This window comes from Pezoporus wallicus, unplaced genomic scaffold (genome assembly GCF_028554395.1).
Source record: "Pezoporus wallicus isolate ANWC-B61680 ecotype Strahan unplaced genomic scaffold, APGP_CSIRO_Pwel_v1 contig_7351, whole genome shotgun sequence".
NCBI classification, from domain to species: Eukaryota; Metazoa; Chordata; class Aves; order Psittaciformes; family Psittacidae; genus Pezoporus; species Pezoporus wallicus.
The window spans coordinates 18,440-90,528 of NW_026642420.1; positions in this window are offsets into that span (position 1 = coordinate 18,440).

Below are 72,089 nucleotides of genomic sequence, written 5' to 3' on the forward strand. Positions count from 1 at the left end.
CTTGTTACAGAAGTTCTACCTTTCCACCCCTTTACTTTGTTTACCAGTTCCCTGCTCCATATAAATCCTTAGAGCAGTGTCGTTCTCCTCTTTATTTCTATTTGCTAAACTGAATCAATAGGGGCTAAAAGTACAGTTTTTTTCTCAAAGAAGATATTTTTAACTCTTTCACTGTTGACACTTTAAGCATTTACCTAATCAACCAAACACACAAATTGCAAAGCAGTTTGCTGGTTTCTTAGTACCTAATCCCCAGCTGTTCCGTGTCTGCCAGCTGCAGACAAGCATTCATCATGGAGATGTCCACAATTCACTCATACATTATCAGTAAAATATGAATGCACTCAATTTGAAAAGGTTATGTAGAGAGAATACTAAAATTAAGTCACATTCCAGGTAAAATAAGTAATGTTGATTATTGCAATAGTAATTAATTTCTGTGTTAAATGCTGCAGCACCTTCGTTTGGAGTGCTGAAGATTTTCTGTTTTGCCTTATCAGAGGGAAGCACATGTCCAAGATAAAATTGTTATTTGGGTTTGGAAGATGACTGTAGGGTCTGTGCAGGGCAAGGGCTGTCCTTGTCTCCCGTCTCAGTTTGGCCAGACAGTTCTTGAGAAGTATGGGACCTTGCAAGGGTACCTACTTGCTCTAGGGAGGAGAAAGGATCAAAGAATGCTACAAAGTGCTTTCCCCATGGTTGTTGTTATTGTCAGTGGCAATAGTAAATGTCTGTGGCCACTCTGTGCATTTTTTCAAATGGAAAATTTGTGGATTCTAAAGAGCAAAACAATTCCACACACACATACATCATTTGTGTTTTTACCCCACATTGTTGCTATTTTGTTTTAGAATTGCATAGCAATATCATATTGTTTAATGAATATCTGTTTTCCTGTAGAAAGGTTACAATACTGGTTTGGATAAAAAAATAAAGAAAATGTTGCCTTTAGGATTTAAAGAAAGAGAGAACACTGTGAATATATTAATTCTTTTTAAAGATCTCAAGCTTTTACATCTCTCTTGCACAGATACTTTTTTTAAGGATTAAAAAAATAGATACTGCAAAAAAAGTCTTCCCTGCAAACTTTGACACTTCTGAGTTCCAACTGCAATCTCATAAATTAGGCTTTTTATGTAAGGTTTATACTGCAGCACTTGGGTGCCATATAATAAATAAAATTTTCAAATTAGATTTTGTGTAAAAATTAGTCCTTTCAATTAAAACTCTATTGAAATATCCATTTTTGTACTACCACCTACAATATTTTTACATTTATATTCCTGTACTGCCATGAATAACAAAAAAGTGTATAGATGTATAGATAGGCAGTTTTAGCTTTTCATTGTCCCATCTTGTACTTATTTACTTAGGAAAAATTTCTGCTGTCTGAGACCACTTATAATCTCTGATCTGAGGAAGGCTCATAGTAACTTTCATGGCCTGCTGGCCAGAGCAATAATGTATGATTCAATTTTTCTTGTAAGCATATTTAATCTGCTGATACAGATACAGAATTAAAGACAGTACATTTTAGCATCCATTCTGATTGCCGCATCAGTCTTTAGGCAAAAAACTCTGCTGCTGCTAATACAGAATTGAGGACTGAATTATGAGAACTTGAGGCCATATACAGAAATGTACTTTGTTCTGCCCTTTGCTTACAGGAAGTCCAGAGGGGTTCCAATGGTGGTGTGCTAAACCTACTGTTTGTGTGACAAAGTATCTGGAGCTCATTATGCTCTGTGGAAAGGTAGATTCACTTTTAGAAATGTGAAAGTATTGAAATTCTGTACCCAGATCAAACTTCAAATTGGTCTCACCTTAGCTAATTTGCTAAGAGGAAAACAGTATCTGAAAGTTCTGTATCACAGAATGCCACCATCATATCTATAGTCAGCATTTCCAGAAATAAGACATTTGGCAGCATCTTCAGAGGCAGGTAAGAAAAGCCTGCTCCTTTTTACAAGATTTTGGTAAAGAACCTTGAAGGGTAGATCTTTAAAGCCATCTGTCAAGTAGCTTAATTTTTTTGGTAATTGCAAGTGATCTAATACATCTTAGAAAAGAAAGGTTGAATCATGTGTTGTAATTCTTACCCTAGTGTCTTCCTCTACAGAGGAAAGGAGGCAACAGTTTCTTGAGGACAGTAAGGAGAGATGGATGTGCTCTGTGTTTGTTCAAAAAGCAAATGAAGCCCCTAACCTGTGGTACTAACTGAATGCATTAGAAAATGCAAGTCTTTGCTAGCAATGAACTTAAAGGTTAATTTCTTTACAGTATTTGCTGTCTCCTGTGAGAAGATGTTCATGCTCTAGTAATTGCAAGGCTTTAATACACATTTTTTGTACAAGTCAATTTCACCCAGATTAGTTTCACTTTGTGAAAGTTTTCCTTCTTTTCCAGTGGTAAAAACTCTATTGATGGTAACTATACTTATTGAAAGCTTAGCATATCCAAACTCGAATACATCATGCACAAAGTTGGTATCATTTTGACTACCATACAACGTATTTTCATTTTCAGTGTGTAGACTAGAGCTTCTCCCATTTCTTGAAGACCTCTAGAGATTACGACTGTGGCAAAGGGAAATACATTCCCACCTGAGATATGCAGTTATATCATCCATCCCAGGAAAGAAAGGATGATTTAACTGCCAGTAAAGATGTCACTTCTTTGTCAAGTTTTTCCTTTATAATTACATTTACAAAATGACTGTCTCATTACTCTCTGTTCTCTAGAAGCACATGACCTCAGGCTAGTGATTTTATCCTCTTACCCTTTCTTGAGAAGGTGAAAAATTGGAGTGACTTTGTGTCATCATTCTTTCATGGAATTTCTTCCTTGTCATTTAATTCTTGACATCCAGATTATTCACAGTTTTCCCTTTCAAGTAATCCCTGACACCTGGATTGTGACACAGTTAACTAGAGTGCATGTAATAAGCATGTGCCTATTAGCATGTATTTAAGTGTAAAAATGTACTAAAGTATCTGTAGCTTCTGGTTTTTCTTTTACTTACATAGTTTGTACTTCAAAAAAAACTTGGTGCCTTTTTATGTAGAATAAAAAAAAAAAAAAACAATTTAAACCAGCTACACCTTTATTTCTTCCTTCTTAATGCAGAAAACAGCTGAAGAGTTTAAAACTAACTTGAAAAATTGTACCTAAGACAACTTAAAAACCAAGCTTCAGCCAAAAATACTTTTTGCAGCCAAATCAGCAAACCCTTTGAAAGAGCATTTATAATGGAATTGCTGATGCAACTTTATTATAGGGATATGAATAGCTATAATGAAGGCTTCAGCTGATGTTCTGGCAAGCCTACTGCTAAATATTATTCTGAATTTATCTGGTGTTCAGAAAAGGCTTGAAGTAGCCAAAATGTTTACATCATCATCGTTTTGACAATATCTCGTTTATCCCAAAGGAAGTCAGTGATGAACAAATTCAAGCAGTGTGCGAGACGTGCGCATTTAGCTTTCTCTTCGCAGCATTTTTTTATTCAAGAATACCAGGACCATGGGCTCATACACCAATTTACAAGCAGTTGTGTTGAATCAGGAATTACTGTATATTGTATCATTTGAAAGTATATTATTGAACTGCATTATGTTTTTCTGATTATTTTATTTTGGTTTATAAACCAGAAACTGAGCAAGAGTGTGACATTCAGAGTGGCAGTATTTTGGAGTTCCATGTCTTTCCTTTGGTTCTTTCATACTACCGCTTTGAGCAGTTTTTGAAATACCATTCACTCTTTTCTTTTCAGAAGACTCATACAAAGCTTTGCAATCATGGCTAATTACACGTATTGCATTTTCTTGTCACTGCTCAAGAGCAGATCCAAGTAGATATCTGATGATAGAAATAGCTGGTTGGCTTTGAGCTCACCATAGCATAGGATGTGTGTTTCATCTTACAGTATCCTCACCTCTTTTATTGGCCTCTTCTTCTAGTATATTTTCAGGCAAAATAGTGCCACTTCCTCTACTTCTGTTGGTTTGGCTACTTGTGAGTTCGCACTGAGGAATCAAGTTTGGGTGCTAAATTGATTTTATTAAACTCTTGTTCAGGGAGCTAGCAAGTGAATAAAACCTGTCGTGTATTGAATTCCGTGAGCTGAGAAAGACTTAACTTACACTAAATCAATATAAGTCAAATTTAAAATTATTTAAATGGATGCACAGAAGTGTTTGCAGCAGTATAATTAAATAAATTTCAAAACACAGATTAGACAAGTTCAGTATGATGTAATTTAGGATTCTGGCTGCATTTTCTAAGGATTTTGATGCTGATGGCAGTAGAACCAGAATGTCTTTACAAAAAAACCTTCCACATGAAATTTCTTAAGCTTTTTTTTTTTTTATAAGCAACCAGAGTTTCCTCTCATAGAATTTTCACACAGCAAATGCTAGAATTTATATTGGAAAATTTCTGCACCATTTTAGAAACAGCAAAAGAAAAAAGTGGCATAGTATCATTTTGAAAGAATTTTGAAATTAATGTTTTTGTTAAGTGTCAACTGCAACACCTGTTTTGTGTCACTTACCATTGAAAAAATGATATCCTGTGAAATCTGTGAATTCTTCATCTCTCCTTCTTTATCTTCAAAAATCTGGATAAGGAAAATGAGAGTGAACCAAGAAATTAGCACTTTAGTTGGAAGGCTTAAGGTTGGATTCATTTGAGAAGCTTTTCTACCAACTAAATATGCTTATACACTGGTTTTAACAAAACTTCTGTCTCTGCATCTGGGGCACTAGCCTGGGAGGAGGGATTCTCTTGTTTGTTTTCTGCTTGTCATCAGATTCAAAGCAGATTTTTTTATACTAAATCATTCTGACTGAGACGGAAAGATTGGCTTGCGCAATCCCTGTATTGAAGGAGAAATCTTGGTACATATTCACACCTCATGAAATAAAACTTCTAATGTTTCAATCAGAAAAAAAAATAGTTTTCATGAAAGCATTTAAAATGTTTGACTGTAAAAATGAGGAGCAAAAATATATACTGAAATGGGGGAAGTTGCTGTGAAATTGAGTTCCTCTCCATTGCTGTATTCTGGCTTGCAAATCCTATTTAGCTAGGGAGTTTTCTTTGTTCAGATTGCAGTTATTCAACACCAATTGCTTGATTTACCAGGTTACTATTGCTGTTTTCATTCTTATCGCCATTTTACATCTTTTGCTCCCCAAGCACTTGGATGTCTTTGCTCTGAAGTTTATGATTATGCATGAGAAAACTGGAAATTACTAGCTGCATTATGTAATCCTAATCTTTTCTTCAGGAGCACACATTGCTTAGAGAAGCAATCTCTCATATTGAACAACAATAAGAACCAAAAATTGGCTCTTAATGGTTGTACTTGCACAGCTACAGCTCATTGCGAGCTTAACTGGTAGTCATCCTTTCTCAGCATGTGATTTAATTTTCTTTTAGGTAGCTGGCTGTGCTAGGCATCAGTATGTATAAACTATCTTGTTAGCAGTTGGTTGCATGCTGAGATGGGAAAGTGCCCCATGGGAAGGAAGAAGAAAACCGCTTCTTAGCACACTACCAACTATAGGGCTGTATGCAGTGCTGTCATCATGTCAAGGCTGAACTCATATGTTATGGATACTGAGCTACAGTTTGAAGTTAAAGAAGCAGAGGTACACTCGGAGAGGCAATATTAAGCACTGTCATATTAATAAGGTGAGAAAATTGCATAGGATAAGTCAAAACACCTGTGACATGACCCAGCCCACAAAATAGTTGAAAACAAACCAGCATATGGCTATTTTCCATATGTGTGTGTATATATATTTTGAGTGATTAACTACAGTACTGTAATTTCCATGTGATTTAATGGGGAACAGAAAAATGAGGTAGCTGTATCGGTCAAAGAAAAAGCCACTTGAAGACATTTTTTCTTTCAAAAATATATAATGATATATTTAGTGTGTGACAGCTTAAGCCTGTTAAAAGCTTGGGGAAAAAAAAACAACAAAACAAAAAAACAAGCAAACTGAGTAACTGGAAGAAAACAAAGGGTTGTGCTGAAGATATTAGCTAGAGCAAATGTCCAATTCATAATCCTTGAGTACTCAGCATCTGTTAGGGTTATGCACTTTGAAACTACTTGAACAACTTCAAAATCACATACACATCTTTTTCAAGGGATCAGAAGGTGATAAATCTGTAATTATCTTCATTGGTCCAAACTTTCCAAACTTTCCTTTCGGAATAGAAGGTCAAGTTAAGGTCCAGAAATAAAAGAGCTAGAAGCTATATGTTATCGAATCACAAGAGAGTTGTGAATTTCTGGGGTTTATTAACTAGCCTTATCTGCTTCTAAAATTCTGTCTTTTAGAAACAGCCCACAATCTTAAAGGACTCCAGACATTTTAGAAAATGCAATATGTGTAGTTTTCATTAACAAACAGTAGATAAAACTTTATAATGTTTTTCATCTAGTAATGGGGGGACTTACAAGTTGGGGGTTTGTTTTGGTAATTTTTGGAGCTGGCTAGAAGAGCACTTTCACCTGTTTGGAGGGAGGCTTCCTCCTCAGAAACATCTAAAAATAGTCGCCAACACTTCATAGGTATCTAGCATTCAGTACTTTCCAGGTCAGATGTTAACCTCGTCCTGGAAGCCGAAGAAAAAGTCTCTTCTCTCTCTGTGCCGCTGTTAACATATATGGAAACTGTCGGAATACTCCTCCTGCTGGTGAAGTTGTGATACATAAGCATACCCACATAATCTGCACACAGTCCCATTAGCAGCTGGCAGCCAAATAGATGTGAGAGTTTAGCAGGTAACAAATGGCAAATCAGCACATACTGTCTTTGATCAGAGATTACTGTGGGTGCTACAGAACTGCCCCAAGGGTAATAATATAAGCAGGGGGTCAGAAGCAAAGCATTCCAATTGAGACAACTGATTGAGGCTTCAGGACATGATAAGTGATAAAGGTGTTGGTTTTGTTTTTTTTTTGGGGGGGGGGGGGGGGGTGTTTTGTTTTTTTTTTTGGAGGGGGGATCCCCCTGTTTTGTTTGTTTGTTTGTTTGTTGTTGGTTGGTTGGTTGGTTTGTTTCCCCTTCTGGAAGAAGTACTTTGCTTCCTGCTACAGCACTGGCACTTGCCATACCTTAGCATTTCCCCAGGGCTACACATTCCTTTCCTTTTTGTAGGGTAATAAACTGGTCAACTTCTTAGTAGTGCTGCCAAGAGTTAAGCCTCAGTCTCCTGATGCCAGCCTTGCTTCTTACAAGGGCAAGGATCCCCTTAAGTCTGTTTTCCATTTTGTTAAATTGTAGCTACTCCAAAAAGAGAAAAACCTTTTGAAACACTGACCAGAACATTTAATAGTGAAGTATGTTGCAGTTATGTTTCATTTATCACCTACTGGTCATATCTTGCTGCAGTACCTACATGTTTCAGCTTCTGCCTTACTGATAAGATACAAAAATTACATTGTATTAATAAAAATACAATAAAATAATTAAAAAGTACCTGAAAACTTATGCAGAATTACAACCTCATGTAAAGTTGTCTATCAATGGTACTTTTACTGAAGGCAAATCTTTGCATCTTTAGGGTGCTTAGCCTTATAAATAGGTTGGCTTTATTATCTTTAAAAGGGGAAGTGTTTTAGTCTGTCACAATAATACAGTATATGAAACAAGCAGAACTTCAAAGTGTGTGTGCACATGCATTTTTATGTGTGTGGACATCAACTGTAATGAGCTGAAACTTTGTTTTGCCTAGGGAATGGCAGGCCGATGTCACACGGGTTTGAGCCAGGTTGATCTCCTCCCCTTTGGGACTCTTTTGCATTGGTTGGTGGTGGCCAACAAACTCGTTCCTCAAGACGAATTCTGGTCTCTTCCTGCAAAGGTGTCAGCAATTTTGTGATATTCAGTTTGTAAGAATAGCAGAAAAGGTCTTATGGGAAGAACTTCAGCAGTCTGATGATCTTAAAACCTTTTGGTTTTGAAAATTAGTATGTATTCTGCCATGAGGTTCAGTATAATTTTTTGTTGGGTTTTCTTAATAGCTCTTTCACAGTAGAAACAGCACTCTGAAAAAAAGATGTTAGCAGTAGTTAGTAGTAGGGGAAAATAGACATATATATAGTGTGTTGTAATATACTGGGGGGGACATGTATATATAAAATTGCATATATTACAAAAACATATATGTGCTTGCTATATATTTAATTGTGCTTGTGGATAAAGCAGTAATAGGTGTTATCAAATTCAGGTAGCGCAAATTCTACAATATTTCATTAAGAATCAGTCACCTGAGAATTGTAATTCAGTATTACTAGGATATTCTGTTTTTCTTCTCAGTAAATGCAATTTAGCTACCATAATGAAGAAATCTGTAATACCTTACATTACTTATGCATTTTTTAGAACACCTAAGACAAAGTTCATTAATTATTTCACAAATTACCTTTGTGTAACTTCAAAGACAGCATATCTTATGGAAAATGTTTAATACATGAACATAATGTTCTGTTTCTTATTAATACTGTGCTTGGTAACAGAGAAAAAAGGTGGTTTAGACTGTATGTATGTATGCATACATCAAAACCACTCATCCCCTTGTGACAAATGCACTTCTCAAAGTAAATTCTTTTCCCCTATATTGAATATAAAAAATAGAGGAATGGCTCATTAAGTACAAAGCACACATCATTAAGTAATCTAGATAGCCCTTCCTGCCAGCTTCATGGAAGCATTGGTGATATTCAGACCACCTAACCTTGGCCTTCCTGTCTGCCAAGAGTAAAAACATTTCTAAGCATGACATTGAGCCTACAACAATAAAATCGGTTTGCTTTTATTTATTTCTAGTCTGTACCAAAAGAATAACACATTACTTTCATTTTCACTTGGATAGACTCAGAATTACATTTTCTGGTTACACCACCCTGTGCCATTATCTGTCTACTAGAGAAATTTGGGCCCTAGCGAATAAACGTCCTTCAATAATATATATTTCTTTTCAAAGTTTCCCACCCTGCAGGTGCTCAGACTCTAATCACATTATGGATCATCAGGGAGATGCTGAACCCTTCTCTACATTCTCAGTGTGTGAAAAGCAGACCAGGGCCTTGCATGCCTCACAGGACATGCATATTCCATCATAGCATACCTTTTTTTTTATTATTGCATATGCTCAACCTTACAAAAACATGTGTACCTTACAAATTACTAGAATCCCATCCTTTTTCTCCTTTGTAGGGAAAAACAAGAAGTACCTCCTATGCCTCTTAACAGTTTGCATTAGAAATAGAATTAACTCTGGTGTCTGTTTCTTGATCTGTCAAGATGTGGCCATTAGCACGGGAAAATAAGTTTAATTCTGTCTTAGTGCAACACACTCATAAGTTATGTCTTATTGCAAGTTGGAATTATGTTTATTGTTGGAAATTGTGTCAGTATTGAGACAGCAGAGTACAGTACAGTTCTGCAGTTGTGTCCACAGAGAGAGAGGTCTTTCAACAGTTATGACACAGACTGCTCTTCAAAGCAACTTTAAGTGAGCAAGAGAGAGCTGACAAAATTTCTTCGATCTGTTTCGAGCATGTAGTAGAGTCTGAAGGTTTTGGACTTGGCTCCTTTCAAAGAAATACATCCATCCAAAATGGAAGTGTGGTGTTAACACTTAAAATTCTTATGTATGTATTGTATTGTCCATCTGCTTATGCTTCACTCATGCATTGGGAGGACAGTTTCTGAAGGCACGTTCTCCAAGCAATTAGTTATCCACTGTATACTGTCCTACTTACTGTAATTGAACTACATGCATTTGGCAAAACACTGTCCTATATGCCTTTCACTCCCGCCTGTGTGCTGTGTAGCAAATCGGTCCAGCTCATTTGAAACCGAGGGAAAGAAATGTACATGGCTAATAAGTTCCATGATGTATAAGAGTGGCTCTGCGCTGATCTGGCTTAGTGAGTATCTAGGCTGCATAGACCTCTTGCTGATAAATTAGCAGCATTTTTGAGAATGAGGACAGACAAGAGACACTAAATAAATACTAATAGGCTTCAGAAAATATTGTATTCAGCAGTGAGAGGTTTCTTCTGTTATTCCAGATAGCAAACTGTATTTGTCACGCTAATACAGTATTTGTGACTGTCTTGACGTTGTCCATTTAAATATTCAGGAAGCTGTTTCTTCCACGTATTCATATGCAAGTACATCATGCTGGTTTAGCTCTAGTCAATTAAGCAGCATGTTGTCAGCAGCAGTTAAAACACATGGCTTGGGCTACTTCATCACCAAGTGACCCGCACTCATTTTACAAAAATTTACATTTATGAGCAGCTCGTCCATGAAATTGTGTTGGGCTTGCTACTGACTAAAGTAAGAGGCACTTTTGCCATCTTGTGTTCATTCAATTTGAAAAAACAAGCCAACCTACCTGCATCTGGATACTGGAAGCTGCCATTTTGCTTTCTAGCAGCAAGCCTACAGGGTTGATGTCACTTGTTTATTTGGTCAGCGTGAGATCAATAAACTCTCGGGGAACTCACAGCTCACATAATGTTCCACTTCCTAGGGAGGATTAGTTGAAATGAAATATCTGACAGCTTTGTGCCAGCTTTACATATTACAAACCAAAACATTACTTCTTTTCCTTTTCTTTCTTTTCCTTCCTTTTCTGAAGGAAATAAGAGATGTTAAACTGCCAGTCAGTTAAATCTTGGCCATTCATTAAGCAAGTCAGAAATTTTGTCTACCTGGAATAGCCTACACCATTAACAATTAGTTAGGAATCTGTAAGCCATTACTGCCATAAGCTGTTCAGTCTCAAGATCAAATGTAATCATTAGACCTACCATCTTTAACCCCAAACATCCCTAAGTATAGAGTTTCTTAAGCTAGTCCCTGCTAAGGGTTCACAATATAGATTGATATGAAAAGGCCAGAAGCTTCTAGAAATGTTTTGTTGCTCTTTGCAGTTCAAATCTTCTTGATGAAGATTTTTCTTGTCAAGTAGAATATATAGCTAGATATTTATTGTAGAGTTTTTATTGCTCCAGTGCTTATATGTTCAGAACCCAGGTTCCAGGAAATGCAAGGGAAACTGAGGCTTTCCTAGAAACCATGAGACTTTATAAACAAGAATTTTGCTACACTTAGCATGAGATATTCCCTCTCTTTTGACAAGATTCAAACCATTGATGAAAAGGTAAAATTAATAGACATTGAAAATGCAAATAACAGTTTTAATTATGTTTTATTATTTTACATGTATGACTGTATGACTGTAAGATATATTTCTAGTCCATAGCTGACTCTTCCACCCATGAAAGTATATTCCCTTGTTGCACAGTCAGTGCAAAGGGCTGCTTTACCAACACTTGGAATACTGCATGCTTTGGCAGAAATAACTTCCCTGCAGTATTTGAAAGAGAACAGTGAGCATAAAACTCTATATAACTTCCTCCCACAATGGGAATGACCCTTTCTTCCTCCAGATGTGCTTTTACAGATGCCAACTTGAAGTAAATTATTCCCTTTCACACTCATGGATTCCAGTTTAAGTTCCAGTCCTTGCTAGTTGAGGTACTTGGAAGACATCATCATGGTGAGATGATTAGATGGTTAGATGATTTTTAGTGAAGAATGGCTTCACTAACGGGAAATCCTGCCTGATCAATTTGGTGGCCTTCTATTATGGGGCTACAGAACTGATGGACAGGGGTAGAGCAGCTGATGTCATCTACCTGGACTTACGTAAAGCATTCGACCCTTTCCCACACGACATTCTTGTCTCTAAATTGGAGAGACATCAATTTGATAGGTGGACCACTCAGTGGATGAAGAACTGGCTGGACGGCCACATGCAAAGAGTTGTGGTCAATGGCTCAATGTCCAGTTGAAGACCAGTAATAAGTGGTGTCCCTTGGGGATTGGTGTTGGGACCGGTCTTGTTCAATATCTTTATCGGTGACAGGGACAGTGGGATTGAGTGCGCCCTCAGCAAGTTTGCCAATGACATCAAGCTGTGTGGTTTGGTTGATACGCTGGAGGGAAGGAATGCCATCCAGAGGGACCTTGAGCAGCTTGTGAGGTGGGCTGATGCCAGCCTCATGAAGTTTAACCATAACAAGTGCAACGTCCTAGGCCTGGGTCAGAGCAATCCCAGGCACAGCTGCAGGTTGGGCAGAGAAGAGATTCAGAGCAGCCCTGTGGAGAAGGACTTGGGGGTGTTGGTCGATGAGAAAATGAACATGAGCTGGCAGTGCACTTGCAGCCCAGAAAGTAAACCGTATCTTGGGCTGCATCAAAAGAAGCATGACCAGCAGGTGGAAGGAGGTGATCCTGCCCCTTTACTCTGCTCTTGTGAGACCTCACCTGGAGTATTGTGTGCAGTTCTGGTGTCCTCAACATAAAAAGGACATGGAACTCCTGGAACAAGTCCAGAGGAGGGCCACGAGGATGATCAGGGGACTGGAGCACCTCCCGTATGAAGATAGGCTGAGAAAGTTGGGGCTGTTCAGCCTGGAGAAGAGAAGGTTGCATGGAGACCTCGTAGCAGCCTTCCAGTATCTGAAGGGGGCCTATAAGGATGCTGGGGATGGACTATTCATTAGGGACTGTAGTGATAGGACAAGGGGTAATGGGTTAAAACTTAAACAGGGGAAGTTTAGATTGGATATAAGGAGGAAATTCTTTCCTGTTAGGGTGGTGAGGCACTGGAATGGGTTGCCCATGGAGGTTGTGAATGGTCTATCCCTGGCAGTGTTCAAGGCCAGGTTGGATGAGGCCTTGAGTGATATGGTTTAGTGTGAAGTGTCCCTGGCCATGGCAGGGAGGTTGGAAGTTGATGATCTTAAGGTCCTTTCCAACCCTAACTATTCTATGATTCTATGTTTTTCTCTTTTTTTAAAGAAGATAAATTAATATCTCTCCCAGTGATGTGACACAAACAAAATGTGCTAAGCTTTTTCTTTAGGCAGGGGGATTTATTTTAATCACTTTGAAATGGAAGCTGGTAGGTGGTAGACAGACCTATCTTTTCTTACAAATCTCTGATGATGCTTTTTTTTCGAAACCAAAATGAATAAAAATCCCTTTTTGACTTTTTTTTTTTTAACTGCTGATTTAAAAATACATCACATCCTGTTTATTTAGATGTGTAAGATTCCACAGTGTCTTGCCTGTCACTGTTCTGTTTCAACAACATGTAAAAGTTGTATTATAATATCAGGCTACAGATACATGACACACCATCATTCACATAGTTTAGGTCTTTAACCCTAGAAAGGGTCCCTTATTTACATGCTGTGGTCTCACCTGAAGTCTCCTCCAACATTTGTGCTTCATCTCTGCAGTAGTTTTTCAGTATCTTGGTCCCTGTGATACTTATGCTCCACGAAATTATAGAAGAGAACTGGATGTTTGTTCATTGTGTTGTACTTTGGTTTATTTGTAAGTCTGTAGTATTTTGGCATCATATTTTATCATAGAATCATTTGGGTTGGAAGAGGCTGTTAAAGGCCTCCATCTGCCTAGTGGAGACAATGCTTCCCTACCTCCCTGGGGTTGCATTTAAATGGACTGATGTTCATAAAATCTTTTCAATGCCTCCTGTCTAAAATTCAAAAAGGAAAATCATTGCACACAGAGAGCAATGGATACACTTGAAGAAATTGCAAGCAACCTCTTTTTGCCTCCTCTGTCTGTTTCTTTTTTGCTTGTTTGGAGTTTTTTCTCAAATGTTGATACATTTCCTATGAAGTAGAGGTTTTGAGGTGATGACAGTCTGGGGATTTTGTGAATTTCTGTATAGATTACCTTTTCCTCCAGTTTACTCTCAGCCATGTAACCTTACATATAAGCCATGTAAGAATAGGAATGAGGCAGTAACAAGCAATGGGCAGTCAAAGAGTCCTCACTGATAGAATTTATTTAAACACAAAAATGTAGGAGTGTTTTTTTGTGTTGATCATTAAATAGACTGAGGGCTTTAAAACATGTGAAGACAGAATAAGTAGCTAGCTGACTACTGACTGACATGATTACTTAATTCAGGTACAATAAAATAATTTCAAACCTGGATAAGGTCTTACTAACATGTATTTAACTGTACCTAATTTTCTCTTTAATAACCCAGTGTTCTTTCAGCAGCCCCAAGCTCCTCTGCACTCCCTCTGTTCTCATGGTACCTGTCTCCATTCAGAGCATGGCCCTAATTTGCCTTGCACTTTCTGTCTTTTGGAGTGGAAATGGTGCTGATGCCTTTAGCTTTAGGACAAAACCAAACTTTTCTTTGCATGTCATCATCCTTAGTTAATTTCATTGAAGTGAGCAATGCAAAGCTTTTCTTCACCACTGATAGAATCTTTCCACTTTTTCATAGTATTTCTTTGAACTGATTTTGGTAAACTCCAGAATCTGTATTACATGCAGCCTCAGTAACAAAGATTCATTTGGGGAAAAATAGTTTATTTCATTTCACTGACAAAGGATATATTTGAAAATAAAAATGGGATCTAGGCTACTAGGTTTGGTCTGGGGTTTGGTTTTTTTTTCTTTTCTTTTCTTTTTTTTTTTTTGCTTTATGTTCACTAAGGAAAAAAATATCAGACTTGTGTTGATCATTGTAGATTCATCTTACGGAGAAAGGCTGCCAAGATATCAGTCAAAGCTGAAGTCAAAGTCTACAGCAATCCTGACGCATTAAAATTTAAAAAAAATGAATAAATGTTGATGATAACCCTTTCAAGCTCAGATTCACTGCCCACTGAATTACTAGAAAGCCTTTTTTTATTATTATTCAGCAGATACTGTTGTGCTCAATATGGCTGGAATGGAGTTAACTTTCTTTGCAGCAGTGAACCCTCTTTGTGTTGTGCTTTAGATTTGTAACTAAAACAGTGCAGATAACACACTTTGGCTACAGCTGAAGAGAACTTGGGCAGTGTCAAGGCTTTCTGTCCGTCTCACTGCCTCCCCACCATTGGCCATTCTGTCTCTGGGCAATCTGGTCTTGCAAAGTTTCTTGCTTTGTGCTCTTTCTTGCTGCAACCCAGGCAAAGACAGAAATCTGCTTGTGCCCCTTTACTCGGAACCATTGTTGCACAAGAGGATGCACTCAGTGATCTCCATTAGCTGCCTACTTGCTGATATATTGACCATATTTTGAAATTAATTTAATTTCAGTTACTGAAACAGACCATTTTTTCCTTCAATTTCTTGGGAATCCCAGTTGATTAACAAAGAAATGTGCTTCTGATTTCTAAAAACTTCTGGATTTTTTTCAAAAGCAAATGGAGAGGGGTTTAATTGTATTAAATTCTTTGAGATGGAAAACTTAATTTAGTAAATTACTCTGTGGGTATGATGAGGAGGATTGAGCTGTTCTACTTATGTTCTGACTTTGTGATAGCATCAGCAATTAAAGGCACAGAGGACCTATTTTAATCTTTAAAATTGCAAAGGTATTTCAGAATATTCAAGTAAAACAGGTCTTCTGAGGAGATGGCATATTTATGTAAGTGCTTTCAAAGTGAAAATGCTTTTTGTGGTTGTATCATTAAAACAAAAAAACATGAGGAGTGTGGCAACGAAGTTTTCAATCTTAATTATAACTCAGCTCAATTACAGGTACAATATAACTTCTCTCTCTAGTTTTCTGCCTATAAAATTAAATCATTTTTGTTGATATAGAAGTATAGTACCCATCTGTCAGGTAGATGAGTTAAAAGCAGTAAGAGCTTTAGCTTTCTTTTCAGGTTTTATATTTAAACTACATATATCTGAACAGTGAACTGCTGTAGAGTTTTTATGGTTTTAATTTAATTTCTCAAGCATTAACATAGTTGTCCCAAAAGTTAATTAACAAGATATAACTGTCTGGATTGTGAGCTGCTTAATTATTAAGCAAGTCAAATTAATAAAATGTACCTATTTGTATAGTGGTATAAAATAATTTGCAGTCTATTGTCAGTAATTGTAACCTAAGTACACATGCACAGGTTCTCTCCTTTCCAGAGCACATTTCCAGTGCAGTAGAGAACAGTGATAAACATGTATGGGATGTGAACAAAGCTCAGTGCAGTTCATTTATTTGTTTTTAAAGGTCTCTGAGGAAATTAAAAATCAGTCCCATTAGACTCTTGCATTTTGAAAACTGTCAGTGAGCCCACTGGATTCAGTAATGAACTCTTGCTTGCAATAGGAGCCAGAAGGGAAAAACCCAACTGGGAAGACAAACTGAAGCAGAAGGGAGAAGGCAGATCAAGTTGCATGATTCGTTTTACGTCTCTTTCCAACTCTGTCATGTATCGCAAGGACCATGGTGTTGCTGTCTCCAGTTCTGATTTGGGCCATGTCTGAATGTATATTGCTGTGCTAATAAATATTGGGTAAATTCAGATTTATGGCTCATGAATAAACTGCTTCTGAAGCCTTCCATTAAGAGGGAAAATTGATGACCAGTGTCTGGGCAAAATAGAAGTAGAACTGGAGGGACCAATAACAGATATATTCACATAGTGGAAACTTGTTGACAAACCTAAGGGGAGCTGTAGCCACACCTTTTCAAGCAGACTGATATCTGGGGTAATAGGTCTTGATCAGGAAGTGGGAAAAGATCAAAAATCAAGTAATTTAGAGATAAAAATCTGACAGAAGTTTACAGTTCAGAAAACAGATGAATAAATTATAGTAGCTGAAAATTCAGGAAGAGAACTGCATCAGTTTTACCCTTCTGTGCCCTCTATAATGAATAGTTCCTTGTGAATTTAATGTGTTTCCTGCATTGGGTTATTTTAAGTAGATCTGTGTCTTCACAGTTCATCTATGTCTTCATAGTCCTGCACGGCTTTAGAGTGTGCCAACATAAGTATCATACATGTACTTGCTCACTGATTTTAAAAAAGCAAATGTGGATTAAATGTGGTTGAATCAAGCCAGCAATGAGCAGGCTTCCAGAAGAGGTCACTTGTGTGAGAAAATGTATGACTATGTCTACCAGTAGGATCTGGAGTGTTCTTGGGGCCTGTCTGTCCAGATCAAGGACATGGGCAGAGTATGCCACAGTTCTTTCCTAGCTTGCTTGCCTAATTATATTCCAGATTAAGCCTTGGCACAGGGAGCAGACAGGAAAGGGGTGATGTTTGTTATACTGAAATGAAGTCAGGTTATGGCCAGAGAACCCACAAGGTCTTGGAAGAACATAGTAGAAAATAACAGCACTGAGAAGGGGATTATCAAATACAAAGGCCAGTGAGCCCTCTCTGCAACGATTTAGGGACCTGGCAGATGATCCCCACGGCTCTTTGTTGGTTGAACTAGATGGTGGGTTGAGAAAGTTACATTACATTGCTGTGTTATTTTATTTAGGTTTATTTTCAAAGATGAAAGAAACTGCAATAATAGCTCTTGGTAGTAGTGGGGTTTTTTAACCTGCTTCTGGTGTCTAGAGTCTCCTCACTGGCCTCTCATGTATCCCCAGATAGACACACAGACTGTCCAAGCACTGTCACTATCAAAAGGGACTATATTTCAAGAAACATAAAAAGAATAATTTGCATTGTTTCTGTGGGGTTCCAATCAACCTAGAAACATGATCCTACGCGCACACTTGACTTCAGATGAAGGCTTGTGTACTGCTTATGCTTAGGATTTGTAAAACTTTAAGACACAATGGTGTATTTTTTCTGGACTCCCAAAATATACATCTCCCAAATCTAGTCAGCAGTATCACCTAAACAAAACCATTTATTTCTGGTACAGCTAGTTCTGTCATCAGTTACTCAGAAAAGCAACGTAAATTGTCCAGAATTTGAAAAGAAAGAGTAGTTGATTACGTCTTCCAAAACAGGTCACAGACCTGATTCATTTCTCATCTAATTTAATTTCTCCCCATGCTTTTGTGATGATGTTTGTAGCTATTTCCTTGACACCATTTGTTGTTAACCTTAATATCAAATATTGTGAGGAAGCTTTTTTTTTTCCTAACTTTGTTTCCAGAGGTCATTTCCTGGAATAGCTGTGCTTTTGTGATGAAATTCTCTGTCTTGATTCATGACATAAAACCTTCTCTCCTGTTTTTCCATATCCTGATTACTTGTGTAGCACCAAAGGGAATTTCACATATTAACTAAATCCATAGAGTTCTGAGGTTTAGTGAATTTTAATTATTGTCAGTAAAAGCTTTTCTTTGTAATAAAAAAATTGGTAAAATCCTTTCTTATCATCGGCAGTTATTCTTAGAATTCATGTTGGTTTTATTATTCCAAAAGTCTTTCCAGTTTGTTTGTTGGTAAGCTTTGTTACTGTTCTCAGGGATCCTCTACAGGGACTGAGCCAGGAGAGGAGAGCAGTGGGGAGTTAACAATGGATAGATAGGTAACTGTAAAAATAGTTTCTCCCCATTTTCATCCATTGTGTGTCCAGCATTAGCCTACAAGAGGAATGTGTTCTCTCAGTAGTGCATTCAACTGTCCAATGTTTCGGGCATTTTCTCTACTTGTATAGTGGAAACAGGGGACTCAAGCAGTCCGGAGGGCTTTCATCAGGTTTCTGCAGGACCTCGGTGATGTCTCCAGTCATAGCATGCTTCTCTCCTCTGGGAGAATGCTCTGATGAGACCCCAATAAAGTTTCTCCTCAGACACCTTTTCCCAGTTTCACCACTTGCTGCCTCAGTGCCTACGAGAGGTTTACAAAATCTGTCCTTCCCTTTGGCAGTAATTAATACCACAAGTTGCGTGCGTGGAGGTGGGGAATGACAGGATTAACTTGGCTGGTTTGCAGCGCTTATGATGTCAAGGGGGCATTCCTTCCTGATACCTTCAGTTTGCACTAATAATTAGACATTCTGCAGTCCTAAAAAGTGCTAGAAATACAATTAAAATTAAACATAAAACTTCCCGGGGCAAAAATTGGCAGTGGTATTTTCTGTTCCCTATGATATATCCAAAGCAATGAAAATGAGCCCTTTTTTGTAGACAGATGGGAAGCTTTCTGTGCAGGACAGAAAAGTATGTGGCTGTTTGTACCTTCATCGTACTAGGAATGACCAAAAGAGAAACGTTGTTCAAGTTAAGATGTTCAGTCAGCTTTTATCTTCTTTGTGGAAGATGCAGTTTATTGTGTCTGAGGAATAATTGGACACCAGATGACAAAGCAAGCTGATTTTAGGAAAAGGCTGAGGAATAAAGATTTTCGACTGCAGCTATGCTTAATTCTGTTCACAGTAAAAATAATGACGTCTTTCCTTTGACATGGCCATTTTAGCATTTATGTTGTAAATGCCTGGCATAAAAACTTGATAGAAAAACAGATAAAGATTCTGTCTGTATTGCAGCCATTTCGATCAGGAGATAAAAATGATGAAGTTGGGAAAGAAGTGGTATCTGGGTCATTAAATCAGTTTTGCACCAATTTATGACTGTGCAGGGAAATTAAAATGGAAAACAAATAGTCTTTAAGTTCTGTTAACAGATTATATCCATCACTCATGCTCAGCTTTTCATTTTTAGGGCTATGAATACCATAAGCACTGAACACAACTCTGAGCTCATAAATCAATTTTGAAACAAAAATCTTTCTAGTGTACAGGGAGTATTTACAGAACTGCTGTATAAACCAGCAACACAGAAGTGCAAAAAAGCAGATGAAGAGTAAATGTTATGTTTATAACCTTAGACTTTGGAGAGTTTTAGGGAGGATGTTATCATTTTGATGGGCTGACAAAGGCAGAAACACCATTTGGTCTCCCCCTTGTTAATTCTTAAGATTTCTAGAATTGTTAAGTGCTCTCAAATTTCATCAAGGAGCTGAAGTGCCAATCTCCCAAATTAATTGAACCTGCTCATGAGAAGCAGTGATGAGTATTTTATTAGAAAATCCTTATGCATGGTGGATAGCAGTTTCAGTATCCTTCTGAGTTGCAGCTGATAGAAGCTCGGTAGACCCTGCATACTGCCTGCTCAGCTGTTAAAGGAAGAACACATCAAATCATCCACTGATAGGATAACATGTTGTCAAAACCAAGACATTTTGAGTTAACATTTACTTACATACAGTATAGAAATGTCAGATGCAAAGTTTGTTGCCACGTTCCCTTATTAATTTGGGGTTTTGTTTGTTTATTAAGATACTGATTCCACAGGCCCTGTGAGTGGCATTCCTGCTAGAATAGTAAAGCAGAAGCTTGTTCTGTATTTCTTTCTACAGGCTTCAGTATGGTAACCTGCTAGGTGCCCTGCCTGCTTGCTCTAAATGAGCAGTATCATCTTGGACTGGGAGATGTACAGGATGTTTCACAAAAAAATGATGGCAATTTTAGTAGCTTTGCTCTGTAAACTGTCATGGAACTAAGTGCTGACCTGTGCTAGGCAGCTCCATGCCACTGGAGGGTTTGTCTTTTCCAAGTGTCCTCAAAACATTCAAGTTTTGCTGAACTGGGGAGTTAATTTCTTCCTATTTATGAGATTTCCTGGGGAATATACAGTGGGTTTTGCTCACTTCTGATTTCACTTGTTGAGTAATGCCCCTAGCTCAAGTTTTCTACATAACTGTATTTTGGCTGTGGCAGAGGTGATTGCTGATTATGAACAAGGGAAGAGGTGGTAACACTGACCCATATGCAGATGTTCCATTGTTAGTTTTCAGTGGGATTATAGGGGAAAAACAAAGTTTGTTTTCTCAGCTGTTTCTACCTCAACAAATAAAATGGTCCCCCCAAATATTAGGCATGTACAAAATAACAGTATTTGATTATGTTAGCAAGAGCAGCATACCAGTTCATGACTAATGGCTTATTCCATATACTGAAGGGAGCTCAGTTGGAGGGCACTGAGAGTACAGGGACTTGTGTTTTCATCCTGTTGTACTTCTGTAGCATAAACAGAGTCCGGGTACTTCCTTCAATCTCTATCTTGCACCTACAGGCTTCTTCAATTTTGTTTATAGAACAAAAGTCAGATCAGCTAAACTAAGCACACCTTGCTGCCGCTGGCAGCCAGAGCTGACAGTGTTTTGGTAATGCCACATCCAGCACAAAGCTGGGGGGTGTGGGGGTGGTAGGTTCAGTGAAATATAGTCCTGTTTTCTGTGGGAGGATAAAGGTACATATCCTTACATGCTAAAGATACATGTCTTTACACCTTCACACCTTCTTGATTGCCTGGAGAGGAGAAAGGTTGGGTTTATTTCTATTGCTGATAGACATTTTTTAAGTTTGAAGTGGATTTTAAATACCACAGCAGAGAAAACTCTTCCTTCTCTGTCATATGCAGATGTGATTTTGTCCCTGTACTGCATTTGGAAGGGAGCTGATGTGTAACTCAAAATGGGGAGCTGGATTTAAGGAGCTATGCTAGGACAGTGGAAGTGGAGTGGATGTCTAGCTCTCTCTCTAGAGTCAAATGAGGATGGAGAAATGCAGACTAGCCAGAGGCAGTGAGGAAGAAATTGCTAGGAGAATTTTGCTACAGTTCTGCCAAAGGTTTCTGACAGCCTAACAGCCTTTTGAGAGCTAAAGCCTCCATCTGCAGTTTCAAAGGCCAAAAGGAAGTGGGAAATCCATGGGAGTCCTGCAGTCTCTTCTTGAGCTGTTCTGTCTGGAAATGACATAACATCACTTCAGTCACACAAATACCACAAACTGCAAAAGAAGCTGCAAGGCTGGAGCAAACTTACTCTTGCTGGCTTTGTGCTATTCAGGGGTCAGTGAGCCTGCAGTTGTAGGAATTTAATCAGCTGTAGTACCTGGAGGGCCTCAGGCTCAGTGATGGTAATTTCATCCCTGGGACCTCCCACATGGTCAATGAGTTTTGGTCCCTGGGACTCTCCTCTTGACAAAGCAGGAGTAGCTCCATACACTCTTCATGGCCGGAGGTCTAGGTTCCTCTTTACTGCAGAAAACAAGATTTTTTTTTCTATGTAGCATGAGATGGAAGTCTTGAGTACTTCCTTTCAGCTCCTGGTACTTCAAGGTTTTCCATTTATGGAAGTTCTACAAGTGTGAAGCGCTGTTCTCTTTTTGTAAAGGTAACATCTAGCCTAAACGCAGAAAGGCAGAAGCTTGTTTTGATTTCTTGACAATCTGAGTTCTCCTAATTTTGCACTTTTTACTCTTACATTATCTGTTAATTACAAACTTTTGAGTAACTGATCAAAAGGGAGTATAAGTTATACATATTTATAGGTAGAACAAGTGAGGTAAGAGTCTCCTTTTCCCTGCTTCTCCTTCAAACTCCAGTCCCCCACTTACTGCGTAGATGGCTGCTTCTGCGTCAGTGTATTTGACCCGCCTTTTCTGCACCTCTGACACCAGCTCTGGTTTTGTGTGGGTTACCAAGAAATGATTAGGAAAAGCAGATTATTTGTGTGTTAAAATATCAATCAAGTTCAGTGTCTGTGAATCTGTAATTGGTATATCCTAAAGCAGGTTTCTTATTCTGCTTAAAGCTTAGTCCAGCAGAAGCAGTGCATTAATTTACACTCCAAATGCAATCAATGCCTGAAGAACAGTGCTCTCAGATAACTCTCAGGTACTTCTAAACACAGATCCAAATTCGTGATATTCAAATCATCACTTAATGTATCTCAAGGACTGGCAGGAGGTTTTTTTTACTGTTGTATGAGGTTTATAACAGAAATACTGTCTTTGAAATGCCATCTTTATGAAGCAGCACCTAAAGGAACAATGTTAGCATGTCATGGAAATTAATGATTGTCCTGGGTTCAGCGGTAGCAGTCATGTTTTTTTTTCCTTTGTGGTAGCTGGTGCAGTGCTGTGTTTTGACTTCCAGCCTGAGAACAGTGTTGGTGAAGTCGATGTTTTCAGTTGTTGCTAAGTGATGTTTACCCTGACCAAGGACTTTGTGAGGCTCATGCTCTGCCAGGGAGGAGGGGAAGCTGTGAGGAAGCAGAGATGGGGCGCCTGACCCGGGCTAGCCAGGGAGGTATTCCATACCACAGCACATCATGGCCGGGGTGGGGGGTGACTGGGAGTTACCCGGAAGGACACGGGCTTCCGGGTGGAACTCGTTTTCTTGGCCGGTGGTATCGTATTCTCTTCCCTTGTTATTTTCCCTTATCATTGTTGTAGTTGATAGTAGCAGTGGTGATTTGTGTACATTGGTTGCTGGACTGTTCTTGTCTCAATCCGTGGGAGTTGCACTTTTTCGATCCTCCTCCCCGTTCCTCCGGGAGTGGGGAAGGGGAGAACCCCGGGGGGGAGGGGGACACGGACCTCGATTGTTGTCAGCTCGGCACCACTCACTGGGAGTGAGTGAACAAGTTACCTGACTGGGTTTAAACCACAACAGTTCTTTTTGGTGCCCAACGTGGGGCACGAGGGGTTGAGATAAGAACAGATCTGACTGGATTGATAGTCACTTGTCACAATGCTGATTTATTGGCTCTCAAGGTTGTTCCTCTTGATCTCACAGTTTCAGTATATCGTATCTTACGTCCATCCGGTATTTGCTGTATTAGTGTTTTTCAAGTGTGGGGCTTGGGCTAAGGTTTTTGTCCCATTGTACTTTATGGTAATACAATATTGTAATACAATAGAATCATTGATCAGGAAACTGATCTGGCTTATGTTCCCAGTGTGGTCACCACCTTTATACTTTGGGAGGTATATGATGGAGGTGCTTACCAATTACACATCTTTTTTCTCCTTCTCAGGTGCTCAGCCTGTGAAGGAGACATCCTTTTACCCTCCCAGTCGTCCCCCCAGACCATTTACATTTGAGAGTTTTGAATATTTTGAATGGCATTTTAATGCTGTTGAGACTTGTTTGCTGATTGTGATGGGGATCACCATGCTAACACGCATACAGAGTGCGTTTTGCCCACAACTGATTTCAAGAGTTAAGCAGAGTCAGGTTTGGGTCTTGTCTGGGGTCAAACGACGATGTAGGAGGACCGAGAGATTTTCCCTGAGGCTGGACAGCCATGAGTGGCAGGGTGTGTGGGATAGTATGGGCAAGTATCTAGGTCAGTGGGCCCCTCCAGTACTTTGGAATTTCACTACCGAACAACTGCAAAATCCAGAAGAATTAGTAATACACTTAAATGAGGTGTGTGGTCATTCTGGCCATACCAGAGATGGACAAATCATGGCAACGTGCTGGGGCTTGGCCTATGCTTACAGGGCCTTGTTCAACACTATCCAGCACCTTCAAAAGGAAAAGAATGTCGGCGGATCTGAGGGCAAAGCAACAGTCGCTACTCAAACTTTGGCTGCAAAGAACTGCGCAGCTACCCCAGCGGCAAGTACAGCAGCTGCTCAAACTTCAACTGCAACAGACAGCGCGGTTACCCCAGCTCCAAGCACAGCAGCTACACCACCCCCAGCAACAAGTATAGTTGCTACTCAAACCACAGTGATAATCACTGCAGCCAAACCAGAGGACCACTTCGTACCAATATCGGTTGCCCCTGTATGCAAGAGAACAAGCAAAAAGGAGGCAAAAAGGGTGAAGCGAGATGAAGAACCAATGAATTCACCACCCGGTCCAGAATCTGATCAGGAGTCATCATCACATGACGAAGAAGAAGAAGAAGAGGTAACTTCTCGACCTCGGACCTCAACCGAGCTGCGGAATATGCGAAAAGATTTTACCCGTCAACCAGGGGAGCACATCATCACCTGGTTACTCCGATGCTGGGACAATGGGGCCGATGGTCATGAACTAGAAGGTACAGAAGCCAAGCAGCTGGGATCACTTGCTAGAGAAGGGGGAATTGACAAAGCAATTGCAAGAGAGAAAAAGTCCCTCAGCCTTTGGAGGCAGCTCTTGGCAGCTGTGAAAGAAAGGTTTCTGTACAAGGACGATGTTACGAGTCGTTCGGCCAAGTGGACTACTATAGACAAAGGCATCCAGTCTCTGAGGGAATCGGCCATCGTAGAGATGCTCTATCACATCAAGCCGAATAACAGGGATACACCTATAGATCCAGATGAAGTTGAATGTACACGACCCATGTGGCGAAAACTTACACGGAATGCACCGTCATCATATGCCCATTCATTGGCAACAGTAACCTGGAATGACATAGTACCACTAACAGTGGATGAAATGGTTCATAAACTCCGAGAGTTCGAAGACAACCTCACCCCTTCCATCATCTCAGCTGTGAAAAAACTGTCCCAGGACCTCGAACAATTGAGGGACGATCTATCTGATTTATCCAGCTCCTCACGTGTACCAACACACGTCTCAGCTATTAACAAAAGGCGTCCTATTGTTCAAGAGAGGAGATACAGGAGGTATATGCCACGGGGTACCCTATGGTTTTACCTGCTGGATCACGGAGAAGACATGACAAAGTGGGATGGAAAACCTACTTCAGCTTTGGAGGAACGGGTGAGTGAACTGAAGAGGGAGCAAGGGCCAAGACTGATCGTCCCATGAGAGCTACGGCTTCAGTCTCTGGTGAGCAGTTTCCCAGATGGAATGGAAGAGCTGATTTTACTCCAGCTCCTGTGATAACGAAGAATAATCCCTTTCACCACGACTTAAGTGTCCAACGCTGTGACGACCATTAGAGGGGCCCTGCCTCCAGCCAGGTGGAGGTAGGGGACAATCGGATTTACTGGACTGTGTGGATCAGATGGCCTGGCACATCAGTCCCACAGAAGTATAAGGCTCTAGTAGATACCGGTGCACAGTGTACCCTGATGCCATCAAGCTGTCAAGGGGTGGAATCCATCTATATTTCTGGAGTAACAGGAGGATCCCAAGAGTTGACTGTGCTGGAGGCTGAAATCAGCCTGACTGGGAGGGAGTGGCAAAAGCACCCTATTGTGACTGGTCCAGAGGCTCCATGCATCCTCGGCATAGACTACCTCAAGAGAGGGTACTTCAAAGACCCAAAAGGGTACCGGTGGGCTTTTGGTATTGCTGCTTTGGAGACTGAGGAAATTGAGCAGCTGTCCACCTTGCCTGGTCTCTCAGAAGATCCCTCTGCTGTGGGGTTGCTGAAAGTTGAAGAACAACAAGTGCCAATTGCGACCACAACAGTGCACCGGCGGCAATATCGCACCATCCGAGACTCCCTGATTCCCATCCATCAGCTGATCCGTAGACTGGAGAGTCAGGGGGTGATCAGCAGGACCCGCTCACCCTTTAATAGCCCCATATGGCCAGTGCGAAAGTCTAATGGAGAATGGAGACTAACAGTAGACTATCGTGGCCTGAATGAAGTCACACCACCATTGAGTGCTGCCGTACCGGACATGCTAGAACTTCAGTATGAACTAGAGTCAAAGGCAGCCAAGTGGTATGCCACGATTGATATTGCCAATGCATTTTTCTCAATTCCTTTGGCAGCAGAGTGCAGGCCACAGTTTGCTTTTACTTGGAGGGGTGTCCAGTTCACTTGGAACCGACTGCCCCAGGGGTGGAAACACAGCCCTACCATTTGCCACGGACTGATCCAGACTGCACTGGAACAGGGGCAAGCTCCAGAACACCTGCAATACATTGATGACATTATTGTGTGGGGCGATACATCGGAAGAAGTCTTTGAGAAAGGGAGGAAAATAATCCAAATCCTGCTGAAAGCCGGTTTTGCCATAAAACGGAGTAAGGTCAAGGGACCTGCACAGGAGATTCAATTTTGGGGAATAAAATGGCAAGATGGACGTAGACAGATCCCCACAGATGTGATCAACAAGATAACAGCAATGTCTCCACCAACTAATAAGAAAGAAACGCAAGCTTTCTTGGGTGCAGTGGGGTTCTGGAGAATGCACATCCCGAATTACAGTTTGATTGTAAGCCCTCTCTATCATGTGACCCGGAAGAAGAATGATTTTAAATGGGGCCCTGAGCAGCAACAAGCCTTTGAGCAAATTAAATGCGAGATAGTTCATGCAGTAGCCCTTGGACCAGTCCGGACCGGACCAGATGTAAAAAATGTACTGTACACTGCAGCTGGGGAGAACGGTCCTACCTGGAGCCTCTGGCAGAAAGCTCCAGGGGAGACTCGAGGTTGACCCCTCGGCTTTTGGAGTCGGGGATATAAAGGATCTGAGGCCAGCTATACCCCAACTGAGAAAGAGATACTGGCAGCCTATGAAGGGGTTCGAGCTGCTTTGGAAGTGATTGGCACTGAAGCACAGCTCCTTCTGGCACCCCGGTTGCCCGTGCTGGGCTGGATGTTCAAAGGCAGGGTCTCCTCTACACATCATGCAACTGATGCTACATGGAGTAAATGGGCTGCACTAATTACACAACGAACTCGAATAGGAAATCTCAGTCGTCCAGGCATTCTAGAAGTCATCATGGACTGGCCAGAGGGCAAAGATTTTGGAATGTCACCAAAGGAGGAGGTGGTGCTTGCTGAAGAGGCCCCACCATATAATAAACTGTCAGAAAGTGAAAAGCAGTATGCCTTGTTTACTGATGGCTCTTGCCGTATTGTGGGAAAGCATCGGAGATGGAAGGCAGCTGTATGGAGTCCTGGATGACAAGTTGCAGAAACTGCTGAAGGAGAGGGTGAATCGAGTCAGTTTGCCGAGGTGAAAGCCATCCAGCTGGCCCTGGACATTGCTGAATGAGAAAAGTGGCCAGTACTTTATCTCTATACTGACTCATGGATGGTGGCAAATGCCCTGTGGGGGTGGTTGAAGCAATGGAAGCAGAGCAACTGGCAACGCAGAGGTAAACCCATCTGGGCTGCTGCACTGTGGAAAGATATTGCTGCCAGGGTGCAGAACCTGGTGGTGAAGGTACGTCATGTAGATGCCCATGTACCCAAGAGTCGGGCCACTGAGGAACACCAGAACAACCAACAAGTGGATAAAGCGGCTAAGATTGAAGTGGCTCAGATGGACTTAGATTGGCAACATAAAGGTGAATTATTTTTGGCCCGGTGGGCCCATGACACTTCAGGCCATCAGGGCAGAGATGCAACATATAGATGGGCCCGTGACCGAGGGGTGGACTTAACAATGGACACTATTGCCCAGGTTATTCATGAGTGTGAAACATGTGCTGCAATTAAACAAGCCAAGCGGTTAAAGCCTCTTTGGTATGGAGGACGATGGTTGAAGTATAAATATGGGGAGGCCTGGCAGATTGACTATATCACACTGCCACCAACCCGCCAAGGCAAGCGCCATGTGCTTACTATGGTGGAAGCAACCACTGGGTGGCTGGAAACACATGCTGTGCCCCATGCCACTGCCAGGAACACTATCCTGTGCCTTGAGAAACAGATTTTGTGGTGACACGGCACCCCAGAGAGAATTGAGTCAGACAATGGGACTCATTTCCGGAATAACCTTATAGATATTTGGGCCAAAGAGCATGGCATTGAGTGGGTATATCACATCCCCTACCATGCACCAGCCTCTGGGAAAATCAAACGGTACAATGGGCTGTTAAAAACTACACTGAGAGCAATGGGTGGGGGAACTTTCAAGCATTGGGATACACACTTACCAAAGGCCACCTGGTTGGTCAACACCAGAGGATCTGCCAACAGGGCTGGCCCAGCCCAGTCAGAACTTTTACATATTGTAGAGGGGGACAAAGTTCCCGTGGTGCATATGAAGAATTTGCTGGGGAAGACAGTCTGGGTAATTCCTGCTTCAGGTAAAGGCAAACCCACTCGTGGGATTGCTTTTGCTCAGGGACCTGGATATACTTGGTGGGTAATGCGGGAAGATGGGGAAGTCCGATGTATACCTCAAGGGGATTTGATTTTAGGGGAAAACAGCCAGTGAACTCAATTGTATGCTGTTGCCTGCTGTGTAATGCTTTTATAGCCCATCAACTAGATGTCTCCAGGTCACCAGCGACTGGCCCTGACTTCCCTCCAGCCATCATCCCAACAGAGAATGAACTTTGAACATCATGGACCGAATGGACTCGGCAGCATTATAGGGATTGGTCCATGCACTAAGAAAATGATCTTTTCCTCTTGGTCTGTATGTATATGGATGTATATATATGGGAGAGCGATGGTGTATTGAAAATGTGGGATCTGAGCACGACGTGAATGGTATGGAATAAGGGGCGGATAATGTCCTGGGTTCAGCAGTAGCAGTCATGTTTTTTTTCCTTTGTGGTAGCTGGTGCAGTGCTGTGTTTTGACTTCCAGCCTGAGAACAGTGTTGGTGAAGTCGATGTTTTCAGTTGTTGCTAAGTGATGTTTACCCTGACCAAGGACTTTGTGAAGCTCATGCTCTGCCAGGGAGGAGGGGAAGCCGGGAGGAAGCAGAGACGGGGCGCCTGACCCGGGCTAGCCAGGGAGGTATTCCATACCACAGCACATCATGGCCGGGGTGGGGGGTGACTGGGAGTTACCCGGAAGGACACGGGCTTCCGGGTGGAACTCGTTTTCTTGGCCAGTGGTATCGTATTCTCTTCCCTTGTTATTTTCCCTTATCATTGTTGTAGCTGATAGTAGCGGTGGTGATTTGTGTACATTGGTTGCTGGACTGTTCTTGTCTCAACCCTTGGGAGTTGCACTTTTTCGATCCTCCTCCCCGTTCCTCCGGGAGTGGGGAAGGGGAGAACCCTGGTGGGGGAAGGGACACGGACCTCGATTGTTGTCAGCTCGGCACCACTCACTGGGAGTGAGTGAACAAGTTACCTGACTGGGTTTAAACCACGACAATGATATATTAAAGAATCATACGCTAAAGCTATGTGCATGCAAGTTACTAACACTTCCTCCCCTTCACTTAACAAGCTGTTTATCTTTTGAAAGGCTGGAAACTCTTCATTTTACTTTCCATAGATTTCCTTATGGAACAAACAGTATAAATAGTATCTGTAATACATATCTGTAATAATATCTGTAATACAAAGCTCTGGGGATAAAAAGAGTGCTTAATTTCTTTCCTCCTTCCTATCCATGTCATGTTCTACATTTGCATAGGAAATTCATCTCCCACCCTTTCCCATGAGCCATGTTAATGTCCTGCTGTGCCCTCCCACGCAGCTTGGCCAATACTAAAAGATCTTTAAATTTATCTTTGCAAATGTATTTTGGGAACTACATTGTAGACAATATTGTGCTTTGAGGTTTTTTTGGTTCCCAAATGTTAAAGAGAAGCTAGGAGAAAGGCAGAAGCTGAAGCTGCTTAAGTATGTCTTTTCTGCAAGTAGACTGTTAAAAGTAATATTACCTGGACTGAAATGATGGACCTGATGCTTTAAACCATGATGTCTGTATTTATGTATGTCTGTATGTTTGCATGCATTCAATTCCAAGGAACAGCAGAGGAGTAGGGAAAGAACTACATTAGGACTGACATGTGTTGCCTACACACAGCATCCATTGCTGGGATTTCTGAACCCTTACTCTCTTTGCCATAGCTAGAACCTCAGCTAAGATAACCTGTGACTTGTTATTCTCACAAGGAATTAAAAGTAGGACACTGGATTATCTTGCTCACTGTTATTTGTAGTGAAGTTACCCAACGAAATGGCAGACCAGCTCTACTAAAAGCTGTACAGATTCGTAAACTCAATGATGTCTCACTAAATGAAAGTGAGAAGCAACTCTACAGGTAGTTTTTATAATTGCCCCAAAGCCACAAATAGATCTTGTCTCATCGTTCTCAGACAAATGCTCTCGCCACTAGAACAGGCTGTAATATAAGGCTGAGGAAGTTGGGGCTATTCAGCCTGGAGAAGAGAAGGCAGCGTGGAGACCTCATAGCAGCCTTCCAGTATCTGAAGGGGGCCTATAGGGATGCTGGGGAGGGACTCTTCATTAGAGACTGTAGTGATAGGACAAGGGGTAACGGGTTAAAACTTAAACAGGGGAAGTTTAGATTGGATATAAGGAGGAAATTCTTTCCTGTTAGGGTGGTGAGGCAGTGGAATAGGTTCCCCAGGGAGGTTGTGAATGCTCCATCCCTGGCAGTGTTCAAGACCAGGTCGGACGAGGCCTTGGGTGATATGATTTAGCAGGTAGGTTGGAAGTTGATGATCTTAAGGTCCTTTCCAACCCTAACTATTCTATGATTCTATGATTTTAGCACTCTAGTAGTACAGTGATGCCAGTCCTGGTGATTAGAACTCATTTGGGTTTTTTTTTGTGGTCTGGGTTTTGTTGGGTTTTGGTTTTTTTTTTTAAATTTGTTATTGCTGCAGTATTTGACATTTTATTTCAAGTGTCAGGTTTTCTACTCAAGCAGCTGAATAAAGAATCTCAACCTCCTTTAGAAACAAGTTTTAAGCCCTGGTGGTTGCAGAAAATTTCTTGAAAATGGAGCTCATTGATTGTTTTATCAGTTGGTTTTGAAGAGCACAATGTTTGCATTCTTGCTTTTCATTCTTTCTTTAAATCTTTTTAACAGCTATCCCTAATAATCACTAAATTAAATATTACTCAACTTTCTCAACTAATTTATGACTGTGTAGTCATTTGCTATGGCTATGCTGCTGGAAAAAAGCCTGTAAGGAAAACCAAGCATATATTTTTTGTACAGGTGTTGGAAGTACCTTGCACCTTAAAATGTAGGACTGCTGATACACACATAGTTTGCATCTCCGCTGCAGTTAACTCTATCCCAGCTGATGGTCCATCATAACCACCACACCATCTGCTTTTTCCAGGCTATTTATTCCATCCTTGTCTAATCTCTCCTCTTTCTGCTTTAAAAGCAAACGCATTTTCTCAAACCTGTTATCACTCATTAAATTCTTTTTTAAACATATTCAGGAAAAAAAACTAATCCAAGCTCTCCACCTTGTCAAATATTCTGTCACTAGTGCTGTTATGGCTTGTGAGGGAAGAAAATCTTCCTATCAATTAGAGTTACAGTGCAGTGACAGTGTGAGCAATGGACTATCCACACTGGAAGTGCTTTTTGCCCTCTCATCAGTCAGTCATCAGCTTGTACAGGCTGCTTAAGTTTTCAACTAATTTTGAGTGAGTTATCATCGTGATCTATATGGAAATATCCACAAGTAAAAATGAGGCTAATCCGTGACTGCCTTCTTGAACCAGCACTTAAAGAATGAGATGTTCCTCCTTCATTCTATCTGTAATATTTTATAATTGTGTTTAGGAAAGTTTTTTTATGAATTTTAGAATGAGGTATGAATTTCATAACTGCAGAAATGTGTATCTCTTCAAACCTCATTGAGACCTTGCTTTCAGTGATGCTTGCAATGGGTTCTTTCATTATGCAGTGCATTATATCAGTTTTACATTTTTTGCTTTTAGATGTCCTCCTTGATCAGATGCTGTAAGCAGGCCTATAAAAATGCACAGCCTATCTGCACACTACTTTGTAGCCTAGTATCGCAGCTTCCCTAAGATGTATCTTCTTTAATTGGAACAGTACTGATCTCTTCCTACTGCTCATTATTATTGTCATTTGTGTAACATTATAGTGAGCGTTGTACAAACAGAACATAGAAACCAGCCCCATGACTTGTTAATCTTCCTTCATATGGAAATGTCTGCATTCCTTTAATCATCTAAATCGATCCTTTTATAGCCTTCAGTCCTGTCCCCCAAGATTCATGTGTGTGTCTGTTACCAATGACAAGAAATTAACAAAATGAACTTCTTTTTGCCAAGAAGTGCACTGCTGATTTACATAACAAAACTGCAGAACTATTTTTCCTAGCCCATTTCTTAACCATTCTTGGAAGGCTTTGAAAGGAAAGGCTTTAGAGTCCTAAGACACCTACATGCTCCTACCAACCCCACTGTAAGAAACAGGTTTTTAGAACTGCTATGGCACAGAGACAGGAGGTTTTCATGGAGCTGTCCCTAATGATGTCCTCTTAGCTTTCTTGGGTGCTCAACTCATTCAAATGCACAGGCAGCGAAAACAGTTTGAAGTTAACTGGTTATATATCACTTTGCTTTTACTAACAAGCAATTCCATCTGCTGTCATGCTTCTCTTGCCTACCTTTCTTGGGCTGCTCTGTGTCCTCCTAGACATGTTTGTTCTCTGCATTATATAGTATCACCACATTTGTGTCATGCCTGTTTTCCAGATGGCCATTAAATATATTAAAAACTTGTAGTCTAAAGCCAATATAAAAGCTTATGACTCATGTAAACTGTATATCTTTATACTTATTTCCATTATATTTTTCCTCTTCTCGGCTGGACCTATATGTCTTGTCCATGCTGCTTGGGATTTCTGAGTGTCTTTTGTCATGCTGACTCTCACTTACTACTACAAGGCTATACAGTTTTTGGCAGTCTTTTCTCTTTCTGCCTAGTGTGGTAAGAGGCACTAGAAATGCTAAATTTGTTGCTCCTATTTCAATGAGGAAATAAGAGTAGCAGGTTCCTATGTGAGATGCTTTGTTTCTGCAGCTGATTCCATTCTTGTTCCAAACAAGCCTGATTCGCAGTATACCTAAGGATACAGCATAATATGTTTAGGAAGGAGCTTGGGGACTAGGCTTTCCCTCACAAACAGCAGCGAAGATATTATCTGAAGGAATTTTATGCACTGTCTTGATAATTCTTTCTTCTTTTTCACCCCAAAGAATGTAATACAATTGAAATGTTTAGTGAGTGTTGCAAGTGCCACTTTTTTAAATAAACAAATTTAGTACCTGAGGCAGTTTTAAATTACATGCTGGAACCGAAGTCTGTAGAACTGAAGACCAGGTTTTCTTTGGTTTGTGATTCAGGCATATCCTTGGTAGATATCTGTGGTTGTTAATGCTATTTCTCTGACTTCTTAGTTGCATGATTTTTGCTGAAAAGATCTTTTCTCATTTAGGAGAGGAAGAAACCCGTTCCGCTGTCTCTGGGCAGCTGACAGTGCATCTGATGTGCTGGGCGGGCCTCAGGGAAGCCACCTACCATTGTGGTGTTCGGAGGTCCAGACCCAGCTGCTGGATGAGAGTAGAGGTGTGTGTCTATGTGTCTCAAATAAAGAACCAACACACGGCAGCACCTGTGTTTGCTTCAAAAGTATCCCATGTATAAAGCATAACCTTGCATAAATATGTGTATGCTTGCCCACCTCCCCTTTCTCTTGCTCTCTAATAGCTTTTTGCCAAGATTCTTGAACGACAGAGCAGATGGAAACCTTATTTAAATTTAGAAATCATGAATACCACATGCTGATGCTCAATGGAGCAATTTAAGTTGGTTTCCTTTAAACTAAATTTTTCTCAATGCTGGATTCCATTTAGATTTTTTAAAATAGCAGAAATACATTATATAAAGCACTTGAAGATACCTGTATTCCTTCCCACAAAATGCCTTACTTGTATATGAGTGTGAAAATGCTTCCTAAACAGTCACATTTCATAGCTGGTCATCCTAGAGGACATCAACACTCCATTATTTATTACTGCCATTACAAAAGAAACCCCTGTACAGTCCCTAGAGAGAGAAATCTGTCATGGTTCCTGGGAAAGAGAAGCAAGGATTATCCTTGACAGCAATAAAAAGAGAGAATAGTTTTTACCAACTTGTCAATGGAGTTGCCATGGGTACCAGCCAGGAGCCTAGTTTTAAATACCAGATTTGCCTTCCACTACTGTCTTTTCCTTTTCTTTTGCATTATTTTCGCATTTATTCCTTTTTATTCTCCTTTTTTCCTTTTTGTAAGAATTTCTCTACCCGTATCCATTTTTACTAACACTCAGTTTTGCTTTTTTTTTTTTATCCCTATACTTAGACATCATGCCCATCCCAGGTAAAAATATCTGGTTTTGTTTTTTTTAAAAAAGGCAATATGTTCTTGGATACTTATTTGAAAACTATTAGCATATCGATATTTGTCTGGCAAATAATTAAAAAGCAAAGAAACTTGCATTAAGAGACTGACTCAGTTAAGAAAGAAACAGCAGTGAAGTGGCAGCAGCAGCTCCCCTTCAGCATTATTGTACTTGGTTGTTTGGAGACATGTGGTACATTTCATTATTTGCTAAAATATTTACACAGAGGGGGATGGAGAGAAGGAAGAGAACAGAAGGAAAACACTCACATCTGTGGCATGTTTCTGCGGGGGGGGGGGGGGGGGGAAGGTGGGAAATGGCAAATCCTTATCATTTGTGGAAGGTATTACAGTATCACAGTATCACAGTATGTTAGAGATTGGAAGGGACCTCGAAAGATCATCTAGTCCAATCCCCCTGCCGGAGCAGGAACACCTAGATAATGTTACACAGGAATGCGTTCATGTATTGCCGGCTGGCTAAACTGCACATCAATTGAATGAATGTATCCATTAAATCTGGATAAAAGCTCAGAAGAAGCAGCTTAGAAAACATCTTTTTCTTTGCTGCTTTTTTTTTTTTTTCCCTTTTCTTAATTCCTCTAAACTGGCACGGGACATCTGGGTTGCTTTTGTTTTGTATGCTGGCTTTCGGTTTGCCTTGTGTGCCTGCACTGCCAAAAGCCAAAAAAAAAAAACCCAGCTGCCTTAAGGAAAAGAAAAACAACCAAACAAAAAAATCCATTTGTGTTTTGCTTATTTAATAGCCTTAGCATGTAAATGAACAGGCTGTAAAGTGAGAAGCCCAGGAATGGGTTGGGAAGCTCACACCTCCCTTGTGCTATTGTTTGAGGCTGTCCAGCTGCAGGCTCAGCAGTGTCAGAATAGTACAGCCTTTTGCAGATATGGAGGCAGTAGTTGCAAAAAGAAAACAGTGTTGTTTGGGCTTTTTTTAAGAACCAAATAATTCTAATGTTGACTGGATGCCTGTATCCTCTATTTAGCCACTAAGTTTGTTCTGTAGAACAAAGATAAAGCTATAATGCTAGAAAATTTTAAAATTTGGATCCTAGTTTTAGTCTCAGGGTTTATTTTCACACTCTGTGCTTCACTGTGGCTGTGAGGAATGTGATTAGTTAGCGCTTGTGGTTTTGAAACCCATTTCTGATCCTGCCTTGTCTTTAAGGAACTCTGAGCATGCTTCCATGTGAATTATTGACACACAGTTAATGATGGATCAGCACTGACTTGAAAGCTGGGTTGTTAGTAAAACTAATAGGATGAAAATTTTCACAATGCAAATCTTTAATCCATACCGGAGTTCCCACAGTGGTTTTAAATTATGTGATTTCTTATGAACTCTTGTGAATCATTTCTATGTTCTTGGTGCACATAGCAATGGTGCTTGATGGTAGAAAAATGAACAATCATGAAGTTAGGATGACTGTGTTACAAAGAGAAGTCATTGTTCAGAGGCCAAAACAGCCACGGGTCCTCTATACATAGCCCAAAGTGTTTCTTATCACATACAGTCCTAAGGTCTTACGACCTTAGGACCTTATGACCATCCCTTGAAATTAATACTTCAGGAATCTTCCTGGGCAAGACAGAGGAGGGTGTGAAAGTTCTGTGCCTACAGCAAGTCTTCTCAAAGGTTAGGAGATGGTACCAGTTATGGGAAGGCTCCACCATTACAAATCACTGATGAGAAGTCTGGCTTAATGACAGCAATGGCCTGTCTAGTTTTATTTAGAATCAGAAATTATTCATAACCCTGATTCATGAAGCAAGCTAGGAGTCAGGTTAGTAACAGCTCAGAAATCTTCAATAATTTAGTGGGAAAACTTAAGATTTTATATAAGTGTGCATCACCATAGTAATTTAAAATCTTATATGTAAAATTATAGCAAACCTTTTCTTGGCATCTCTGAATCCCCTTGAGAGCAGAGATTCTGTATATCCTAGAGGTTTGGTACAATTTCTGCAGATATTTACTACTTTTTAGTTTTTCCCCAAAAACATAGAATCATAGAATAGTTTGGGTTGGAAAGGACCTTAAGATCATCAACTTCCAACCCCCCTGCCATGGGCAGGGACATCTCACACTAAACCATGCCATGCAAGACTCTGTCCAACCTGGCCTTGAACACTACCAGGGATAGAGCATTCACAACTTCCCTGGGCAACCCATTCCATTCTCTCACCACTCTTACAGTAAAGAACTTCTTCCTTATATCCAATCTAAACTTCCCCTGTTTAAGTTTTAACCCGTTACCCCTTGTCCTATCACTACAGTCCCTGATGAAGAGTCCTTCCCCAGCATCCCTATAGGCCCCCCTTCAGATACTGGAAGGCTGCTATGAGGTCTCCACGCAGCCTTCTCTTCTCCAGGCTGAATAGCCCCAACTTTCTCAGCCTGTCTTCACACAGGAGGTGCTCCAGTCCCCTGAATATGTTTATTTAAAAAAAAATTAAAACTTGAGTTTTTCCTGCTCAGTGTGAGAGCCGAATAATTGATTCTGGTGCAATCTAAACCTAAAGTAATCTTCATCCTCCAATGCAATACAAATAGTCCTGCCTTTTAACCCCTGTCCATTCAAAAAAATCTGTTTCCATGTCTCACTGCATAATATCTTAATTTCATTTCTATCTACATTTAATCTTACTCTGAAACAAACTCTATTAAAATACAAATCCAAAGAAAATACTTAGAACTTTTCTGCCTGAGACTTTCTGTTTCTTTACTCATAAATTAAAATCAAACTCTGCATCATGCATGTGTGTCATGCCAGTGAAATAAACATGAAGTTCATTCTGCTGGAGCACCAGCCCTTCTAAGTGAGAAAGAAGGAGTAATTACAACCATAGCCTCTAAGATTTTGAAATCAGAAATCTCTTTCTGTTCTTGTCTGTGAATGAAGCTATATTTCTTTGACTGAATATAGGATAAACAATGATGGTGGTTATGTAAAATCAGGTATGGTATTCTTCACTATATGATTCATAGTACGAAATGTTGTTATTCTCTTTCTCTTCATGCCCTCACCACTCAGAAATGCTTTGCTGTGGAGCAAACGGTAATGCAGGTATGGCCATTAATTTAGCAACCTTTGCATTTGGTCATGTGGGAGTGTAGAAACAGGAAATCAGATTACCAGACAGAAACCTAAAGTTGACAAGTGAACACAGATTACTATTTCCAAGATTAAGTTTATTACCCTGTTATTAGCAGCACTCAAATCGAAGCACTAATATCCTGATCTAACACTTAGAAGCAGCAACTTGGTAGAGGAAACAAAATGAAAACTAGGGACTTTTCCTCAAGCATCAGGGAACATGTATGTCTGATAAATGTGATTAATCTTAAACTGTTGTTGTGTAATGCCACTTATATTAGTAGGAGCTGGAAAATAACTGCTAGAATTGTCTTAAAATAGAAAGCTGCATCAACAAGTCACCTTTTCAGGGATGTTACAGAGACACTGGTTCCCATGGCTGTCATTCATACTACAGCAGCTCTGGAAGCCTTTCATAATATTTAGGTTCTGCAAAATATGATTCCTGTTCTGCTTTGATTTATTATGTAGGAGTGTTTAGCATTTTAGCAGGGCTTTTCCCCATAGGCATGATAGCAGGTAGTTAATTTACAGAAGAAAGCTTCTCACCTAAGGTGCCTTTCCTTGTCTGTCTCAGACATAGGACATATGAAATAGTTCATTCTGTGAAGTGCTAGCTGATACCAAGTGAAAATCAAAATAGCATAAAATACAAGGTAGCTATTACATGACAAGATGACTGCCCACAAACTTCCTTGCCAATAGATAGGTACCAATATAGATAGATACCAACATTCCTATAGAAAGGAGAAATAAGTAGGAAAGGCAATAATTCCAACTCTCTGTTCAGCTAGGGAGGAGGCAAGGTGGAAGGAAGAAAGGCTGTCAGATTTAGCTGGTGAACAGTAAACAACCTGGACAGCTGTAGTGTTGTTTCTGCCTGGTTTCAGCAGCTATCTGTGATCCAAGAGGTAAATGCCTGATACCACATCACATCTTAGACCATGTCAGATTTCAGTGTCATTATTGCCTGGGCATTTTTGCCTTGCCAAATGGCAAGCACAGTGAGCCAGTGGCTTGCCCTGACCTTAAGCAAGGTTTCACTGAGATAGGCACGCACAAGTGGGAGCTATTTCTGCTCTCTGACAACACCTAGCCTGGTCTTAGGTTTGGAAGTATTCCAATATAGTTTGATCCTATAAATGTCTTATCATCAGGACTGTGAACTTCCCATGTTACCTGTTCTATTATATGTTTTACAGCATGCATACAATTCCTTTTTAATGACTGAAGACCAGTCTCCAGAAAGCCAGGTCACAGGAAAAAGTGAGCAGGCTAAGTAATACCAGCACGTTAGTTAGACGAACATAGGAATTGTCCTGTTACAGGGGTCCACACATCTTGATATCCCCTTTCCATCAGTGGACATAAGCAGATACTTGGGGAAAAATAAAGACAGGACAAATTCTTAAAATTGTTACAGTCCTCCCCTAATGGCCACTCCCCAAAGTTGCTAAAATGGATGTGATTTCTGTGTGGTTAGGAACACTTAAAGGGTTTCCATGGACTACTCAAGTTTCCCCTTGAGTCCCATTTAAACTTCAGCATTTACAATATCCTTACTGAACATATGGGAAAAATTATGTTTAGATGCAGAGCTGTTCATGCAAAAGGATTTATGCCATTAACTAACTGTAAAATACAAAGTAAAATATTGGTGTCTGTCTTAAAAAGGGAAGCCAACTGAAAGTGTAGACCAAAACTCTCAGATAGGGGTCTGCAAGTTAACATCTGTGATCCTTAATATTTGAAATGTGCTTCATCATATTGGATTTACAATTTATCATCTCTGCCCATCAGAGATTACTGTCATAATGCTATAGTTAAAACATTTGTGGATGTACTACAGAAATTGCCATCAAATTTTATAGACTTCCTGTGGCAACAGCTGCCCTTCTTATGAATGCTAGCATTACAGATATGAAAAATACAGAAATGAGAGTGAAGAAAAGAAATCTAAACTGATAGGGGAAGGGGAAGAATGGAACCACTGCAAAATTTCTCTTTCTGAAAACTGCCTGATTGCTTTTCAGGTCTATACTTTTTTTTCCTGTTGACAAGCAAAGCTGGGGAATAATAAGTGCTGCACGAATTAAATCTATCATACTTGACTGAGCTGATATCATGTACTGGATCTTCAGACCAATCTGGGTTCTATCAAACATGCTGCTGTTGATTTCTGTGCTTTGATGGAAAATAGCTGAAAGACAGATGAAGGTGGTGGGAGGATCCTACAAACATTTTTTATGTTACTATATCTAGTAGCTAATGTAACACTAGATATCCCCTATCTAAATAGCCATTGAGCATGTGAGCATGGTTTTGTACCTATCAGTCAATAAATTTAAAATATTTCTCTGTCATAGTGCACACTGTTGTTTCCTATCTCTTTAAGAAAGGTTTATTAATGGCAAACTAGGAGGGTAGTTATCCTCAACAACATGCAGCACCACCAGGTTCGCCCTTCACAGTACAGCTATTCTGGGTCAGAGATTCCAGTCAGGAAATTGGATAAGAATGTAAATCCATCCCATTGAAATGGAAATGGACAATGGTGTTGCACAGGTCTTTTACCAGTTCCTCTTTATTTCATTCTATGGTTTTAATTCTCTGGGAAGTACTAGCTTTGTGAAGATCCCAAAAGCATTTTATTTTCTTTTTCTCATCTCTTCTTTTTTTTTTTTTTTGTTTGTTTTTTTTTTTTTGTTTTGGTGGTGGTTTTTTTTTTGGGGGGGGGGGAGAGGGGTTGGGGGTAGTTTGAGGGTTTTTTATCTGTTCTGTTTTAGTTTGTGTAAGAAAGATCAAATCCTGTCACTGGCTGGACCCAGGAGGAGAGACAAAATTGCCCAAGAGTTGGCTTGTATGAGGAGTAATGGGGACTTCCCATGGAGTACTGGGGGGATATTTGGGTTTTTTTCTGATGAAATGTACGATGAAGTAGGAAATGTTGAATAATCTTTAGAGTGCACTAAGAATAGCTCCTGGGCTCGGCATTGTGGTCAGACTGGGGAATGGGAGGTTTGTTTCAGCTGAAGTTTTGCTGTTTGCCTTGTGGTACACTCAGGTAGAACACAGTACCTTTCTGCCTGGTCATTCATCTCTTCACCTTATCCTCTGGGGCATGACTATTTTGCCTGTGCTTGTCTAGGGTTTGGAATGAAGTTTTCATCAGAGATCTGCAGAAGCACTGTAACTGAAATCATCAGTACTCAAAAGGGAGTTATGTCTGAATGAATGTGCCAGGCAGGTACACAAATGAAATTCCCTCCACGTGCAGGCAGGAGAGCATATAGGTTTCACACCATGCTACAGTCTTCTCTCATGTTTCTAGACTTCCTTTTGATTTCTTCCTTTTGATTGCTTCGTTTAGATTATGGTGAAATCATAGCATACTGTTAAAGGAATTCTCTATGCATAAGTGAAATCCAATTGGGCTCATCCCCATTAACATCTGTAGCATATTCCACCTAAGTGGTTATGGTTGTTTTGGATGAACTCTGCATTTCTTCAAGGATAAATGCATGTAGTTAAAAGGAATGTATGCAGCAGCCACTGCTTTGTAAAACATGCTGCTCTGTGACATTTTCTACAGATGGATCTGTCAGGAAGAAATGTTAAGACTTAAGATTTCATGTGTCCAAAGGGAAGGAGAAGACTTTATGTACCTTTTTTCTTTCTACTCTCTGAAGTACTTCATAGCCTAGAAAATAGAAAACAGTAAATCATTTTTACGTTTAAAACCATACTGTAATAATCAAGTACAGATCTGATTACTAAAACCTTTCAGTATCTGAAGTGGAAGTTCCTTATTAACATAGGAGTCTGCTCTAAAAACTCATTTGTATAGTACCAATTTACAGTAATTCCTCACAACTTCTGAGTAATGTAATCTAGGAGAAGAACATCACAGATCTCCTAAGCCAGGTACAGCTTAATTTAACTGGCACTGGTGGCTGTTAATTCTGTTATCCAGAATGCATAGTGCTAATACAGTGATTTAAAGTCCCTCCTTCATCTGTCAGTTTGTAGCTTTCACTGCTGTAATAATAGGATTTTGAACAATTATCTTTGAAATCAGACCACGGAACATTTGGAAGACATATGATCGGTCATAGAATCATAGAATAGAATCATAGAATAGTTAGGGTTGGAAAGGACCTTAAGATCACCTAGTTTCAACCCCCCTGCAATGAGCAGGGACACCTCACACTAAACCATGCCATCCAGGGTCGGTCATGTCTGTTGGTTGCAGTACTACTTTATTTAAAAAAAAAAACACAAAAAAACAACAAATACATAAAATAAACCAGCATCACACTCCAAATCCCTAACCCTCTTCATCACATCAGTGTTTCATATAGTACAGAAAATGTTCTATTCCCATATAGAATATGGGAATACTAAAGGCCCATATGCAAGGCCTGATTCAAGGCTGGTTTTTCAGCTCCTTCAGCTCCTTTACAACATGCCTGTGGCACAACAGCTGGGTTTGGTTCCTTTGAGGAGCTAGTTTCCCTCTTAAAAGTTGCTGATGCCACAAGGCAGAAGTGGCTTTGCCAAGGACTCTAAGGAAACAGACTGAATTCCCAAATCCCTCCTAGGGTAGGAGAATTCTCCTGCACATTTCCAATATGAATCTCACTGTATGTTAATATTGTCTGAAAAACTATGGGTATTTCTTCAGCTTCTATAGGTTATTGTGGTGGATGTCTTAGGCTGAAGGAATTGAATTGAGAAAATTTATGCACCTTCAAGAGCAAAGTGACAAAAAGGAGCTCTCAGCCTCTCTGGTTCCAGAAGAGAAAATACGCAAATAGAAACAAAAATGTTTCCACTTACAGAACAACTGTTCCAAAAACATGATTTAAAATGTTCAAATTTCCAATAATGTATATTTAACATACTCCTGTTATCTGCAGCATATTGACAGGAAACCTGCAGCAGATGCTCTGTGGAACTTTTAAACTCAAGTCCAATCTGTATAGGAGGCAGAACTTACAATGAGACATAATGTAGTTGTGAGACAAGACATCATAGGCAATTTCCTGAAAGAAAGAGTGAGATTTAATCACTTTGTGCTACTTCTACAGCTACTGCTGAGGCAGGTTAGTTGCTCTGGCAGAGAAAGAGATGCTTGTCAGGATTGTAAGCAAATTGAATTGCTCCCAGCCACCTACTCACAGACAACAGATGATTCTCATAGACCGTTTTTTTTCTTTCTGTGCATTTCATCTTGTGATTTACTGGCTTTCTAAAATCCATGGCCTTTTATGTTACAAGACATTAGCAATTACAACTTGTTCTCCACACATAACCAAAAAAGAAGTTCTTCACATATAACCAAAGCCCCCTTCCACCACATTAGTCATCGCTTTATTATCTCTATTGCTTCTAAAAGTTCTGACAGTTTTAATTATCTCACAGAAGTAACTTAACAATTTTTGATTGCTAAAACCAATTTTTCAGCTACTTAGAGTAACCTGTCTTGTGTGCTATTAAGTGGGATTTAACTCTCCCTGAAAAACCTCCAAGACAAGACATTTAGAGGTGGGTGACCACTGCTTCCTAACTGCCAGGCATGGAGAGATGAGGGGGATGAAATCCCTGTTATTTCAAGATTCATATTTGCTGCAGCTCAGAAAAAATATTAGCCCTGATTAGCATTCCTGTTACCGGTCTCAGCTAACATTCTGTTGAAGCGGTGTGAAGGAAGAGCAATACCTGACAGACAGACAGCTAAGTAATTACAGGGGTAATTACTAGGCAGTCATTCCTAGTCCAAAGACAGGACATGGACTGTCTAACCAGCAGCTACTGGACCATTCTGACAGCCTCCATGCCACACAGTGGCTGTCACTCCTCAACAACATTTACCCAGTCTTCCTCATCCTACCCTCTCCTGTTGGGTTTATTGGTAGCCTGCAGTCTCCTTCTTGATTTCTATGTTGATTGCACAGATTGTAACTGAGAGCAAATTTGGCAGAAGCACTACAGGAGGTAAGGCAAGGAGAGACAGATGGGTGAAAATGACATTGACCCAGTTGCCTTGTTTGAACTGGATGGAAAATTATATCCTTGTCCCATCACTCAGAGAGAATCAAATAAATTCAGTATTCCTGTATTAGTTCTGTGGCATAATTTTGAGTGTTCCTGAAGTGAATGCTGTCCTGTATGATTATTTGAAGCAAGTCTCACTGTCACCACCTTTTCTTTTCTCTCCTAACACCTCCAGCATCTTCTTAAGCTTCCCTTGCCTCACTAACAAGTTGTAATTCATTGGTTGGGAACCAGTGCTTTACTGTAGTCCAGGATGCTGCAGCAAGAAGTCACAAGCAAATTCTTGTTTTATTCATCTAGTTACAGTCAGCTTTTGAACTTGTGTGTGCTTTCTTGGCCAAGAATCCCCTCTGTTAATTTCCATAAATTTTAATCAGGCTCTTGAATTGTCAGGGTATCGGTAATTTTTAGGGGTAGTGTATTATGACTCATTCTTTTTTGCTTTCCTTTTTTTTAACAAATAAAAGCAAATAGCATTGCAATAATTCACACTCAGAAGAGCATTTTCCTGCTGCATTTAATAAAATTGCATGAAGTTAGCATAATCCAAATTAAAATGTGAACAAGGCACTTATTTAATATATCAAAAGCAAACTAAGTATGGATTTGAAAAGGTGCTAAAGCTTTTCCTTTCCTAAAATAGAATTAGTTCTAATTTGTCTCTGAAGTTTAAACTGAAATGAATTTATTGTTGAAATAGAAACCACAGTTTAAATCCAAGCCTAATGGAACTAACGAAGTGAGTAAACTTCATAACGTTCAGCTGAATACTGGGTTTGTGCTTCAAGCTCAGGAACAAATCAGCATAGCACTACTGAAATTATCAGAGCTACGATGGGTAACCCCTTTGAAGTTTCTGGGAGAGGCCAGGAAAAGAGAAATAAAGCAATACACAAATTGACATCAAATGTTCACTTTTAGTAAACTTAACACAGGTAAATTTTGGTAAGTGTTTAAGGTAGGGCATTAATATTTTGACCATATTATCTGTAGTCCAGTACTGGGTGTAAATACAGACTAGCACTGCAAAGATGTCTTATTTGAGGGTTACAAATGCTCTCTTGTTTTTGCATTCTTTTGTTTCTGTTCCTCATGCCGTATAGTGAATGAGTTTACTAGCCTAACATGCATTGAATTTGCAAACTTAGTATATAAACATTTGCCTAAATTGCTGAAAACCAGTTTTGAATTCAGAAATGTGACTATTTGTTCAAGAAGGTAATTAAGTGGTAATGGAAAGCCACCATACAGATCATCAAATTAAGAGATAAAATACAAACTGAAAACATCAGACACCTAAGCAAGCGGCCTGATTTAAAAAAAAAGTTGAAATTTGATAATTAAGTCACTCTCTGGGGCAGACAAATATGAGTTTAAACCTAATTTTTAGGCATTTATTTTTGGAAATATTTGCTCTCCCAGCTTCAGGGTTTTGGTGGAGTTTTTTTTTGTGAAGTTAAGAGTAGTGATACTTCCTTTACAGAGATGGTAAGAGGATTACTTCTTTTCACCCTGCTTTGAGTATGGAAAGTCCTATAAAACCATTATCTGAAAATTTCAGACAGCTCACATGTTATCCTATTACCCATGCACAGAGGCAAGTCATGTACAATTGGGTTCCTACTAAACTTCATTAGATAAGAGATTTTTCATTTAACTCTAGCAATAGAAAAATTAAGAGTTCTTGTAACTCCAGAAGAATAAAGCTGCATAGGACAGAAGCAGTGAATAACAGTGAGTATAAAGCCATGGTTGTAAGCCAATAGATCTGCTGCAATAAAGTTTCAGACTGTGAAATACCCTTTCTAACATTTATGGACATAATTCTAATTCAATACATAGGGACACATTACTTTGTATCATGTGAAGCAGAATAAAGTGGCCCATTAGTTGCATCAAAAGTTTACAAGTTGACTTCATATTTCCAGACCTATCATGTAAAGATGGATTACAAGACTGTCCTGTGAGTTAGAACACAGCCAGTGGAAAGGAAGTTGGCACTCATCTTGACTTTCATGACCTCTTTGCATTAATAATAACTTGCTGTATTTGTCAGGGTTTTCTCTCTTTTGTTTTTGTTGTTTTGTTTTTTTTTTCCTACAGCATTAGCATGTTTTCTGGGTGTGCACAAGACTTTTTCTACATTAGACTTCTATTTCAATAGAATGCACTTTTTCTTTGAGACTGGAAAAGCCTTTTTTAGAAGTTTGGCCAAAGAAGAGGGGTAAAAATTAAGTTTCCAGCCAGAGACATGCATGTGCCAACTTCATAATCATGTACACTTAAGTGAGGCACTGTTAACTCCTTTTGGTTGTCGTAGCCCATGACGCAAGGAACAGGCCTTCCCAGTGGAAACTGTGATGTTTCTAGCAGCAGGTACTAGATCTAACTAACGATGTTTTCTGAAATCGCAAAGACAGGTATAAGTCCCAAAGGGTTATTCTCTACCCCTATCAGGCAGAATTTTGATACAGATGAGAAGTTAGTTCTGTGACTCTTGTTGCTTTCTTTGTCTTCTTTTATACAGGAAGAAGCCTGAAAAGTACTTAGTCAGCTTCCAGACAGAGGTGGTGGCTTCCAACTGTGCCATGGCTGTAGAAAACTACATCTGACAGAGTGTAAGGATATTTTTTCCACAGCTGCACAGCATTTGTAAACTATTCTCTGCACTGACTCTACAGAAGTAATCCACTCGTATGACTACATACTTAATTACTGTAATTCTGCTTTAGTTTTTGCTTCCACTGGTGTTTCTCTGTCTCATGCAGCTCTAGAGTAGCATTTATCAGCACATTTGTTCCTTGGAATAAACTCATGTGGTGGGTTACCATAGGGTGCTGTCTGCCTACAAAGTGTCAGCTAGACTGTAACTTTCCCTGTTAATTTTTAAAACCTCTAACAGACAATATTATATTGCAAGGCCCACCATTCTGTGTCATCTCCCTAAAGGCTCTCTTTGTTTTGATACTGTCCATATTTCTCAGGTTTCCACTGTCACTTCTGTCGCAACCAGTTTCCTGTTGCTGCTCGAATGTTGAAAAGGTGGTATTCTGCTGGGTATTTTTCCTATTTTGAAATCACCAGAGGGAAAATTTTCCCTCACTATAATAATTAAGGAGCATGCTATTTGGGTAGTGCTGAGGTTGATAATATCCGCATCCAGGCTTATAAATAGCATCTCTGTTTATTTGTTCATCTTTCCTGATAAATGTAAAGCTACCATAGAGTCAGCACTTCAGGAATGCCAGTAGTCGGAAAGCGACATCCAGCTCAAATATATGGTATTGATAACATCTGTTAGAGATGCCATAAACCATGGACACGCAAGGCGGTCAAGAGTTCACAGTTGCCTTCACCTTTGTGTGAATGAGGACTGGAGCATACCTACTGTCTTTACAGGTAATGTCAAACAATAGACATGCCATGCAAATGTAAATGCTACACCATTTGCTTTCCCAGAGAGTAGATCAGGTAGAGACCCTCAGCCTCATCCCATAACCCCATTGCCCATTGCCCAGGAGAACTGCAGAAGAATGCATAGGGGCAGAGAGCAGCTCTGCACAGCTCCAGCTGGACCTCTCTAAAGGCCATATTTTTTCCTTCCTTCTTTCCGGGTGTTTACTTCACAACCACTCCACTGCACTGCCTACAAATTTAAAAATAATCCCTGTCAGTCTCTGAAGTGCAAACAAACTATGGGTTTTTGTGGCGTACTAGCAAACCCTTAAATAACTAGGACATTGTACTGATGATGAGAAAAAAAAGCATTTGCATAAAGAACATCTTGCCAAACTTCATAAATTTCTTCTGCAATCAAGAGAAAAATAAAGCCTCTAGATTCTCCCAGCACAAATTTTAATGATTATTCTGTGCGATTCCTTGATATGAATATTTTCAGTAAGACTGAAGGAAAAACAGTACTTGTAATCATCTCATAATGGAAAAATATACATATGGGTCAGGCAATGTCAAGAAGACTAGGAATATAGGTAGGCAGCAAAGATCAGCAAGGTAGAAAATACACAATCATGATGTGGCCCGTTTAGTAGTCAGTTTGCAAAACACTGGTCTGCTCTTTCTGATCTTACTGTAAATATGTTTTTCTGCAACCTTTGTATGTCTTTCTGAAAAATAGGAATGGATTAAGAAGTAGCAGTGATCTTACAGAGCAAGGAGCCCTGAGAAAGTACTTTAGACAGTCAAGGGGAAACATGATAAACCCAGCTTCTGAATTGTGGCATTCTAATGATTATTAGAGGCAAAAAAAAACCCTTTCAGAAGTGTATAAATCATCCCCTAAAGGAGGTTTTCTTCACTATAGGTCCCCAACACAGCTATAACACAGAAAAGGAAGGTGTGGTTCAAAATAGTCAAACGCTTCAGTGGAATCCATTGACAAAAGGCAATGACAACATGAAAGGAAAGAACACAAATAACATCAGTTCCTGGTTTTAGGCACAGACAAGAAAATACATCTGCTTTAGGCTTTACATTGCCATAAAGACATTCCTGTAAAGACACTTGAGCCTCACTAGGGAGAAATGAGCCTATTTTATGCACCAGGTACAAGTGTGGACCAGCTCACATTTTCCAGACTTCAGAGTATTGAATCATACTGCTATTTTTCAGTTGTAAACTTTTCAAATTTATGAAGCAGACATGATTAAACGACTCTGTAAAGGAGGTAAATGAGGTATTTTTCCAATTAAACAATATTACCTCTTTAAGTCATTGCTTTAAGAAATCTGTGATTCTGTGGGGAGGATGGAGGTGAGGATGCTTCATTATAAAGAAATACCAAAAAAAGCCCTGCATTTTGGAGAAGGGAAAAAAGAATATTAATAAAATTTGTAGGTGATACTGAGGTGTGAGGTGCTATAAACGTTACAGGAATAGAGACAAAGTAGGACAAAATAGTGTCTACTGAGAAAAGGATGTGCACTGGAAATGCAAAATGAGAATCAACCCCCCCAAAAAATGCAGACAGCAATCTCCTGGGGACATTGCTCCTGAGCACTCGCATTCAATGAGCAAGAGAAAATTGGGAAATGAAAGTGATTAAAGAGACACTGAGGTGAAGCTAGTCAACATTCTAGGCAGCAGTAACAGTATGATACGGATAAACAACAGCGCAATTTTAGAATACCTTGTGTTCCCAATACAGTAATTTCCTGGTCAGACAACTGGTACAAAGTTTAGCCACTAGAGATGACTAATGTCAGAATCAAGTTGACACCAGATTTCTGTGGTGCATGGAAGCCCTTATTGTGGCTTACTGCACTGATGAGTTTCACTCCTGCTGACTGATGAAAATCAAGATTAATTTCTCACGATGTGAAACACAACAGCAACTTTCCTAATTATTATTTTCAATCAAATCACTGTGATTTTCCTATGAGAAGAGAAATAATTAAGAAAATCAGAGGCCTGAGCAATACATTGCTTTTAAATGTATTCAATTTCTACTTTATTCTGGGAGGAGAGAAACCATTTCTCTTTGCCTTCTGATGGAATACTTCCTCCTTCCTCCCTAGTTCCCAATATTTAGTAAAAAAAAAAAAAAAAGAAAAAAAAGCTTAATAATCTAGAAATCATCTCAATAGCAAAGAACTGCAATCACCAGCATTATCATAGACCTAGGCAGACATGCACTGGTTTCACTGCAAATGCCAGATCGAACCCTTTATATCAAAAATTCCCTGGTCCTCAGTGGAAAAAAAAAACAAAACAATGGATTACAGATTGAGTTAAAGAAAAACCCAAATGTCACCCCAGCACTTTGTTTTCAACCCTTCTTGTAACTGGGAAATGTGTCCTGAGCTGTTAAAACGCATTAGTTCAGGGGAGTATGAATTGCTGAGGTGAGCAGCTCGAGAGTAGACTCCCTCAACACCTGAGCGTCCAGGAGCCTCAGATCAGAGCAGCAACAGCCACCGAGAGAGCCTCACGTCCTTGACAGGACCTGCCCAGGAGCCGGAAGCTCAGCTGACGCGGGCAGAGACTCACAGGGGGCGGAGCCAGGAGCAGCGGCACCAGCCCTGATTGGGTAAAGACCTGCCCCAGGGAGCGCGAGCGACCAGGAGAGCGGCCGGGCAGTTTGTGCGGGCAGGCGAGCACTCGCCGTATGACCGGGGCTCGGTCCGGGAGCTCTGCTCTGGCTGCCCTCATAGGCACTCAGACAGAGCCGATGAGAGGGGAGGCTGCAGTGCAGAGGTCGGAGCGTAGAGACTGCCCGCACTGGTCTGGTGAGGGGAGGGTGCACAATGGGCAGGGCTGCACTCGGTGCTCCCTGGTGGAGGTCCTCCTGCAGCAGGGGCTGAGCTGCGGGATGCTGTTAATAGACTGAGAGATGTCGGGAAAGCTGAGAGAAAGCAGGAATGCTTGCTCCAGGCCCAAACTGTGCAGAGGCCTCAAGCTTCCCCTCCAGCTCACGGAGCCGTTAACCCAGGAAGCTGGGAAATAGTAACGAAAACAACTAACAAAAACAGGAGGAAGAGGGCAATTAAAAGCAAGGGTCCTCCTCCTAAATCTGTTGTCCCCACCCAGAACAGCTTTGCTGTCCTGCAGGGGGGGCTAATGAGGAAACTCTCTCACACCATGAACAACTGGCTGGTGCACTGGTAAAGAAGTTCACTACTGCTGCTGCCAGGAAAAAGCAGTGGATCATAGCAGTAGGCGACTCTACTTCGAGAGAAACAGAGGCAACCATCTGTCTGCCTGACCCAGTATCAAGGGAGGTGTGTTGCCTAACAGGGCTGTTAGGCAGGGGTGTTGCAGAGAGGCTGTCTGGTCTAGTAAGTGTCACTGACTTACCCACTTCTAGTGGTCCCTGTGGAGGCTAGTGATATAGATAGCAGTAGCCCAGAGAATATAAAGGACTACAGAGCCCTGGGAGAGGTGGCTGGGGGCTCTGGAGCTCAGACAGTCTTTTCATCAATTCTCCAGGATACAGAGGAGGACCTTAAAAAGGCTAGGAGAATTGGCCAGGTTAATAAATGGTTAAAAGGGTGGTGTCATAGTCAGGGGTTTGGGTATTTAGAACATGGGACTCAATTTAGGAGGCCAGGTCTACTGGGGGCTGGTGGCGCTGATCTTGGAAGAACAGTTTTGATAGGAGGCTTGCCAGACTGGTCAAGGATGCTTTAAACTACGTGTGTTGGGGGAGGGGGGCATCATTCCATCCCAACACACCCAATCAATTGCCAGCACCTATAATAAATGCTCGGAGCAATGTAGGGATATTCCAGCTGCTCCAGCCAATGAGCCGGCTTCATTTGGAGCTCAGCTCAGATACCTCTATACAAACACCGGTAGCATGGGGAACAAACAAGAGGAATTAGAGATGTGTGCACGTCTGCGGGCATATGATATAATAGGCATCACAGAAACATGGTGGAATGGTTCCTATGACTGGAGTGTTGGAATGGAAGGTTGCAGGCTGTTTTGAAAAGACAACCCCAGCAGGCAGGGAGGGGGAATTGCTATTTATGTTAGGGATAGGCTGGAAAGTACGGCACTCTGTCTGGGGAAAGGCGAACAGTCAACAGAGTTTGTGGGTCAGGGTTAAAGGGAGAACAGCTAAGGGGGACATTATTGTGGGGATCTGTTACAGACCGCCTGATCAAGAGGAATCTGCAGATGGAGCATTCTAGACAGATAGGAACAGCCTCACGCTGGCAGGCCCTTGTTCTCACGGGGGACTTAAACTAGCCTGATATCTGTTGGAGGGACAGTACAGCCTGGCTCAAGCAATCCAGGAGGTTCCTCGATTGTGTGGAAGACAACTTCCTTCTTCAAGTAATAGAGGAGCTGACAAGGAGAGGTGCCATGCTTGACCTTGTGCTCACCAATAGGGAAGGGCTGGTTGGAAATGTGATGCTCCAGGACAGCCTGGGTTGCAGCAATCCTGAGATGGTCAAATTCAGGATCCTCAGGACAGTGAGAAGAGCATGCAGCAAGCTCACTGCCCTGGACTGCAAGAGAGCAGCCTTTGGCCTCTTCAGGAACCTGCTTAGTAAGGTTCCATGGGATATAGCCCTAGAGGGCAGGGGGCCCAAGAATGTTGGTTGATATTCAAGGATCACCTGCTACAAGCTCAGGAGTGTTACATCCCAACTAGAAGGAAGTGCAGCAGGAGGGCCAGGAGACCACCTTGGATGAATAAGGAGCTGCTGAGGAACCTCTGAAGGAAAAAAGAGGCTTATAAAAGGTGGAAGCAAGGACAGGCAACCTAGAAAGAATACAGGGATGTTGTCTGGGGAAGCTAGGGACCAGGTTAGGAAAGGTAAGGCCCAGTTGCAATTAAACTTGGCTAGGGATGTTAAAGATAACAGGAAGGGATTCTATAGGTACATTGTGAATAAAAGACAGACTAGGGACAACGTGGGCCCTCTCCGGAAGCTATCAGGAGAACTGGCTACCAGGGATTTGGAGAAGGCTGAGGTTCTTGATGACTTCTTTGCCTCAGTCTTCACTGGCAAATGCTAGGACTACACCACCCAAGCCTTGGAAGGCAGATGCAGAGACTGGGAGAATGAAGACCTTGGGCCTGCTGTAGGAGAGGAACTGGCTCGAGACCACCTTAAGAACACGAACATGCACAAGTCCATGGGACCTGATGAATTCCATCCGGGGGTCCTGAAGGAGCTGGCGAATGAAGTTGCTAAGCCACTGGTCATCATATTTGAAAAATCATGGCAGTAAGGTGAAGTTCCCAACGACTGGAAAAAGGGAAATATAACCCCCATTTTCAAGAAGGGGAAAATGGATGACCCAGGGAATTAGAGACCAGTCAGTCTCACCTCTGCCTGACAAAATCTTGGAGCAGATTCTCCTGGATGGCATGCTAAGGCGCATGAAAAACAACAAGGTGCTTGGTGACAGCCAGCATGGCTTCACTAAGGGGAAATCCTGCCTGAACAATTTGGCGGCCTTCTATGATGGAGCTACAGAACTCATGGACTGGGGTAGAGCAGTTGATGTCATCTACCTGGACTTGTGCAAAGCATTTGACACTGTCCCACATGACATCTTGTCTCTAAATTGGAGAGACATCAATTTGATGGATGGACCGCTCGGTAAAAAACTGGCTCAATGGCTGCACACAAAGAGTTGTGGTCAATGGCTCAATGTCCGGCTGGAGACCAGTAATGAGTGGTGTCCCTCAGGGATCGGTGCTGAGACCGGTCTTGTTCAACATCTTTGTTGGCGACATGGACAGTGGGATTGAGTGCGCCCTCAGCAAGTTTGCCGATGACACCAAGCTGTGTGGTTCTGTTGATACACTGGAGGGAAGGAATGCCATCCACAGGGACCTTGAGAAGCTTGTGAGGTGGGCTGATGCCAACCTTATGAAGTTTAACCATGGTTAAAGGTCCTACATGCAAGGTCCTACACCTGGGTCGGAGCAATCCCAGGCACAGCTACAGGTTGGGCAGAGAAGAGATTCAGAGCAGCCCTGCAGAGAAGGACTTGGGGGTGTTGGTCGATGAGAAAATGAACATGAGCCAGCTTCAGTGTGCGCTCACAGCCCAGAAAGCCAATTGTATCCTGGGCTGCATCAAAAGGAGCATGACCAGCAGGTTGAAGGAGGTGATCCTGCCCCTCTGCTCTGCTCTTGTGAGACCTCACCTGGAGCACTGTGTTCAGTTCTGGTGTCCTCAGCATAAAAAGGACATGGAACTGCTGGAACAAGTCCAGAGGAGGGCCATGAGGATGATCAGGGGCTGGAGCACCTCCCGTATGAAGACAGGCTGAGAAAGTTGGGGCTGTTCAGCATGGAGAAGAGAAGGCAGCGTGGAGACCTCATAGCAGCCTTCCAGTATCTGAAGGGGGGCTATAAGGATGCTGGGGAGGGACTCTTCATTAGGGACTGTAGTGATAGGACAAGGGGTAACGGGTTAAAACCTAAAGAGGGGAAGTTTAGATTGGATATAAGGAAGAAATTCTTTCCTGTAAGGGTGGTGAGGCACTGGAAATCATTGCCCAGGGAAGTTGTGAATGCTCCATCCCCGGCGGTCTTCAAGGCCAGGTTGGACAGAGCCTTGGATGATATGGTTTAGTGTGAGGTGTCCCTGCCCATGGCAGGGGGGTTGGAACTAGATGATCTTAAGGTCCTTTCCAGCCCTAACTATTCTATGATTCTATGAGTACTTGAGCATGCGCTTAATGTTAAACATGGAAAACCATGCTGGACTAGGTGTGATAGTCTGCTGTACTGAGGACTTGTTTATGTCCACTTGTGAAGCATTCAGGTAAAAGCAAACATCAACAACCTGAACAAATAAAAACCTGCCACCTCAAACACCGAAAATCTATTTCCTTTCCTGAGGAAAAAGTTTGCTTAGACATTGGCAGTCTCTTTCAGATGAAGTAAAAAGCAATGCAAATTTCATCCATGACTAGCATTTTCTAAAATCTACAAAGTATAGAAAAAATTAGTATGTAAACATATAATTTTTGTTTGCTTCTTTACCTGGGCTGTCACAGCCCAAATTATACTAGGGAGCCTGTTCCGCTAAGCTTTGCACAAATGTTAGTCATCAAGAAGTTCAAGATCAGGGCTCTGACTTTTGAAAGCTGAATTTGCTTATCTCTAACTTGTGCTCAGTTCTTATCCTGCAATTCATGAAAGAGATGTGAGCCACAGAAGATAAGTGGATGCAAAATACAGCTGTTGCTCTTTTAATCCCTCTTGCTTATTTTACATAAGAACAGAGTCTTTGTAAGTGCCATAGTGGAAGCTCATTATACCAGAGGAATAAAATTCAGCTTTTTTTTTTTTTTTTAAAAGTTACTTTTGTTGGAGATATATCCCATGTAGGGAGCTCATCTATAAGGAAGCCTTAATGTAAAAGAAAGGAACAATGGGATCAGGGACAAGCTTAATTGGCTTTCTCAGATGTTTAAAACATGAGGCCAGCACATTCATGTATGTAGTGTACATGAGTTTCTAGTAAAGAACTAAATGAAGGATGTTATAATGTCATACTGAATATGTGTGAATTTCCAGGGTTTGGTTTGGGCTAAAACATTACGTTAGGGTAGATAGGCCACAGTAACTATTAGGACAATTAGTACAAGCAGCATGATGCATCTGCAGTAAAGGCGGTGAATCTTAGTCTAGTCTAACAAATCTGGCAAATATCTTCTTAGGTGCAGAATAAAATCATTTGTTACCTGGGGTTCAGGAAGATCTCTGGAAAGACTTAAACTTGGTCTGCAACACACAGAACCTAGATTTCTTTCTGTCACATGCAGAATTTAGCAGACATGTGAAGAACTCAGCCCTCTTATTGCCTTAAGGGCAGTAACATATGGTCAAATCCTACTTTCACTTTACACTGATGTCAGTCAGCCCTTTGCAGTGATGTTTCTGAAAGCTCCAAGTCTTTCATATGTGCTTTGTCCTGGAAAGGGTGGGGCCATTCATCAGAGCCCTTAGTCCCTTGCTAGCAGAGAGGTGAATGACACTGAAATGTTGTCCCTAAGGAAATAATTTATCTGGTATCCACTTGGTCTCCCCAACAGCTTCCACTGTATCTTTGCATCACCAGAGAATCTTACTTGAACCACAGCATTTCTTTCTTGTTTCTCGTGGTTTGTACATTTCGAGTACATTTCTGGAGCTTCATTGTACCCTGATTGCTTTGTGTGTGCTGTTTTGCAGCTTACTTTGAGAAAGGTTTGTTTACAGCTGCAGAGCAGCCTCAGAATTTAAGCCACCACAGCTCTCACAAATATTCACTTTACTTTCCAGTGTTTACTTTTCATTTTTCTTGCCTTTCTATATCAAGTTCCCTTAGTATGACAGTGTCTGAGCAGTGGGGAGTTTGACGTTTGCTCACTCAAATGCAGAAATTCCAATTGACTTCAGTGGATTTTAGATTATACCTTCTGTAAGGAAGAATCAGGGATGCAACAGAAGACATTCATATTGTAATCAAGTAAGTTATTCCTTACTAAAATGCACTCTTGAAAAGATCAAAACTATTTCTGTAAATTTGCACTGAACTCAGCAGATTGTTTATGCAAAAAATGAAAAGTTGAAACATGAAGCTTTGAAGACAAAACATGCAAAACATTTTTCATGTCAGAATTGTATCATGAGATTAATTTGTCACTTTAAAAAAATAATAAATTGAAAGTGTAATGGGAGATTCAGTTTGGTGACAAAAAGAAAAATCAAAATAATTGGTTTGGGTCAATTCACAAGTTTGTTTTTTTAGCCACTGAAAAATATCCTAAACCATTATTTATTCTCAGCTATTCTGACTGCAGTTTGGTTGCAGGAGCATAACATTTTTGAAAATACAATCATGTGCTATTTGAAGGCTGTGTTTTTTTGAAGCAGACACATATTTTCATTCTTTTATCCATCAGGATAGTTCAGTTAGATTCAGGAGTACTTTTTAATAAGGTTACTTGCTGCATAATTGTTAGCAGTCCACATTTGTGAGTTTGTTTGATTATTGAGGAAAAGCTCTCATTTTTTAAACCAAGCTGCACCCTGGGTGCTTCCTTGAACAGTACTTGAAGTGGAAGGTAGCAATACTGGAAAAGGTCAAAAACCCATTTCCAGAGCCTGGTCTGAAAATTGGTACAGATTTAGCTACCATATGCTTTTATTGCACATGCGTTTTAACAGGATATTATTGGTTTGTGAATACCCTTTTCCCAGATGCTGCCTACAATGTAGTTTTTATTGCATAGCAGTTTTAATGTGATTTTACAGCTTTTCACTATTCTTTGATAATGTGGCTATACCAACCTGCTTCCACATTACTGTTACTTCTGTCTCAAAATCAAGGTTAAAGCAATCACAGTAGGGCTTTCCAGAATGAATAGTAACTGACAATGCATCTAGCAGGATGCTCTTGATGTTCTATAAAGAAAAAATGCAGAATCTTTATTCATTATTTATCATCTATTTTTTGTAATGTTTCTTTACAAGACATATCTTCTCCCTTTCACAGGCACAGGCCAAAACATACGTCAGGCCAGATGCATACATTTACCTCTTTCCTTTTCTCCCACCTTGAATCAGAATCTCTTGCTTTGCTTAGGTTCTGTCTGTACACTGAACCAGCTGGTCCAGCACCAGCCAGTGTGGAGTCACACACACTGCTGCGTGTTGATCCCACTTGTCAGACTGCTCTCTAGTCTGTGCTAAATTTTGTGCTTGTTGGGAAATAGCTGCTCATCCTCCATCCAGATTTTATGCAGATCCAAGTCACGTCTGCTCTTTATATCAGCTGAATCCTCAGCTACAAATGTTATGCTTTCTTCAGTGGGGATGAAGGTTAAAATTAAGCTATTCATTTTCTTCAGAGCTAGTTCACAAGAATACAGGTAAATGCAGTTTTACTCATCCCCCTGTTTTTAAAATAAAAGAGATTATTTGACCTACAGTCAATTTTAATTTCACTGGATATGGAAAAAAAAAATAAAAAATGAAAGCTTTTAGCCTTTTATTAAGTTAAAACTGAAACTAATCACATCTCTCCATACTTGTTTTAATTAATTGGTTTTGATGCCTGTAGATTCTGCTGCCCTATTCTGACTCCCCTTTTGCTCACAATCCCCTCCTCTTCCTTTTCCTCAGTTTCTGTTTTAGAATATTGCTGCTTACACCTTTTCTCTCTAGCTGTATTCTCTTAAGCTGAACTCCTGGTCTTCTGTCTCCTGCATGTATTTGAAGGACAATGTATTTGGAGACAATGTAATGTCACAACCCTTTTCTGACTTGCAGCTGCAGCTCAGCTGCTGTCCATAAGGCAATTTACCTGACTTTTTTCCAAACTATGTTTTCCTTATGAATTTCCTTATATTTGCAGAGTGCACCACACAGAGGTTTTAAAATATTGGTGCAATACTGTGGTACATTAATGTTCTATCTGTGTCCTTATAACCCAAGATGTAGTCAAAAATTTCTCTCTGTAAAAAATTGTTGAGGCAGAATTTTAGGCTCCTGGGGAGAAATCACAGAATAGTTATGGTTGGAAAGGACATTAAAATCATCTAGTTCCAACCCCCCTGCCATGGACAGGGATGCCTCACAATAGACCATGTCACCCAAGGCTCTGTCCAACCTCACCTTAAACACTGCCAAGGATGGAGCATTTACCACTTCTTTGGGCAACCTGTTCCAGTGCCTCACCACCCTCACAGTAAAGAACTTCTTCCTTAAATCTAACCTGAACTTCGCCTGTTTAAGTTTAAAACCATTCCCCCTTGTCCTATTGCTACAGTCCCTGATGAAGAGTCCCTCTCTGGCATCCTTGCAGGCCTTCAGATAATAATCTAGATCTCCTGACTAAAAAGCATTTATCCCCAGTGGTTGTAGTTTAGCATCCTCTTTCAACTGATGGACTGGAAAGCACATGTTTTCACATGATATGGGTGCACCATCCTAGTTTTTTCAAAGTTCAGAAAAAGTATTTTAAGTAATTCTAGCTCTTCTGCATCTCTATTAAGAGCTTATAGATATTTTCCTCTGATCATCATGGATTTGAGGCTTTATGGCTTTAGCAACCCATATGAAAACTCTGTACTTCTTAACCTATCATTGGTACTGGTCTCTATCTATTCCTCATTTACTCCATCCCTAGGTTTAGAAGTAAGCTTGGTTTTATTGTTGCCTTTATTTCTGTACTGAACGAGAAGTACTTCTTCACAGTATGGTTTTGATTTTAAATAATTTAATTTGTGTTTTTCTGCATGAATTTTCTTTCCAATCCATTTCTCTCATATTTTCTTCGGGTTTGGAAAATTAACCCATTTGAAGTACATATGTATACGTCTTTTGGTTGGAATGCTTTCCTGTTCTCTCAAGCTGGACCTAGAAGGGTCAAGATCACTGTTCCTCAAGCAACAGCCAATGTATAGTCCAGTAACTGATCTGACCTCCTGCACCATCACCAAGTCACAGCAGACTTATCCCAGGTAGGGTGCAGTACCCTTTAGAAAGAAACCTATTGAAGTCAGTGAAAAAATGTCTGCTGTCTTGAATGAGGCCTGTGTTTAAAGCTGGTTTTTGGCACACCAAGCTGTTCTATTTTTGCCTGCCTTAAGAAAAAAAAAAAGAGTCTTCAGATCAAAATTGTTTTCATTTTTTTTTTTCTCTCTTCTTGATTGGATTCAGTTGGAGGTATAACTTTGCAGTTCTGTGAGTAATGTCTCACTGTCCTTTGCTCTTTCTTAAATAGTGAAGCATGCCAGTATAATTCAGTAAGATTCTGCTATGGGCATATCTTCTGATCTGCAAAGAAACTAATATAATTCCAAATTACCTGCTCTCAGAAGTGCTTTTTTTTTTCTTCTTCATTTTAACACATTGCAAAGCAACAAGTAACTGTAGTCCAATTTTAATGTGAACAGTTGAAGGAAATACCACAGATAAATGCCAGTGCATGTCACTTAGGATTTAATGGATTAAAAAAATGCTTCTTCCACTGGGCTGTGTATTTTCACCCTGTGTAAATGATTGTTTATTCAAATATATTCATGTTAGGCCTAATAAGTTGTACAGCCTTCCGCAAATGAAATACTTACTTCAGTTGTAAGAGTCTTACTTGCAGGATATCTCAAAGGGATTGAGATTACTATGCAGTGCTTCTAAGACATTGAGTCAATGAAAATATAGTATATCGTGTTCATCCTGATGCTTCAAAAAGGGTGTTTCTTATTTCTGATAGTGAACATACTACTAGTGACTTAAACCAGATGACCCCAAGACCAGATCTTGTGTAGAAGGTGTAAATTCTTTTTCCCTCCACTGTTTACCTATATATTAGATGCAAGAATACAGCCATTGATGGGAGAAGAGGATGGGGAAGGGAAACTGTTACAAATTGCGTCGTGGGGAGAGGCATGGGAATGAGGAGAGGATCCCAGGAATACAGATGCTTCAAAGTTTGACTGGGTTAGTGAGGAGAGTGATACTGAGATCCCGTCCATATTCATAAATTCTCTCCAGCTTCTCATTACTCTTCAGAAACCCACTGATATTCACCTTAGCTTTCTTAACCCAGAATCCTCCCACTTTTGTGATCCTATTTTATCCCCTTCAGTTATTTTATCCTTAATTTTGTCTGCACTGCTTGGAAGCATTGAAATTGTTTCAGACAGTTTTGTGTGCCACTGTTGTGTATGTATTCATCTTTTGCCTGACACTTGCATCCTCCAGTAGACACAGTTGGTTTTGTTCTGTGGCCAGCAGTTAACTAAGAGAAGACTTTCAATGTCAGGGGATTACAGGAAATACTTTTGGCAATAAATATTAGAATAAAGTGTTCAAATATTTCAATACCAAGGTTTTTTTGTTCTTATAAGTTTAAACACAAACATTATCAGCTTGTTACTTAAAGACTTTCTGTTACATTCTACTGAATGTAATGGGGTAAGATAAAACAATGAAGGCTTCCACACACATCTTCATCTGAATGGTCACATGTTCTGTTCTGCTTTTCTGTAAAGTCCTCAGTTGTGCCTTATTCTTGCAGCCTTTAGAAGGAATTTCTTAGCTTTGAGTAAAAAACCCACAACCCTGACCATTTGCATAAATCACCAACCTTTCGCATTTATCATCTCAAATGAAGTTTGCAGGTTTTATTGCTCTCTCTTCTTCCCTCTTTACACAGTCAGAGCAATTTAGAGACACCATCTCCACTCACTCTTAAAGGGAACCCATCCCAACATGCTAACAAGTTGGAAAGATAGAAAGTTATACTATGCAATAATGGAAATATCACCATGCACATACTTATCACATGAAGATAAGAACTGATTTAAATTCTGTGCATGGCATGAAAGTACATGGATACAGAACAAAAATAAAGTTGGTATTTCCTAAAGCTTTCTATATTAACCTTAACTTTGTATTGTACATATAAGAATCAAGGTTATACCTGTCATCTGGTTCATATCTTAAATAGATTACACATCCCTGTGTCTATATCAAAACTAACACCAAGATAAATGGCTTTTTGATGTTCAGTTAGATATCTTAGACTGCATGGAGAAAGTGGGAGTAATTTCACAGCTGCATTCCCACATATACTATTTCCACAGATATTCCCCCCAAAAAATGATATGAAATAAATTATTTTTAAGCAGATATATAGCTCCTTGAACCAAGAACAAAGGCACTTAAGCATATATCATCATAAGACCATGGAACCTTGCAGTAATTCAGGTTTGGTTTTTAAAATGTTCTGTTCTTCAGGCTGCTCTTCTTGAGTATAGATCAAGAAGAAAAGAGTGATCAACTTCAAGTTAGGTAAATAACAGAGGTCAAGGAAAGAATAATAAATATCTTCTTTTATTTTTCAGAAAAATAAAATAGACAGGAATAAAACAAATCAGATTAACTAAAATCTTCCCTTGTACTCTTCACAGGTAGGAGCAAATAGGATTTGGAGTTGATTTTGGATTTTTTCTGAGTATAATTCAGTCTCATTGCTTCTGTGTACAGCGAATTGAAACTAAGGAAAAGCTTAATTAGGGTCACACATATACTTACACCTAAGTTCCATAATTCTTTCAGGTTTGACAAAAGAAAAAGACATGCTTTTTGGTCATAAGTATAGAAAACTAATTAAGTTTTCTTTGAAAATGACTGCAAGCTGCTTTGAAATGAGATTTTTATTTCTCTAGCTTTTGAATTATTTCTAGTTTCAGCATGGTCTAAAAGTGACAGACCAAGAAGACTGAACCAAATAGAGCAGAACATTCTTGTAAGAACATCTCCTATGCCTCAGAGAATTTGCTTGTATGTCTGATGGTAACATATTTTGTATTTATTCAGGCTTCAGTACCACAGACTACTTCTAAAGCAAAGCAACTTGTAAAACTCAGAAGCTGCCAAGGTTGGCTAGATCTCTCAAGCTGGCACAAGAGAAGCCCATCCAGCCATACCTGAGAGCAGAGAGACTCTATGGCTCCTTACATAGCACCAGTCTAAAGTCAAGTACGACTTAGAATCACCAGGTTTTGGGTTTGCATCATATCAGCTATCAACAGGGTGAATGGCTTTGCAGCAAAAGACTTTTCAGTTGTGCATTGCTGTACTGTCAAGCATAAATTAACTGCAGGAAGCAGCATAGGCAATTTGCCTCTAAAAACATAATTGGAAAAAAGAAGAGAAAAGTTTGATGATTTTCTAGGGCTCAACCCTGTGGTAATTATGATAGCAATATTGTCATTAAAATCAGTGAAGGTTTTGCCTCATTGAATAAGGTCTGTAGGAGCAAGAAAATAACACAAAGAGTATATGAAGAAAGCAAATTTGTTCTCAAGGAAGTGAAGCAAGTCAGTTATCTCTCCTGTGACATTTGCCCATACAGCAGCAGCAGGCGTAGAGTAAAATCCTTTGATATCCCAGAATAGCTGAGGTTGGAAGACCCCTCTGAAGGTCATCTTGTCCATTCCCAGTGCTCAAACACAGTCACCCATCAGGCTGCACAGGACCACGTCCATTCAGATTTTGAACATCTCCAAAAACAGATTCCACAACCTCTCTGGACATCCTCTGCAAATGCTCAATCACCCTTACAATGTAAAAAGTGTTTCCTGATGCTGAGAGGGAACCTCTGTGCTTCCATTCATGCCCATTGCTTCTGGTCCAGGCACAGGACACTACTGAAAAGAGTCTGGCTCTGTCTTCTCTGCAGGTATGCATACACATGGAGCAATCCTTCTTGAGCATTCCTTTCTCCAGCCATTCCAAATAGGAAAGATGCTCCAGATACTCCAGAGGGATGCTATGGTTTGCTTTAGGCATTCTGATTTGCTTTCTTACTGCTTTTATACAAAGTCTGATTTGGCCTATCAGCAGTGGCATGTCAGTGGTGCAGAGGTGCAATATATGCTAGGTCAGCATGGTTTCTACCCATCTGGTAGCAGTACTGACTTAAATGCAGGGATATGCATGTTGGATATTTTACTGTTCTCTTCAGTTCCCTTAGACTCTATTCATATAGAGTCTATATATTTGAGGTATGTCTCAAATGAGGTAATCTGTGTGTCAAAGAGCTAGAGGAAAAGGCAGCAAAGGCTAAATCACCTTACCAGTGGACCAAATGTGATAGATTAAAAGAGAACCATAGCAAGATTCCCATCCAGCACATTTTTCTTCTAGCTCTTACAACTCTCAAGGGTCATTGTGGGTTCCCTCACTTTAAGATTACCTACTTAAATCCCTTCACCCAGCCTGCCCCACCAGTACAGTCCAGTTTACTGAGCAGATCTAGTATCAATTGATTCCTGCTATTCTGAATTTTGCTTACTCTTGTTGCTTTATGACCCTTTACATCTGTGTCCAAACTTCATATTTTTAAGTCTTATTGCTTTCATTTAAAAGAGGAATAGAAAATGTAGTAATATATCCTACCACTGGGAAATCGCACAAAGGAAAGTGTTCTTTTCTCATAGAGGTAAATGAAATTCAGCAGCAACATGGATGTAGGCTCTGTTCATTCTCAGAAAGAAAACCCTCTTCCCAGATTTCTTCTGCCAGAGGAGATACTGAAAATGAGCCTTTAAGACTGAACTTCAGTCTCACAGACTGACTGGAGTACAGGAATGGTTTCATTATATATAGTAGAAGATGAGAGATTACTTCTGAAATCATACGAGTTTTGGTCAGCAGCTGAAGACCGAAATAGGCACTATGATTTAAATAGCTATTTTTTCCACAGCCGTTTGAGCATGAGGTGTCAGGAGGGTTAATGTGTTTTAACTTGAGTTCTCCTGTAAGAGTACAGCCTAAGCTGTCAATTTAATGCAGAAGTAACTGAATGTTCAACATGGTGACATTTTCCCAGCTCCGAGTAAGTGCTGGATTTTTTCTTCCTTGGTTTCATAAAACAGTTTTAAAGACAAACTTCTTGGTGACTACCTGATTTCAAAATGTAAAACTAATGTACTCTGTTTGCTAATGATAAGGGATATAAAAATATTTCATATTCTATCTACCATACAAAAATTAACACTGCAGTATACTAATTCTTGTCTTGATTTAAAAATTTGCATTGCCAGCTGTTATGTAAAATTGGATTTCTATTTTTCTATTCTTTATTCTTTCACGTGGTAAGTGTACTGTAAATGGCACATCCAATTAAAAAACAAGTGAATGCTTCAATATTCAATTAAGGCTGACAGAAAAGATCTTGCACCAGGGAATGGCTCCTGCAAAACAGGGGGACATTTTCTGTGCAACAGTCATACAACTTTTCTGAAGGACACAGGAGTTGTCATCACACTAGATATTGGAACTAGTTGGAACTAGATGATCTTAAGGTCCTTTCCAACCCTAACTATTCTATGATTCTATGATTCTAAACCCCTCTTAATTGCTGTTCAGTGGCTTTTGTGAAATAAGAGTTCTCAGTTCAGTTTCCAATGGGTGCTTTTGGCAGGGAAAGTAACCAGCACCACCACAACTAGTTTTGTGTGGTATCTTAGCTCAGATACAGCGAATAAACAGGTGCCTACCCACTTGTTACTGGCTGAGACCCTAAAATCACAGAGTTGAAATCACAAATTGCCTGTTGCAAACAAAGCTGTACAGGTTTGTGTCTCCGTTGTCCCAGCAAGTATAAAGTAAGAAATAAGAAAACTCATCCTATCTTTCACAATCATTCTGTAAGTTAAAAAAAAAATAAAATAAGAACACAGCCTGTCATTAAAAAACTTTAAAAAAAAACATTTTTCCCTTTGGTGTAGAGAAATTATTGAGTAGCTTCAGCAGATGCATTTTATAGGTGGGCAGAGTTGTCAGTCCCCAAACAAACCGTAAAGCACTGGACTGCTTAGCATCCAAAGTCTTTTACCATGTTTTTCAAAATGAATAATACTAACACAGTACAGCACTAGGTCAGTATCCTTATATTTCCCTGCTTGGAGTTCTGCTGTGCACAGACATTTTTTTGAATAAACTTTCAAACGTCAGGCAGGCAGCTGGTTCTGCCGGCTTGCCAGACTGCAGTGCATCCTTTTGTCCTTCCCTAATGCTGTTTCCAAATACATCTTTGTGTCATGCTGTTGATCCAACCACCATCTGTCTGTAGCACTGTTTATAATATATACATGGCTGATGGGGATGTTGGTGGTTTTGACTTCTTAAGCTTGATCAGTGTAGGTCCTTGCCTTCAATCTGAGTACTCCTCTTTTGGGAGAGTGCAGTGCATGCAAAGGGCTGCAGGCCAGTATATCTTTATGTAATGCAAGTACTGCTTCTTGCTGTTCCTCCTCTGGCTTTCAATCTCTTTGTCTTATTCCTGGACCATCACTGAATCCCCCATTTGCTTTCTCCTCAGTTACAGACTCCTAAATGTAAGTTTTGGTAGGTATAGAATGTCTGGGTAAGAGTTTCTCATATGGATGTGTATATTTGTATATTTGTACAATAATAACAGTACTACTCTAAATCTCATTAGAAAATATTTCCAGAAATTTCGAAAGTATTGAAAAGTGTTTTAATATGCTTGCCTAAGAAGTAAGAGGTAGGGGACATTCTTTACTACTCTGATAGTTCTGGAAATGCTTATGTAAAGACCAATTTATTAAAAACTGATGCAGCTTGTCTCACATGAATCATAGAATCACAGACTGGTTTGGGTTGGAAAGGACATTAAGATCATCCAGTTCCAATGCCCTGCCATGCACAGGGATGCCTCACACTAGACTATGTCACCCAAGGCTCTGTCCAGCCTGGCCTTGAACACTGCCAGGGATAGAGTATTTATCACTTCTTTGGGCAACCTGTTCCAGTGCCTCACCACCCTCACAGTAAAGAACTTCTTCCTTATAGCTAACCTAAACTTCCCTTTTTTCAGTTTGAATCCATTAACTCTTGTCCTATCACTACAGTCCCTGATGAAATGCTGTCACTACATTACTTCTGGAAGAAGGAGCTTGAAAATCTGCTTTATTGAGTGTTTAAATGGGTAGAGAGTAACATACTGTGGGAGGAGACAAATCAAATTTGAGTTTGATCACTTCATAATGAAAGCTGAAGAAAATGAAAGGAGAAGGGGGAAAAATAGCTTGTTTGTTGTTCCTGTGCTGCTTTGTTGATTTGAGCAATAGCTGATACACCTGTCTAGTGACTTAAGTATAAACTGGATTGGGCCTTTTCTGATACCTAGTGAACATATCAACAATTAATGCTTTTTCAAATGCATATTTTCTATGGTAGAAAGAATTAATTGTATACTATAGCTATGCATATGACTTCTCACAAGATGCAAAACATAGGCTGTCAAATGTCAACAAATTTACAACATAAATTGATGGACTTGTCTCTCAGAAGTGACTATGAAGGCAGAGAATATAGTGTATACAATATAATAATGGAAGGAAAGTGAGAGAGCATTAATTCTTTTGCTTAAATAACATCATCAACATCTGGCAGAAATGGGAAGATATGTGTCATAGAACACAAGAGAAGAATCATCTGTAAGTGATACAACAGGAGCTGTACCTTGCAGCTATGGCAATCTGCTGGCAAGGGAACTTCTGTCAGTACTCCTCAAGGCCATGTACACTGTGCGTGGTACAGCAGATGTCACCAAATGGAAAATAGCAGTGGCATACTAAAATATGCCAAAGATTGAGAACCAGAAATCTACAAAGATGGATTTTTCAGAAGAACCTGTCCCTGTCCAGCGCAATAATTCATCTTCATCTACTAAGATATAGAGCACAGTCAAGTGCACATAAATCATTCCTTGTTTATTCTATTTGTACTGTATGTGTATGGGATTACAGTACTTTAGATACTGCTTATGTCAAAGAGAAGAAATACTGTAGTCTTAAGATAAAGAAAGAAGGAGAATGCTCCTTTGCTACATGCACCTCCAAGAGTCTGCAGTCAGGAACAAGCTTCAGATGGCAAACATTGCCTGTAAAAGCAAAAATACTGTTTCTAGCCAGATCATTAAAAAACAACATGCTATACTAATTGAGAGGGCCTGGTTGGGGATAGTGTTCCTCAGTGAAACATGCCTGACACAAAAGAGTACTGAGATGGAAGCTCCTCAACAGGAATCAGGACTCTTTAGTTCTTCCCCTGGCTGTGGTGCTCACTTGCCATGAACTTGGGCCTTTGATTTGAACTCAGTATGCCTTAGCTTTCCCTTATGCCTTAAAATATTTAATAGGTCCATATTAAAACCAGTTAGGTATTTTGCCCTTGTACTCCAGTTGGGTACTAGGTCGGGGGAAGAAGTTTATAGGGTAAATGTTACCACATGAGGCAAGAGGAAGACCAGTAGACTGAAGAGTTAGATTCAGGAAACCTTCAAGCTTTTTTAGCATCTCATTGACCACAGCAAACCACTGTGTTTTTAATACTGGAGCTCATTTGATTGACTAGGAAGATTAGGCATCTGTTTCTTACATTGAAAAATTACGACTTAAGTCCTGTAAACTCTGTAGGCTGCATTTCTGTTGAAGGTTATTATATTATTAATATTATAAAGCTTCTGTATCTGCTCTATATGGAGAATAAATGAAAGGGAGGAGAGAGGGAGAGAAGGTCAGTCACCATGGTGAGATTTATCCCAGTGCATTGTCACTGACAGCATCTGAAGCCAAGGATTGCTGGTCAGACAGTTTAGATATTTTCCTAGGGACTAACATGCTAAATTTACATTTGTGTACACTGGCTTGTGAAAGTTGACAGTGCTTCTCTGTATTTTTTTTTAGGATGCTGCTCCTATACAGTAAATTTTGTCCTTTTTTTTATATAATAGCACTGCTGAGATCAATTTTATTGTAGTTCTGTATTATGTGTGTGGTTTTGCTTTAAACATGAACATCTTATTTATGTCTGGCCTCTCTGGGGAAAGAAAGAGAAGAGGGGAAAGGGAGGGAGAAAGAATGAGAAAACTGAGAAAAAAAGCAGAAAAAGGAAGAAAAAGGAAAGAAATGTGGAAAAAGGGAATCCTCTGCCAGCTTTTTCAGATGGTTACCTATTTGCAGCCCCTTTGAACAGGAAGCCTAGCTTCAAACTATGAGGACAGTTTGGAGCTGGCAGAAGAATAAAAGGGAGAAGGAACAATTCCACAGAGAGGCAGATTCTGGGAGACAAGGATTTAGCTGCTTTGCTGATGGCCCCTTCACTGGTAGGAGCGCATGGTGGCTGTCTTACACACGGTTCGTATCTGAGCACTGCCCTATTCACACACTGTTAGCAAATGGCTCTGCCTAGCACACTGAACAATGTGGGTCCCCCCTGTACTCACACTGCAGCAGCACTGGCCTGTCTTTGGCAATCTAGCCTTCCTCAGGTGCCTCTTTAATAGAAGAGGCCCTGAGAATTAATCAGGGCTTTCACTGCAGTGGGAGAATAACACTTTGGGAACTAGAAGATTCTTAAGTAGTTTGCTGGTTTTGTATGATTTTTTCTTTATTCAGTAGTGATTGAACTGTTTTCTGGAAGGGACAGACTATGTCCTGTGCAGTCACAGCCCTTTCTATCCCCTGTGCTGATGAGTCACGCAGAGCAACCCAGCCACACAGCAACATTTCATTGCAACACTTCATCACAGCCCAGCCTGCACTCAGGCACAGAAGCAGGGGATGCTTCAGCCTGCTGGAGCCATGGAAAGAGACATTTGCCTTCTGACTCAACCCGTGATTAATTCCCTTACTACTGTGCTAGAATTATTTGTATTTTCACTGAGGTATTGCAAATTGTGTTGATTCCTTGCCCAGGATAATAAAGCTGAGATGATGCAGGAGAGAAGGGAAGCAGGTGAACATCATAACTGAGTCCAGCCCTCTGAATCTGAAGTCACAGAAATTACTAAGCCCCACTGCTAGAGTCTGCTCCTCTGTGTGTTGTCAATTGTATACTTGATTTGTTTACTTACACATCATGCTGGAAGATACTACCTAGTTATACAGAATCACAGTAGTGTTGTCATGCAACAGAGGTATCAGTTGTGCTCCCCCTGCTGAATTGAAGGATGATAGGAGCATTGTTTTCTGTTAATGTATCTATATAATCTCCAATGCATGTGACACTTCACAGGTAAATAATGGGCAGAGAGCTATATACAGATTTTGTGCAAGTCAGCTTAGTCCTCTAGCTCCTTTTGTGCCATGTCCTGAGGAGTTCATGAGGTAGGAGAAGGATTGAAGCACAAGGAATGTAGCACATATGGGGTAAATAAAATGAGATGGTAAGTCTGATGTTTGGGGCTATGCTGAAGCATCATTTTCTAGGCACAGCTCCTAGTAAATTTCACAGGGAATTACATACAAAATGCCTGGCATTATAAAGCATAGCATTATAATAGGTTTATAAATAACTGCTATTATATGACCACCAGCTAGTAGCTTAAACATAGAGCACTTTCTTCTCTAAACACAAGCTGGAAGGCAGAATTAAACTCCATGTGATGGAAGCTACCTTTTTCGCATATTTTCACAATATCTAGTGCAGTAGGACACTAATAACAATGGGAAACTTCAGCTTTTAATTTTAATCTCCAGTCTTTCTGGGTTAGCATTTACCTTTCAGGAGACTTACTTTTTGCATGTAATTACAGTCTCTGGATCTTTGAAAAAAATTGCTTGAGTGTTCTGAGTGGAATAAAATACTCTTATTAGCCTTTACCCTTTCTTAAATCCCTCTTCCATGCCATTCATGTGGCATCACATATTACAATATAATACCCTGGATAATACATGCTATTATGAATATCTTTACTTGATGAACAGGGTAATTAAGATCCCTGTGCATGGTGCATGATTACATATAGCATAATTCATTATGATTAAACTAATTCAACTATTGGCAGAATTCATTATGATTAAATAAAAATAATACATGACAGAAATAAGAGTTCTACCAGCATGTCTGATATTTTAATCCATTTCATGTTTGGGGAGAAATGAAAAATTAATAAGCAGAAAAATAAAGTATCCAACTTAATTCTAGCAGGGAAAAACCAACAAACAAACAAACAAAAACCCTAAGCAAACAAAACCTCTTTTTTTTTTCTTTACCTGTTGACTTCTTGGACAGATCACTACCTGAGACATTTCCCTGGAAGCTAATATCTCATGTTCCAGAATGCAAGCTTTCATTACAAAATTATTACTTGGAGGGTGATGTTCATATACATGTGAACAGAATGCTAGTGAGTTTCAGGCAGCCTGACACAATCAATGTGACAAACAAAACCCCACAGCTGTATCAGCTGATAGCAACTTTAAGTGTCAATGATGAGGATTTATTGTTAGTGTTCTCATTGCTGTTGATCCCAGCACAAAAAAAAAAAAAAATATAGGGTTACTGATTGATAAGATCTTCTTAAGTTGTCAAGTCCAATCTCACACTCTGATGAATAATGTCCTGCAGCCTCCATCTTAAAAGTTACACTTTTTGCCCTCACTGTTCACAGAATGAGTCTGCTTTACTCCAATGATTCAAGTTTCCTCTGATACCCAGAATAACTATGTGCACAGCTTTTTCACAGGCATTTTTATGCCAAAAATCTCTTTTCTCTTCAATACTTGTCAGTTACCATTGCATATTTATCTCTCTCCCTGTCACATGCAGCAGCTACATCACCTTTGAACCTTCACCTTGCTTGTCATATGACATGCTGCATGTTCCCCTGATCATGTTATCTATCAGCTCTTCACTTCTTCCACTTTGAATCACTTTCCCTGAACGCTGTTCCAGATGATGATTTCCCTCAGTCTTATACAACAGCATCAACACTTTAGATATTTCCGCCTCTTCTTTTCCTCTGCATGCACTGCTTGTGGCATTTTCTAGACACATCACTTTGGCAGCTGACAGACAGTCTCTTTGACTAGTACCCACGTCCTTTCTCACCTCAGTGATTTCCAACGGATGAGATCCCAGTTTATAGCAGGCATTCATGTCATTGATCCTGCAGTACCTTACCTCGCATTCTGAAAATTTCCCATTCCTGTGCAATCTGCTCTTTTTATTGCTCTTTGTTTGCGGCCTCCAAGGGCTGGGCTTCAGGTGTTGCATGGTCAAGGAGCAAAGAAGGCAGGAGGAAATCGTATAGAAAAAAAGAGAAGAGCATGAGGAAGCTGAAGGCAGTGCTGAAAGATGCTTGTTTTCTTTAAAAATTAGCTATATCAGCCTTGTTCTTCAGAGTTGCTAAGAAAGGGGACAGGTGAAATTATGATGATTTTTCCTGGTGACTGTAAATGACATTCTGCTTTGGAAAGAGTCTGGATTTTTGGTCGACTGAAGAGCTCGGCATAGCAATTTATTTTTTTTCCCCTTTGCAAATTACAGTATTTTTGAGACCTCTTCATTTTTTATTGATGGGGAAAATGAGTTAAGTTCAGGGTAATAATGCAAGTTCTTCTTAGCCCAGAGTATGCCCTATTTTATTACATATCCTAAAATCAATTTTTAACAGAAATTTTAATCACATATCACTTACTTTAGAAGGGCAAAGATGCTTTAGAGTGTTGACTGTGCTTATAGCAACTTGATTACTTTTTAATTCTCTTCTATCCCCATTATCACTGTCCTGTAATCAATTCAAGATTAGTAAGGAGCTTTCACACAAATTTACATACATTCAAACCAGCTAACTAATATATTCTGAATCTGTGCTGCTATTTTTTTTAATATTTATTAACCTGAAACCTATGAACGTGGTATAATGGGAAGGAGGAGTCTTTCATCTCTTTTCATAAGAAAATTTCCTGGTCAATTGTGACAGAAAATACTCAGTCCTCCTCATTAATGAATCTGTGTTACATTTCACATGGCATGTGACTTGAGCAGCAAATGATGGGTTTGCAGCTTAGAACAGAAATACCTAATGAGTTTTTGAGCTTCTTGAATTCCAAAGCTGGCCATTTGATTGCTGTGCAAAGATAACAATTGCCTCAATACCCTGATTAAAATGGAACAAAACATATTTATAATAATAGTTTATTCTAAGTCTGGAGATGAAAATGCCTTTCTGCTGTCAAGTAGTCATCACCCACTGCATGTAATTAGCAACTTGACTTGCACTGGTTTGAAAGATACTACTACAATGTATGTAGATAGTAGGATTTTTAGGATGAAAGATTGAAAATTGAATAGAAACTACTGAAAAGAAACAATAAATGCATTTTCCATCTGAAAGCTAGCGACATTTTAGAGAAAATGTGTAAGTGTGGCTGATTTCCCATATTGTTTGCTACAGAATAATCTTGAAACACTTCACAAATGAAGAATTTTTCATTGCAGTACAATTA